This window comes from Teleopsis dalmanni, chromosome X (assembly GCF_002237135.1).
Source record: "Teleopsis dalmanni isolate 2A chromosome X, ASM223713v2, whole genome shotgun sequence".
In the NCBI taxonomy this organism is placed as follows: Eukaryota; Metazoa; Arthropoda; class Insecta; order Diptera; family Diopsidae; genus Teleopsis; species Teleopsis dalmanni.
Window position 1 is genome coordinate 54,295,557 of NC_051848.1, and position 72,089 is coordinate 54,367,645.

General features: G+C 27.7%; 4 protein-coding genes across 8 annotated transcripts; 1 reads left to right on the forward strand and 3 right to left on the reverse strand.

Annotated features, from left to right (window-relative positions):
* Nucleotides 1-5,102: 5,102 nt before the first annotated feature.
* LOC119687429 (liprin-alpha-1-like) lies at nucleotides 5,103-24,306 on the reverse strand. Of its 4 annotated transcripts, none has more exons than XM_038101737.1 (19): nucleotides 17,566-17,739; nucleotides 14,615-14,884; nucleotides 13,452-13,553; nucleotides 13,139-13,378; nucleotides 13,003-13,074; nucleotides 12,847-12,930; nucleotides 12,185-12,352; nucleotides 11,996-12,115; nucleotides 11,773-11,901; nucleotides 10,708-11,429; nucleotides 10,458-10,641; nucleotides 9,675-9,841; nucleotides 9,568-9,612; nucleotides 9,021-9,419; nucleotides 8,741-8,943; nucleotides 8,567-8,674; nucleotides 8,183-8,502; nucleotides 7,996-8,112; nucleotides 5,103-5,906 (listed from the first exon to the last, which is right to left on the reverse strand). In XM_038101737.1, exons 2-19 carry the CDS (start codon nucleotides 14,861-14,863, stop codon nucleotides 5,817-5,819), a joined length of 3,519 nt encoding a protein of 1,172 aa, XP_037957665.1. In that variant the 5' UTR covers nucleotides 14,864-14,884; nucleotides 17,566-17,739; the 3' UTR covers nucleotides 5,103-5,816. The 4 variants fall into 4 exon arrangements, with proteins under 4 accessions (XP_037957665.1, XP_037957663.1, XP_037957661.1 ...); XM_038101735.1 differs by lacking the exon at nucleotides 17,566-17,739 and adding an exon at nucleotides 24,215-24,306 and having other exon boundaries at nucleotides 5,104-5,906; nucleotides 11,761-11,901; XM_038101733.1 differs by having other exon boundaries at nucleotides 5,104-5,906; nucleotides 11,761-11,901; nucleotides 17,566-17,738.
* A 1,474-nt stretch (nucleotides 24,307-25,780) lies between these two features.
* LOC119690116 (homer protein homolog 2) lies at nucleotides 25,781-31,833 on the forward strand. 2 transcript variants are annotated; one of them, XM_038105109.1, is made up of 8 exons: nucleotides 25,781-25,894; nucleotides 26,266-26,554; nucleotides 26,617-26,677; nucleotides 26,733-27,087; nucleotides 27,144-27,222; nucleotides 28,700-28,972; nucleotides 29,034-29,168; nucleotides 31,225-31,832. In XM_038105109.1, exons 1-7 carry the CDS (start codon nucleotides 25,890-25,892, stop codon nucleotides 29,139-29,141), a joined length of 1,170 nt encoding a protein of 389 aa, XP_037961037.1. In that variant the 5' UTR covers nucleotides 25,781-25,889; the 3' UTR covers nucleotides 29,142-29,168; nucleotides 31,225-31,832. The 2 variants fall into 2 exon arrangements, with proteins under 2 accessions (XP_037961037.1, XP_037961036.1); XM_038105108.1 differs by lacking the exon at nucleotides 25,781-25,894 and adding an exon at nucleotides 25,982-26,069 and having other exon boundaries at nucleotides 31,225-31,833.
* Nucleotides 31,834-39,940: 8,107 nt separating this feature from the next.
* LOC119661989 (protein Aatf) lies at nucleotides 39,941-41,688 on the reverse strand. Its single transcript, XM_038071522.1, has 3 exons — nucleotides 40,321-41,688; nucleotides 40,156-40,259; nucleotides 39,941-40,078 (listed from the first exon to the last, which is right to left on the reverse strand). The coding sequence occupies exons 1-2, from the start codon at nucleotides 41,613-41,615 to the stop codon at nucleotides 40,157-40,159; spliced, it is 1,398 nt and encodes a 465-aa protein (XP_037927450.1). The 5' UTR covers nucleotides 41,616-41,688; the 3' UTR covers nucleotides 39,941-40,078; nucleotide 40,156.
* Nucleotides 41,689-43,505: 1,817 nt separating this feature from the next.
* LOC119662228 lies at nucleotides 43,506-44,149 on the reverse strand. The gene is made up of 2 exons (XM_038071806.1): nucleotides 43,777-44,149; nucleotides 43,506-43,725 (listed from the first exon to the last, which is right to left on the reverse strand). The coding sequence occupies exons 1-2, from the start codon at nucleotides 44,114-44,116 to the stop codon at nucleotides 43,619-43,621; spliced, it is 447 nt and encodes a 148-aa protein (XP_037927734.1). The 5' UTR covers nucleotides 44,117-44,149; the 3' UTR covers nucleotides 43,506-43,618.
* Nucleotides 44,150-72,089: the final 27,940 nt, after the last annotated feature.

Consider the following 72,089-nt stretch of genomic DNA (forward strand, 5'->3'; position numbering starts at 1 on the left):
AAAAACACTTGGTTATTTTTATAAGTACTATACATATTTATAAATTTAAGGACTTTACATTCAACTATAAATAATATTAATTAAAAGATCCATAATTATTATTATATATTAAAAGGTATAATATAACAAATACATCATAAAATGTACATAATAAAATACAAAATATATAAATAAGATAAAACACAAATAAATAATAAAAAACATACATATATTTTTTGGTGTATATTTTACCTAATTGATGAAGTATAAAATAGGATATTTACATAATACGTATTTTTAATTAAATTTATTTAAATTTTGATAAATTATATATATTACTATTTTAAAGTATATAATTACAAATACGTATTACATATTATATCTACTTTTTTTTATCTGTTATCTGTTACACATGTTTCAATTATATTTTTTTTAAATAATATAAAATTTATAAACCAAATATTAATTAACATTTATTTATATGTATATAACATTGTATGTTATCAATATGTTATGTTATATATTATCAATAATATATCAATAATGTAATACAATATCAATTATTAATATTTGTGTTACTTAAATATATAACAAAATATATATTATCATGGTTTACACATACTTGTATTAACAGAACAAATAATAAAATTTAATTTTAATATAATTTATTGTATAAAGTAGATATAATATTAAAGTATATAATATAAAATATATGGTACAATTTATTTAATATGAAATAGTTTACAGTTTATACTATAAGATATATAATATAAAACATACTAAATGAAATCTAATATATAAATCGCATATTATATATATAAAATAAATTGCATGAAATATAATATAGCACAAACTATATAGAATAAAATATAATATATATATTATATGAAAAATATATTACAGGAAGTATAATGTAAAATAGAAAATAATTCTATGCACATTCTTACACTTTATATTTCAATATAAAATAAATATATATTTGAACTAAGTTTTATTATAATTTATATACGTTTTGCAATATATTATATTTCATTTATATCATATATTATTAACTTTTGTCAAATTTATTATATAATTACTCTAACTTGCAAAATTAAGTTACATAAATTATATTATAGTTCGTTAAATAGTAAATTATTTTATAAAAAAAAAAGTTATATTAACATATTATAAAAAAGGTCTTGTAAGTATGTTTTAAAAACATTATGCATTTTAGAACACATTATCGATACATTATTAAAATTTATTTAAAGAGCATATTTTCTAAAGTGCAATATTAGAAATATAATACATAATATTTTATTATGATAAATCAATATCAAAAAAATTAGTAACGCACTTATTATTGTATATTAACAAATATAATAACAAAAAAATATGTGATATATAAGAAGTTTATACCATAAAAACTTAATTATGTATATTTTAAAATATATATTTATATACCATATATATAAATTTAATGATATATATAAAATGACATATGTGACGAAATGAAAAGGCCCCAGAAAACCTAAAAGCAAGATTATCATTTATATGCGTTTTATATAGATTGGGTTTTAGACATATTTCAACTGTCAAATCTGCAATATTGTATTTAAATTTAATATTTATCTTAAACTTGTTTTATAAAATTTTTATTATTACATTATTTTAATATATAATCCAATGAGGAAATAATTTATGATTTTAAGCAAGGGGCTTGGTAACATATTAAAATCACCAATATACTTTTTTCGAAAGCGTAATAATAACTTAAAATATGTTGCTTTATTTCACTAAAACAGCAAAAAAATCTTGCCTATTGCCTATTGAGCAATAGGCAAGATTTGAAAAATAGGCAAGAAATTGAGAAATACTATTAAGTTTTGATTATCTTTAGCAGTTACATCTTGTGAGCCAACGAGAGCTTCACATGTTTAAACCTGCCATGACATACAATAGGCAGTGAAACCTAAGAAGACAATAGTTCATTTAATTATTCCAACGATTATTAATATACACTAAAAACCTTTTTATAAATGCAATAATATTTGATGAGCTAGAATTAGTTTCACATTTTGAAATATATATAAAAATCTTTAAAATTTATTATATCGAATATACTTTTTTGTATAGTAACTATCTCTTTATGTCATATGTCTATATATTCACTAAATATAATATTTATATTATATATAATATTTATATTATATATAGTATTTATATTATATATATATAGTATATATTTTATATTATACTTATATAAAACATAATTAATATATTTATATAGTATATATAAAATATATTACACAGAAGTTCCATATGAAAACATTAATATAATATAATACAATAATAAAAATATTAGTACAAAATTTGTAATATTAATTACATATTTTACATAAATATGTAATATACGCAAATTTTTAAAGAAATCTAAAATAGATAAACCAAACAAAATGTATAATACTTAATATATAATTATTATTAATTGTGAAAATAGAAAAAGTATATAATTACATAATTTACAAACAATGTGTAATATATATATATATATATTTATTTACTTATATTTATATTATTTACATATATTATATATAATATATATATATATATATATATATATATATATATATATAATGTATAATATATATATATATATATAATATATATATATAATAATAATATGATATAAATTATAAATATAATATTAATTAAAAAATATATGATTTATTACTTAGTTAGAAATTTCTAATGTATATAGTAAATAATATTTAATAAATATACTAATTATAACAATATAATAATTAATATAAGTTGTACATGTAATTATACATACATTAAGACGAAAAGTTTTCGGAAATTCTCATTTAAAATTCGCGCGCTGTATATTTTTCGATATTTTAAGTTTATGTAGTTTGGCAGCACTGTCCTTAATTACTATGCCAAAAATGAGCTCGATCTGTCAGACAGTTCGTTTACGGCAGCTGTTGAAACCAGTTCACCTCAGTAGTGCGTTGCGAAATGTCTTCGACGGTCGTACGACCGTCCTGGAAGGCTTTGTACCACTCATAAACTTGAGTTTTCGATAAAACTGATTCCCCATAAGCCTTTTGTAGCATTCGCAACGATTCTGCACACGAAATTTCGTTCGAAACACAAAATTTGATGCAAACTCTTTGTTCAATATTTTTTTCCATTGTTTTTTTCGCAACGCCCTACTGAGGTGAACTGGTTTCAACAGCTGCCGTAAACGAACTGTCTGACAGATCGCGCTCATTTTTGGCATAGTAATTAAGGACAGTGCTGCCAAACTACATAAACTTAAAATATCGAAAAATATACAGCGCGCGAATTTTAAATGAGAATTTCCGAAAACTTTTCGGTCTTAATGTATATGCAGAATATATTTATATCTGTGTATTCAAAATATATAATATGACATACATTTTATTTCTTATAATATATATAGCTCGTACATATCTGCCCCGGGTTAAAGAGAAAAGGCATTTGCTGCAAGGCATCAAAAAGAAAAAAGAAATTAAAAAAGTAATAGATATTACAAAAAAAAAAAAAATTTTTAAAAAAAACGTTTACCTGGCATATTGATAATTTTTTTTTTGGTAAACATTCGAAATACAGCTAAAATTAATTTTTATTAAATATTTTCAAAACGCGTCTAAAAAAAAATTTCCTCAAGACACCAAGAAACATTAGCTCTACGCTGACATATATATAAACATATATAATATATGATTTATGTAAAAAATACACAAAATATATATATATATATTGTGTATAATATAGATATATATTATATTGTAAACATGATATATACACAATACATAACTTATAAAAAGTCTATTATAGGTTTGTAATATATATAAGAAAAAAGTAAAAAAAAATGTATACATAAGTATGGTATATAAAATTTTTTTAACAAAATTATGAAATTAATTATCTTACAGGATCAAAAAATAATACATATTCACATTTACACACATGCAACTAAAGGTTTTATTATGAAATAAACAAGAATTTTATATAGGTCAGTGGTAAGAACTAAAAATCAGTAACCAAGTACGTACCTAGATATGTGAGCTGAAGATGAGATAAATATTTTACGATCAATAGTAAGGCAATGGATGTTTATGTACGCTCAAAAAATATATTGCTCGTTTTTATTTAGAACTTCATACAGTAAGACGAAGGTAGCAACGGGGTATAACGCTTATTTTATGTTTTAACTTATATATATATATAAATGTGTGTATATATATAGAATGTATTTAATTTGTAACAACTGAAATTTTATGAGTTTAGCGCGTAGATGTATGTATGTATATATTTATATATATGTTTTATAACTAATTTGTCCGTACAAAACCAGATGGTACGTGCGTTATGTAGTCTTAACGAGTATTTTTATTACTGTTGTAAATTTTTCTTGTTTTGTATAAAATTGTGAATAACGATTATTGTTTAATGGAACTACGACGACTCTTTTGGAACTCGATTTATAAATTTTAATACAAAAAAAGTTAGATAAAAAAAAACGTATATTAAGACTAAGCAATTCATATATTTTAAGTTTTACTTTTTTGTCTTTGATTTCATGTTAGCTTAAGTTACTTAAATAGTTTTTTTCCCTTTTTATAAATTAGTTTATGTATAACTTTGTATATATATGTGGTGTATATAAACATATGTGTATATAAAGACCGTCCATTTTATTGTTCACTTTGCTTTGTTTTGCTGAGGTTTGTGATTACGTATCAACTATCAACTATCAATTTCAAATTCAATTTCTTTCTTATTCTCTCTATCTCTCTCTATATATATGTTTAACAATATATATATATGTATCTATATATGTATATGTAAATGTAAGTAAATATATATGTACATATATAAATATATATATATGTTAAACATATATCTATATAAAATTTTTGGTGTGGTTGTGTAACTTTATATAGTGGTCACAATATTGCTTTCTGTATATTTATTCGTATATCGAATTGTTAACAATTTTTTAATTTTTGTGGCATCTCCGATGGAATCCAAATTTTTTAATTTTTAAACAGAAAAAGTACATTGATTTTAAATTCTAATTTATCTGTTAAATTAAGCTTATATCAAAAGTTATCGCATGATTGGATTTAATGTATACATGAATTTTAAATAATTTTATAGAATTTTAGTTCAAATTTTATATTTTAATAACACTGAGTTATTGTTGGTACATTTAAGACATAATTTTTAGTTTTTTTTTTACGTTATCGAAAAGTTTAACATAAGATTAAGGGATGAGGATGAAATTTTTTATATATATATTGCTATATTTTTATCGTATAAAGTAGTTTAAATTTTAGTTAAGTTTTTCTATCAATCAATTTCAAGATGAAGTAGGCATACACTATTTGTTGTAGACTTTGAAAACTTAAAAAAAAAATGTTCTTAACACTAAATTTTGTTTTTGCCTTCAACAATTTCGATTATACATTTTAGTTATAATTTCACTTAGGAGGTATATAGGCGTAATGGTTATCGCAATTATTATTATCGGAATTTAAATATTTAAAAATGTTTTAAATTTACAAATAAATATGTAAGTGTCAAAAATTTAACTTAATATTGATTCCACTGAAATCTTCAAAAATATAATACTATTTTTTTTAAGTTTTTGCTATACTTTTGTCTCACATTGCATTAAGGAAATAAATAAAATATAATTTTAAAAAATATTAGTTTATAAATAGGTACATAAAAATCCTTGTTCATCAGCTTTGCTTTTTTGTCATTAACACATTTACTCATTACTCATTGACTAAGGTCTCTGCTGGAGAGAAGCTGGATCAAGATTTATTAAGTTGATCACTTTCTGGTCGACGATCTGTAGCGATTTGTAATAAATTATTGAACTCCGTATCGAGAGTATGACGAGCCTATAATATAGAAACAAATATTAAAAATTAGCAAATATCGGAAATTTTACTAAAATTATTGTTTAAGTTTATAATAATTAATTAGTATTTTCGACAAATTTTTTAATAAAATTAATTTAATAGAGCTAAAGGTGGCTATTTAACACTCAAATTATTAATAAAATTTTTTTTATAAAATCGACCTTATGTCCGTTTAAATTAAATTTTATTAAATTTAAAATATATTAAAAATTTATATATATTAATCTATTTATTTTATATATACATTTAATAAAAAGAAATTACATATAAACAAAAATAAAATAAACTTTTTTGTATATTATAACATTTTATGCAACATAAAAACTAACTAAATAAAGAACAATTTCAAATGAAAACTTATTTAATTATAAAATTTATTTACATAATAAATACATTATATAGAACTTATATGCTAAGATTAAATCAAAATAATTGCTTAGAGTAGTTATATAATAAATAATTAAAGTAAATTAAATAACAATAAATAATTAAATAGATACCATACAAGCCTCATAATGAAAACATATTTAATTATAAAGTTAATTTACTTAATAAATAAATTATATAGAACTTATATGCTAAAATTAAATAAAAACAATTACTTACTAAGAGTAGTTACATAATAAATAATTAAAGTAAATTAAATAACAATAAATAACTTAACTAAATTGTATAAAGATTAATTCAAAAATAAATTAAGTAGAGAAATAATAATTATAACAAATAAAAGTTAAATAGTAAAATTTAATGACATATGAAATAATAATTTAATATTAAGTAACAAATATAAAAATAATTGCAAATAATAAATAATTGAGTAATAACAATTAATTAATTTTAAAGTTAGCACTCTTAGTATTATTTAACTAATAAGCAATTGGCTTGTTTAAAAACAAAATTATTATAAATATTTGAAAAAAAATAATACCAATTCAGATTAATTCAATAATATATAAAATTTTGCTAAATAATTTGAAATAAAAATAATTGAATTACAAATGATGATTAAAAAATATATTAAATATTAGAACTTAATAATAGAAAGTAAAACTAAATAATAAGTAAACATAAATTGATGAGCAAAGAAATGAGTAAGAAAATAAATTACTAATAAAAAAAACAACAATTAATTGAATAACAAATTACAATTAAATTGGTAAAGTAATTGCTTTAATAAAATATAATAAACAAACATTTTAAATCTAAACTATTAAACTATTAGTATTAAACTAATAGTAATTAAATAAAAAGTAATATAACAATTACAATTTTAATAAAATAAATGTGCATGTTTAATAAAATTAAATTATAAAAATTAATCACATATATTTGTTATATATTATAAGCAGATAATTAAATAAAATAAGTTTAAATAATATAGATAATATAAACAGCTATTAATAGTAATAATAATTAGCTTTGAAAAGGTTAGAAACAATTTTTTCAAACAATTAGGATTTAATTATGCGATATGACCTATTGGAATAAAATTAACTAATTACATAAATTGTTGATAAATAAATAAATAACTAAAAATAATAAAAGATAGTTTAATATAAATAACATAACATAACATAAAATATTGATGATTATTTAACTTCATAAACAAAATCAATTAAACAATTTACAAGTACACAAATAAAAAATATCGTACTTAGATAATTAAGTAATAAATAAAAATTTAATAATAAAAAAAATCGAAAAACTAGTTTAAATGAAACTTATATAATATAATTAAAATGATATTAAAATGATATCTTCATATTACTATTCTATTTTATATAAATAAAAACCAGTAAAACCTATACATACTTATAAGCTCTCATTGTGATAAATTGTTAATATTTTAATAATGCACCACGGTATAATATACATATATATAATAAAATATTTAAATATAATCATTATATAAGTTTAAAACTGTATTAATAAGAATAAAAGCCAAAATTATATATTGGGATAAAATCGTCATGTTATAAAAAAATTATTAATGATTTCATATTATTTAACGTCTTTTAATATAAATAATTCTATTATATCAGTTAATATGAAGTGTTTTTATATTTACTTGTGCATTTTGTGTTGGAATCTGTAAAGCTAAAGCCATAGCATTGGAATCAAAGCTTTCATCGAGTGCCATTAGTGCTCCATGTACACCTGACTCAAGTAAGTTATTAGCATATTCCTAAAAAAAAAAACAGATAAATGATAAGATACCATATAGTTTTTAAAAAATAATAAAAAGTATAGCAAACCTTTAGGCCAATACTGCACACCCAGCGTATAACGCGTTCATTACTCCACACAAGTACATCACATAAGCCATTCTCTGACATTTTACGCCGGTGTTCCAGTTCATTGCGATCATAATTTAAACGCTTTAAACACGATATACCATATTGTAAGCTTGTTCTATGAAAGCTATCTACCATTTTTAGTTGACCACGTAAATCTTTTTTTGTTAAATGATCTAACATGCGAGCATCAACTAAACATTCCATAAAGGTTGTGCGATATTGCGGTAGGCCTAAGCCTGGAAGCCAATAGTTTCCTATCCATTCATGGTTCATATCACCTAAAAAAAATTTAAAAATATATTCTAAATTGCACAAAATGAAATAAAATTTAGATAAACATACCAAATGCTAATGTTGTACGTGATGTTTGTGGAGCAGACGGTGATGTCAATGAAACCATTTCTTGTATGGCAAGACGTAGCTTAAGTCTATGTAGGGGATTACTAATACCTGTAAAAATATTTTTTTTCTTTTATTAAATTATAATTTTTTAAATAAAAGATTTATTTTCTATACCGATTTCTCTTTGTATTTCCGTGTCACTTAAAGCACTCATGATTGCACCAGATTTGACATTGGCGCGACACGCTGCCACATACCATGCTGGCATTCCAACCCACAATTCTAGCCATGCTACAATTGTGGGTCCATTCCATAACGCAAACGGTGTACCAGCCTTCATGGCTTCGCCCAGCAAATCATTTCTGTAGTCATGATCCCTAATATAAAAATAATTTTTTTATTAAATTAGTTTAAGTATTGAACATATATATGGTAAATATTATTAAACACATACTTTTTCTGTCGTCCATAATCTACAGAGGATATTTTTGAACCTGGCACACTGGATATTCTAGGCATCATGCCACCGGTCATACTCATAGCATCATAATTTGAATCACATTCGCTTAACCCAATAGATAAATTACCTATGGACATCATGCTAGCCGAGCCATCTGGCAGCGTGTCTTTTACACCTTTTACTTTGTCTTTTTTACTGAAAAATCTTCCCAAGCTTGATTTAATACCCTTTTTCTTTTGTACAGCAGCAACAACATCACGTCCCACAGTTGTTGTTGGTGTTTGTAACATGGTCATTGAGCCAATAGTATTGTAATGCCTACTAAGTGATTCTTGACTGCCGTAACGTGAACTTATTGGTGACAGTCCATATCCATGCCCTAATGTTATGTGACTAAAAAATAAAAAAAAAATACATACATTATGATGAGTATTGTAATTGTATTAAAAAATAATAAAATATAAGTTAATAAATTAAAAAATAATAAAAAAATAATTTCATTAAAAAGTAAATAAATATATTAAAAGTCAAATAAATATACCTTGTATTATTTGCGACTTGATTTGGAGATAATCCAATGGAACGTCTATTTAAATATATTATAAAGTGTTAGTTTTACATAAGATTGAATACCAACAGCATAATTACCTTCGAAGCTCTTCTTGACTATGCGCTAACGCTTGTGCTACTCTTTCCAAACGCATTGATCTGGCTGTTAAAGGCGAAGCGGCACCACCTGAGCTAGAATCACCAGTTGTAGAAATACCGTGAATGTCATCACGTGACACATCACTTGACATGACGGGTAAGTTAAGCTGTTTAAATATAAAAAATTAACGGTCAATGAATGCACTATATGCGAATATAAATATTTATAAAAATTTATAAGTGATAAACACAAATCAATACTTGATATATAAACAATGTCATATAATTCAAATATAAAAATACAATACAATACTTGTTCAATTATATCATTTGCTTTAACCGGTTGTCGTGACCATCATGAGAAATGTCTGAGATCATTCTAGCTTAATTAGCGTTTTAATAAGTTTTCAATTGCTAATAAAATTCTTGCTACTAGTCAATTTTTTTTTATGTAGACTATGTCATACATTTCTAATTTTAATTTATAATCAAAACAAACAACTCGCAATGATCATGACTCATAAATTAAAAATAAAATATGATATTTAACACGATCAGTGTAAAACAGTATAAAAAAAGCTCAATAACCTTTTCTAACATAATGATTCAGATATGATTTGTTTTAAACAATTTACATATATTATAATTTTTTGATTTTTATTTTAGCAAATAAATGAATGAATTAAATTATTTTATACATATATATGTATATTACAGTACTTATATAAGTGCATACTTCTGAATGAAAATTTTTTGTCTGCTAAACAACAATTTTAATATTACCGTATGGTATTTTTGCATGTAGTCCCTGTTCGGGCTATTAGGAGTACTTCGACCGCTCATAGGTGGGCTTTGTCTATCCATTGAACGACCACGAGCAAGTAAATTTACATGTTCTAAACTGCCAACACGTGACTCCAGTTCTTCGGCTCTAGCTTCTGTGGACTGTTTTTCTTCCTGAATTAATCTATCAAACAAAAAATTAATATAAATTATTAAGAAAAAAAAATATTTATGTTATATAGATTCATACCTAATTTCATTGTTAATGGCATCAAGCTGTTCCTGCAGCATCATTGCTAATGTCTGTGCGTCTGTATGACCTGAAGGTGACATCATATCTGTAGCAGCAAATATTACATCACCATCATCAACTTCAGGCGCTACAGATATTTCAAAAGCTTGCTGTGCGTGTGCCTGCTGCAGTTTTTCCCATTCCTGCTCTGCCATTGATCTAGCGTATTTTTCATTTTCTTCTTGCAAACGTGATTTATTTCTTCGCAGTGAATGCGTCTCAAAACTAGCATGCGAAGCACTACGTGAAAAACTATTTCCATCCACAGCACTGCTGGGTGAAAGACTACGGGTTAATGCCTCAGTTTGTTGTATATTGTAAGCAATTTCTTGTTGCAATAATTGCCGCTTGAAATTTTCAATTTCTAAACGTGTCTTTGACAAATCCTTCAATATCTCACTTTTTTCATGATGCAATTCTTCAGCAATTTTACGCGCCTTTTCTAGTTCCTGCGTTAATGAGTTCTTCTCATCTAGTGCATGCATACGTTCTTTCAAATGAACCTGTAATCGTTCATTCGATTCAGAAAGTAATTTGTCAACAGTTGACGATAGCCTTATGTTATGCTCCTCATTCATTTTTAATCTTTGGTTCAGTCTCACAACTTCGGCGTTCTTTTCTTCTAACGTGGTTTCTAGTCTCTGTATACGATCCTCAGCTGAACCGTGACGTTCTTGAGCCTAAAAATATAGTAGTAAAAAATGTATTTCACATTTTTTTTTTTTTTTTTTAAATTCATACACATGCAAAAAAAACAATAAAAATAAAAGCTACTAACAAAATCTAATATAAAGTAAATAACAAAATTAAAAACTAATTACAAGCATGTACTAAAGAATGCTAAAGAAACATATGTTGAAATATTTATATATATACAAACAATACAAAACAATAATTAAATAAACAAAGATCTTATTAATATAACGCACTTACTAAATTTATTTAGTACAAACTTACAATCTGAGTTGTTTTACGTTCTAAACTAGTAAAAGCAAATTTGTTCTTGCATACCTTATTTCCTACCTTAGCTAAAGCCTCCATACGCGCTTTAAGCTGTTCTTCCATATCAGGTTGCATCTTAGCTTGTTGTGCTAGTTTTTGTTCGGATAATTCTAATTTTTCTTCTATTGCACAAATTTTTTCTTCGTGCAACTTTATTTTTATTTTATTTAATTTTTTTTTTTTTGGAATAAGATAATGAATTAATAATTATAATTTGAATTTGAATTAAGGTTACAATATTTACCTTGAGTTGTGCTTCTTTATGGCGTAATTCTTGTTCCAGTTTTTCATTCAAATCGTGTAACGATGTGGATTCACGTTGAGCATTTAAGTAACGTTTTTCAAGTGTAGCTATTCTTTCCTCCTAAAATGAAACAATTTTACATATATTAAATTTAATTGCTTACAATAAGTTATAAATGTCTCTTCATACCTGATCTTCCTTTTGAGCAACATTTTCACGTAAATCTCTTTGCAGTTTGGAACACTGTTCTTGAGACTTACACAAATCTTTTTGAACTCTTGACAAGTTTTCTTCTAGTTCACAGATTTTATTGTTAAGATCAGAAACTCGACGTTGCCATTGTGAGAGCTCTGCAGTCTAAAGAAAAATTTTATTAGAATGTTTGTATTAGTATGGTTTATTTTATTAGTTTGTTTTTTATATAACATAATACAAGTTATTATATAAAAATATAAATTTAAAACCACGACCTAAAACCCGACAAAATTGATAAATTTTATTTATAAAAAATGGTCAACAAATACTACAAAAATAGTACTGAAGTTCCAAAAAAAAATAAAATAAAAAATTACAATAGTTGATTGCAATTACAATAATTGATTGCCTTGGCAATTTTCATAAGCTTGGCTTTTAAGCTATATACTTTTTCTTTGTGCTTAAAAATCCAGCTTCTGTAGCTTTGTCACTAACACGACCTCATAACCATATCATGGTTACAAAGTCATACCCTCAGTATATTGTTCAATGACAATACCTGGACAACAGTAGTGGCTAGTCACTGTTCTAATTAAAAACTACTACAAGTGCAAGTTTTACTTTGATTTTAAAAATTAAATTTAATATAAACTTACTTGTTTTTCAATAATTGTTTGCAATTCATGAGTTTTCGCAGAGTAATCACTTGCTTCATTGGTTTCACCATTCACGCTACAAGCCTACAAATGGTTACAAACATTTAGTCAATTCTGTTCACATATTAAATGGTGGTAGAAAAAAACTGGTTATACCTTTTCAGTTACTCCATTCTCACTATTTGCATCACGTTTGACTTGTATTGCACCTGATTTATATTGCTGAAGCTAAAATAAAAATATTATATAAAGCTTTAATAATATAATTTCTGAAAATTTTGAAATTATTCACCTCTTCTTTGGTTGAGTTTAACTCCTCCTCTAAGGTATTGTTTTTTTCTATAGATATGCGTAAACGCTCTCTGACTTTTTCGTCGAGCGCTTTGTGATGTTCAAATAAACTTTTTAAAGCTTTTAAAACCTCAACTTCACTGGAGACGCCACTTTGTGCTGCCGCCTGTCTTTTAACAACTGTCATACGTAAGGAACGTTCATGCCGCGACACCAAGCACTCCAAATGTTCTAAGAGAAGCTGTAAACAAATAAAAATACTTTATTTAATATTGATCTTTTTCAAAATTTTTTTTTTAAAAAAGAAAACTTACTCGTGTATTGTTGCGTTCTGCTTTCAATTCACCGATTTCTTCATCTCTTTCTAGTAGTGCCTCTCTTGCTTGCGTTAGTTCTTTAGTTAATGTAGCAAATTCCTTAAAATTTTAAAAAATTAATTATAATTATTTCATTTCCTTAATAAGGTAACAACTAACAGCATTATTGATAAATAATAAGTAATGATTTCTTCAACAAGTTGTCTAACAATTGTGATAATAGAATTATTATGATACAAGTTTATAATAGAATAAAAATGTAGAAAGTAAGGTTAGCAAAACTGCGAAAAATCGCTAATTGAGGTACATGGAAGTTATCTAATGGCCTGCCACTGCAACCAAGGTTACACTTGGTTATTAGGACTATTTAGCATTTATTTTGGACTAGTCTTGTATGTGTGTGTACCTGAGTTAATGATTCATTATCTTGAGTCTATTTTATTCGCGGATAATTTTAAGTCACACTAAGAATTACTGTATACGGGACCTTTATGAAATTATGGATGTAATGTTTTTGTATCTGCCTGTGTTCATCAGGTTTCGCTGTGTTTTTAGGTTGTTAAGTGTTTGGATATTGTGACTGTCAATTATGTTGAACAGTTTCAGTGCACGATCTTTAATGTATTTTACGACTGAATCGAATCTCAGACTAATAATGCCACCCATTCAAAATTGGAATTTTTGAATAGTGTGGAAATGATAATTGAACATGGTCTGCGTCAGAGTAATTAGGTGATAAAAGACCTAACCATCTGAAAGAAGTGAAGTCATAAGTCTATATAGTACAAACAAACACAAGGATTATATCTACAGTTATGTCTTAGACTGTAACTGATATGTGTACGTTTACAGTTCTTACTATATGATAGGTAAGAACTGGTGCAATCCTTGTCCATTGTAATTACATACTAAGGCTATATTTATGGGGGTTTGTACAAGTAGTTTTTAAATATTATTACAATTATTAAAGTTTATTTCTAACATACAACTAAAATCCTTCGATTTACATATTTCAAATTGATATTACTGTTTACAGTAGAAAGTCAACTTTTAAAGCAGTTTTTCTGCAAAATTTTACGACTATGACTTCTTAAATCGAAATCTTAATGAAAATTAAATAATTATTAGAATAAATTAGTTAACATATGTATTGTTGATACCTGTGGCAAGTTTGCATTTATTTGACGTTGCAAACTGTCTCGTTCCTTTTCTACATCATGCAGTTTTACTTCAGTTTCGCTAAGACGTTCTTGTGCCTCACGCAAGCTATCCATTAACTTATCCCTTTCGTCCAGCATAGACACCATAAGCTGTTCGAAATTAGCATCTTCGCCGCTAAATTGTGAGGAACGTTGGGAAATGCTGTCCTCCGAAATGGTTGGCATAACGTCGCACATCATGTTCCACATTTTATGTTACTCACACAAAAACTAAAAAATAAAAAAAAAGTTTATATATAAATAATTAGGAATATTGTATATTATTTATATGGTGTATATGAAATATATGTTTATATATTCATTCAATTTATTGTTAAATAAAACATTCTTATAATGATAAAGATAGCTTACAATTCCAAGAGTAAATTACACTTCCATCAACAGTGCTCATTGAGGAAGAAATGGGTACTATCACCTAAAACCATGATTTGAAAAATACTGAAAAACAATAGACTCAATAAGTGAAGTGGTTAATAAGATATGATGTTGGAAAGTGGTTTAGAAAAGAATTGAGATTAACTCTAGGTAGTCATGCTTAGGATGAAGACATTAATACATCTAACATTTTATTTGTAAATCTTGAGACAAGTGGTTGTCTTGATATTGAATTATTACTTATAGTTATAAAAAGACGAATTCATCCTTTATATTACAGCAACAATAATAACAAGAACAGGTATTTGTATGTTCTAACTTTGTTAAGCAATTGAATTTAATTGAAGCTTTATATTCCCCTAACCATATTTATATTTACCTAACCATATTCCAAAACTGTGTAGATATCTATAGATGGTTGTCTATAGACAACTACAACAACAGAGCTTCAAATATTATAGCCCATTACATTAAGAAAGATCATTGATCACTAATAAATTGCATACCAAATACAAGGTGGTGGTACAAAAGGAGCTGTGCCAACCTTCAAGCTGTGCATTTGGTTCAAGGCATTTGGTTTAAGGTACCGATAAAGGATGTGATAACTTTAAATTTAAAAAAGTATTGCAATTACAATATCTTAATAAATATATAAAGCCAAGAGCTGATGAAGCTACTGTGTATAAGTTGTTGTTGTAGCACGCAGGGATATGATTGTGTTGTCTCTTTTGGAAGCTTACACCCGGTCATTTCTGGAACCGTGTCTACGTCTTTGAGTTACTCGTCAACAGTGACAAACAATTTCCAAAATTCTGTCAATCATGATTTTGTCATAGTTTGCAAGGCAGGCGAACAAAGCAGATCACTTAAGGACTCATGGATAAGAAACGTACCAGTCAGTTGTTTTAACTAATGCGTAACTTGTTTAGCACTATTGTATTGGAGCTGAGAGATCAATACGCGCTAGGAAGGCACTGAGTTTACCCTTTAATGACTTTTGTTGTTATTTTGGTTCTGCGGATAAGGAAGAAACTATATTTCACTTCATGTGCCAGTGTCCGTCTTTGAATATATTTCAAATTCTTGGAACCTCTTTTCTTACTAACTCTTACTGACAGAGTTATAAAACTAGAGACTTAGCCAAGTTTATAGAGTTGTCAAGTTGGTTTACTTTGATCTAGTGAATTGCAAGCACTATTAATGTCTAAAACTTATTGAGATTTCTATATCTATAAAATTTTCGGTTTTAACACAAAAAATCAGCCATGTTTCTAATCTTATATTGAAAATTAGTAATGAAAATTAGAGGTAGTGGACGTTAAAACCACTTTTCCAGTTATGCAGATTTGAATTGATAGTAGGAAACTGCAAGACCAGATGCCAGTATCTGTAGCTTTGTTTAAATGGCTGTGTTAGTTGTTAAATAACTTCATAATTGGCCCATTCGACGACTTAAATGAGTCCAAATTGTTCGGAATTGCTGTCCTCACCTAGTAAGTCATTTGTTCAATGATTTATAAAAAACCTAGCTAGCGTTAGTTTGGTATTTTATCTAATAATAATATATATAGCAGATAACTTCATAATGGGGCCCATTCAATGACCTAAATGAGTCCAAATTGTTCGGAATTGCTGTCCTCACCTAGTAAGTCATTTGTTCAATGATTTATAAAAAATCTAGCTAGCGTTAGTTTGGTATTTTATCTAATAATAATATATATAGCAGATCACATATATGCCGCTTTCAATTCCTGTCAACGAGCTTGCGATAGGAGTGTTTGGTTTTAGTGATTCAAAGGATTTGTGCTAATACTTGCGTTCATTCACAAATTATAGTGGTATATGGCACTAACATTTTTAACCGGAGCTTGTCAAACCAATTATATTCTTATTGACATAATAAAAGTACATCCGAAGGTATTCCTTGTTATATTATCACATGTAACTTGTGCATATGTTCACTTCCAACCGTAACATGCTTGGGAACGTAAAGGGCGTATTGCAAAATAACCATCAACAAACCGAATATTTGTGGCTATTAGTTTTAAATGCCATGCAATGTTTATATTTATTACTACATTTCATTAATACCGCGCATATTACATATGTTGCACTATTTAATTGAACACATAAAAAGATTTTCGCCAACAACTTCACATATTTGACATTTTTATTGTATTTATGCAATAACCTGCAAAAATACGGAACTATCCATTCACATTTCAATACTAAAGTACCCGATATGTGCACTAACCGTCAAGTTGTACTATAAATCATTTATAAACATTTTTCAATTAACACCAAGTCGAACAATGTTATCACAAATAGTGTAGAAATTTTTTTTCACTTCTACCGCAAAAAAAAAAAATTATAAATGACAAAAGTATTCATCGCATTGTCAAACGGGGTGTACACAGTTTTTTCTTCTTCTCTTCTGACTTGCCTTTCGTTTCGCAAACATACACATTTTACACATATCATCGCACGCAAAAACTATTATGTTATATAAAACTTACTTTTAAACAATTTCTACCAAATCCAATTTAATTTATTTATTACTATCAACATATTTTTTAGTTATTTTATTGATCTTTCTTAACTTTCAGCAGCAACAAATTTTTTGTCCGGTCGTCGCCATATTTGACAAAACAAAAAAGTGAAAAAGACCTTATAGAATAACAACCGTGTACGTCGAGAGCAAATACTACATTTGAAATATAAAAGCAGTGCCATGCCGGACTTTTATTTTATACAATTATTATTACTATTAATATTTTTTTTTTGCAAATGCAAAAAAATATAATAAATGTTTTAAATTAATTTTTTATTATTCTATTACAAAAAATCTAATATTAAAAAAATAAAAAATTGATGCGAGAAAATTTTTAAATGGAAAAATTAAATTTTATCATAAATTAAGCGTTAAATATTTCGAATGCTGCCTAGAGTAAAGGTAGAGTAAATTAAAATTTCCTAGGAATTTTTTGCACTGCACTTTTGTAAGTATTTATTTATTGCACTTATTTATTATTTTTGTTTAAAAACTTTCAATTTATTTATCTATTAGGGACGTGTGCGAGTTAGGGTAAGTTGCGTTCCAAATTAGGGAAATTCTAAGTTGTGCCGATAATGTAGTGAAATTAGATAATTTGTATCTAATTTACCCTACTCGAAATGCTGGTAAATACCAACATTCGTTGCCATACCGACATAATATACTATTTCCCTAAGATTACATTCAGTTTACTCGAACTTGCACACGGTCTTAGGCACTTGCTCATTTATATTAATAAAGAAACGTATAAATTATAATCAGTTCATTTAAGCAGCTGATAGAACTTTTATATATCAAAAGCAAAACTTTCTTTTTTTTTTTTATAAATGAAATACAAAGAAAAATTTCAGAAAACGCGGAAAATTTGAAAAGTATTTTATATAAAGTGTTTGAATTTAACAACAATAAAAACAAAGCAATATTTGAATATCGTAAATGTCGTGCAATGCACTGAAAAAATATATTTGAAATACAGAAAAAGCAAATAGCAATACTTTCCACAATAATTGCTAGGAAACGGAGGAATTGCTGGACTTTTGTACTTTCTATAGTCAGTAAACATTGTTAAATAAAATTTAACAATAACATATATTTTTTTCAGAAAATGGGCATGTATGAATATTACTTTCAGTCGAATGGCGCCGCACCCGAAACTCCAACACACTGCTGTTCTTCAATAATATAAACAAACAAACAAACAATTAAATTAAGATGATTAGTATCAGCTTAATAAAAATAAATTAAAAAAATTATTAAAATCATTTAGCATCAACTTAGCCTAACTCGCACACGTCCTAAGACCGCTAATGAAGATGATTTATTATGCAAAGTGCTTTCATATAAATGAGCTCATTATCAACAAATCAGCTCTTTTAAGGCGAAAAATGTCGAATGCAACCCTTACAAATAAATTTCCCACAGGAAAAATTACCAAAAATTCAAATATTTGTCATATGTTTTATATGTAAAATGTAAACAAACAAAAGCTGAGCTGTAAACAAGGGCGCTGAGGAAGTAAAAACTTGATAACATTTTTGTTTTTATTAATTGGGTATATAATTGATACATAAAATGTATATAAATGATTTAATATATCAATTATATATTCAATGTTTTTGTGTGATATATTATTAAGTAAAGTTTATAGAAGTTATATCAGCTGCATAAATGAGATCATTATAATGTAAACGTTCACTATTTAATATAAATGAGCAAATGGTAAATAAGACAGAGTGAATGTACTATTATTCATTTTTTTAGACAGTGAGCAAAACATTTAAAATAGATTATATTTAAGCGTAGTCAGAAAAATGATTGCAAATATTGTATATACATTTTGAAAAGTTAAAAGTCAAATATTTAAATGTTTATTAAATTAATTTTAAAATTAAATCTTTGAAAAAAGAAAAGTGTACCGATATATGAAAAAAGAGTTAATTTAATTTATTACAACATATTTTTTAATGTTAGATGAGCGTTTTTTTAAAAAGTAGAACTTAAATATATAATTTTTATACATGTATTTGTGAAAGTCAAAATCGTACAATAGAAATTAAGAATGTGTATTATGAATTATATTATATTATTATATTAATAATTAAAAATATATGGTATTTCACACTGTTAAAATATATAATTATAATCACCGCTAAACGAGATGATTTAAAGCGAAAATATGTTTTTTGACATAAATTAAAAAAAAAAAAAATTAAATTGTTTTATCTTCTATCAATAAATGTAAGAAAACAAATTGTTGTATTTTATATCCGACTTTGTTCCGAATGAGCTCCCAGAAATATACTTTGTATTTTATAGAACTTATACAATTATTGGCGGGTTTGTACAAATTTCATCTATCTAAAATTTTGGGCGCGATTTAAATATTTGAAATATTTCTTTATTATAAAACATGCAATTTATATAATACAATCTGAAAGAAACAGATATGGAAATTCCAATTGATGCCGTTTGAGTGAATCAATAATTAGAATTGGTGGTTGCAAAAAAAAAAAAAAAAGTTCGTTATAGAAAAAATACGATAAAAAATTCGTTATAGAAAAAATTTTGACGATGATGACAAATTTATTCGTAAAATTATGTTAGGTAAATACAGTTTTTTTTACAAAAAAATCACAATCTCGCTCATAATTCTAAAGACAAGTGAAAAAATATTCCTTATTCGGTTGCAGTGTTCCAAAAAATCAGCTAAGTTTTAAAGAAAACTCTTCCCGATATGATGATTTAAAAGTTCCGTTTTCATTTTTTTACTTATATGAAATATTTTTTATTACAAAAAGTATATCTCATATTATATGGGGTACATCTTCCAAAATTGATAAAAATTAATTCTGTCACAGAACTAAATGGCTTGCGATTTTTAAGCAATAATTTAGTGTTTTACTGGATTCACACAAGATTTTTTTTTTGTGATTTTAACTGTTAAAAACTTTCATTTTGCATTGAAAGTAATAACAATTGACAGCTAAAATTACAAACATGACAGTTAAAATTACACACAAAAGTCTAGTATAAATGCAGTATTTCTTTCTTGAAAACATGTGAAACTTATCAAGTGTGTCGTGACGTGCCAAAACTTATATGGAAACTTGAGGATTATTTTCAGTCCTTGAAGAAACTAGTAAACAAAACTTTCCTAAATCATCACCAATTCAGAAGTAAGCATGGCCAATGCTATTATAAAATACAAAGAATTGATTAATGTAGTCCAAACTGTAGAAGGAAAAAGTTTTTATTTCCTACTTTGACTCAAACTTACCCTTCACCACGTGCACAACGTAATGTTTCAGATAGAAAAAAAGTTAACAAGTATTTATTTTGTGAGAAATACTTAGAAAATATAATGAAATTCTTATTTAGTTCAGTTATTAATAATACATTTACATTGTCTCATTTAGGCGGGTTTGCTCATTAACACCGCTAATGAAGATGATTTAGCGCTAAAATGGAATCCTCAAAGCAATAGAAGACCCGGTAGGTCTCGTACCACCTGGAGAAGAACAATCCGGTATGAAACTAATAAATCATTTAACGAATTAGGATTTTTAGCATTAAACATTTTATGTAAATAGTCTATGTTCCTGATGGAATAGGGCTTTATAATAATGAAGATAATTTACCATTCATATAAATGATCTCATTATCAATAAATTAGCTCGTTTAAGAGGAAAAATGTCGAATGCAACCCTTAAAAGTAAATTTTCCACAAGAAAAATGAAAATTTGAAATATGTATCATATTTTATATATAAAGTAAACAAACAACAGCTGAGCTGTAAAAAAAAGGCTCTGAGAAAGCACCTAAGTATTTAAAAACTTTTTTGTTTTTATTAATTGAATATGTATTTTTTTCATATATTAAAATGTATATAAATGATTTAATGTATCAATTATATATTTAATTTTTTTTGTGTGATATATTATTAAGTAAAGTTTATAAAAGTTTTATCAGCTGCATAAATGAGGTCATTATAATGTGAACGTTCAGTCATCACTCATTAAATGAACAAGTGCCTAAATGAGACAGTGTGAATGTACTATTAGGGTACTGGCAATTGAAGTGACTAAATCAATATTTTAAAAATGGTGCTTAATGAATTATTTGTACAGATGGATATTAATCCATTTTTAAAAAATGAAAAGTCTCTGCTTGGTTTTTTTTCAGATTGCTTAATTTTGCTATATCTAAACATGCTTCAGATTTCTAATATAAAACTTCAGGAAATGTATATATAACAAATTAGGTTAAATGTAAATCATTTGTCAATGAACTGATAATGAACGTTTATTCCGATGGTTCCAGGAGCATAATTGAACTAATTGAATTGGGAAAAGTTTCACAAAACCAATAAGTAGATTAGTACGGAGTGTAATCTACCGTGGTGAAACAGTGGTTTAAGTTCATTGCGAAAACAATGTTAGAGATTTAGTAATAAAAGTAAGCGAAATTACATTAAGATAGACTCAATGAACTATAAATACAAAATACACATATATAGTTATACATCTAATTATATATTTGAGACCATTTCTTTGGGTCAGGTAATTTTTTATTCTCTGACATTTTTATATGTATTATATATAATATTAATATGATATGGAACTATTGTTGTAAAATGTTAGATACATAACACGTTCGATATATATTAGTTAACATCAAATGTTTAGTTGGAACATTGAAGTTAATGACGAATACTTTGTATATATTTGGATATATGTATATACATATTTTCATAAATATATTTATTTTATGTATATATATATATATTAAAGCATATCAATTAAATTCATATGCGAATAGTATAACAATATTATATATCATTTTATAAATGAGTAGAAATTTAATCCGAAAATTTATATTCAGCTGTAATATTCCGAATGTCCGTCCTGCAGGCTGCACAGTTTCAAGATATTTAAATAACGCTAAGTAAAAGTGAATATAAAACTATTTCAAATATAAGTTAATTTTGATAAGCATTTTTACAAGTTGAAAAATGTTTATAGCTTAAAACGTTCTTTAATAGTACAAATTTAAAACCGCAACTATTTTATTAGCGGTATATTTTATATATACATTATTAATATTTAATTCAAGTTGTATGCTGCACTTAAGAGGGCAGAATCATATATGGGCATGATACAGTTTAATAATGACAATAATTTTAATTAAAACTATTACTTAAATCGTATTACTAATTGTAAATAAAAGTGTATCAACATTATAATTGTTTCAAAATTAATTAACTACATATACTATTACAAATTATTTTTTGGAAATATTATATATGGTATCTCTAAGAACTCGACTCATTGATTCTTGGATCTTTGATAGCCTATTCACACAGCACAAGTAATTGTAATTTAGATCACGACCACATTATTTCATTTTTATGATATATCAAATAAATAAATTTAAATTGATAAATTAATAAAACTAAATTTAACATTAGTTAAATCCAGACCGCGATTGCTTCTGGTCTGGACAGCCCTGATTTAGATGAACATTTTGGTTTCTTGTCTCGCTTTGTCAAAAACCTTTTCATCAATTTATTTTTATTTAATTTAATTTGCCCACCAGAAACAGTTAACTGAAGTTTTTGGGCCTCGCAACTTGAATATTGAGACTGAATTTAATAATTCGTTAATTCGGTATTCGATGCAAAAACAAACCATATAAGTTTGAACGAACTTTTTCAGTTGAATTAAAACGAAAAATTAGAAGTGGACATTCAAATCAGCTGATTTTGTTTGTGTTAATCTGCCTACAGAACAAAGTTATGATAAATAAAATTACTTGTGTTACCGAATATCGAAAACCATTACCATACCTGAAGTTGAGGTAAGCAAAATAAATATTTGACACACACAAATCGCTTTGATTAAGAAGTTAAGTCAAAGCGAAATGCACAACTAACCATACCTGTGTATTAGATAGAAACGAAATAAACAAAAGCCGCGAAGTTTGCTTATTTTGTTACTGTCACATATACGGGTATGGTTGGCTGTGCATGTCGCTTTGGCTTAAGTTTGCTTAAGTTCTTACGGTACGTATCGACTAAATGAGCTTTTAGCCAGAACTGGCTTGAGGAGTAAATGACTACTCGCAAATGTATCGAAGGATTATATTTATACTTATGTGTATTTATTATTAAGAGTATCGTGATTGTTTAATGAAATAATATATATTTTTAAATGACTAAAATTAGTGCGGTTTTAGTTATAAGAGTATCGAAAGTAGGTATTTATTTTAAAAATATTAAAATACACAGAAAATCAAAAATAAAAAAATACTGCAGAATTAAAACAAAAATAATGTATTCATCAGTGAAAACATATTCTAAGCACATATTAAAACTTTTTTGACAATACATAACATATAACTACCCAGCAGCATTTCAAAAAAATTTCAAATAAGCCTCTTATAGTACGTTTCCACTCGCTTCGTAAGACCACTTAACTTACTTGACATTGGAAACATACTATTAAAGCAGTTCCTCAATTATCATACATAAATTTTTAAATAAAAACTAAATATATTTCCACCATCATATTTGGTATGAATCCAAAAACCATTTAAAAATACAATTTACTTACCATTTATTATATTGAATATTAAATTTTGCAGTTTCAAACCAGCGATGCTCTTTGTTTGTTGCTTAACTATTACAAATAAATATTAACAAAAAAAAAACAAAAAAAAAAGAACAACAAAATTATAAAAATGATAATTTGTTTAAAATAAAAATATGTATAATTTTTATACAACAATTTTGATCGCAAAAAATGCTTGCTGGGATATGTATTTGAATATAATGCTTTTGTATTCTATACTTATTGCTTATGGAAAGTTATTGCTTCGCACATTCTGTATGATAGCTTTGCAATCCATAGGAAATTTATATATGAAGTGCAACAGAGGGACATCACAATATCAAATATACTAAAAGTATTAAGGCTCAGTTAGTCCGTACGTACCGTGATGATAACATAAGCGAACTTAAGTCAAAGTGAAATTCACAACCAACCATACCTGTGTATTTAATAGCAACAAAACAAACAAAAGCGGTGAGTTTTGTTTATTTAGTTCTTATCAATTACACAGGTTTGGTTGGTAACATTGTTCTTGAGCTCCTTTTTTTTTAAATGTGATAATTTGTTATTTCGCTCGCTTCAATTTTTTGTTCATAAAACAAATTTTATATTTTTCATGCGATATTTGGTCTGTTCCACGAAGTACTAGTAGTAACTTTGAGTAACACTGTGTATACATAAATGTGTTCCACTAGCAAATTGTCGAGTAAATGAGAGTGATTAATGATACTACGTTATCACCACAAGAGCAACTGAGAGAACGTAACATCCCTGGCGAAATTTGAAAATGCTATATAGGTTTTACTTTAGCTGTTTTGGTTTGAATTAAAATTTTTGTATTGTTTATTTGTGCGGCATTAGTGTTCTCACTAGACTTTACATAAAGCTGTTCCATGAAAATCTGTGTGAATAACGTAATTTGGCACTTTATTTGTGTTACGCTCTCAGTTTGTACTTTACTTGTGTTTTACTCGAGTTTTACTATCAGTAGCTGGTGGAACAGATCTATTTTAAAATTTTGACAGTGGTGTTACGTTCTCTCAGATCTTCTCTTTTACCTGAATTTTTGCTAGCGGAACGCACTTGTGTATACACAGTATTATTCAAAGTCACTACGAGTAGCTCGTAGAACAGATCTATTATATACAAGTATATCTCATAGTATAATTTTTATTTATTATAAGTTGTATAAAATTTTATATAAGTAGGGGTGTTACGTTAATGAAATTATAAAACTTTTCTTTTTATTTTTGTAGTAATTTTGTATAAATTATATATGTTTAAGCTCGACAAAGTAAGAATTCGCTAGTATCAATCAACGTATTCAAGCATATAAGTGCGTTCAGGGAATTAATGGTAGCGATTTAAATGATTCGCGATTTAAGTAATAAAAAATTATTAATTTCACATTTACTTGTTTGCGAATTTTGTATATTTCCATATGCACATCCGCTCGATCATCATAAGTAAAACATAAAGTGAGCATTTAAAAAAGTTTGACATGCTATACTAATAACATTTTCCAACACTAAAATGTTGTACTTGTTATTCTTCGTGTTCCTTGCATCTTTGTTTCTTAATGTTTGACATACAATGAAAAATAGTAAAAAGAATAATTAGAAAAATCGAATTTGCAGCTATATTAATAAATACGAAATTTATAAACTTCTAAAGCAAAATGGGGTAAGTTTTAAATAAAATACGCATGCAATGCATAATTTAATCAAAATGTGTAAAAAACCGGAGTGTAAACAAATATAAATCATAAAATAAAGCAGTTTTGGCTAAAAAGTGCCTCCGCCCGTCAAAATCAATTTGGGATTTATTGCACGTCAATGTATTGCCAAAAAAGGATTTGGTAATAAATTAAAAATTTAAATAATTCGTGTAGAAGAAATAGCAAAAACTTAAATTTTTAAAACTTACAAAAAATAGTACAGTATAGTATCGTGTAAAGCGATACATGAAATAAATAATAAATTAAATTGCACATTATTTGCATTTGAATTCAAATTTTAATTATATTAATATTTTCTTTTTTTCATTTTGCACAGTGAACAGCCAATTTTCACTTGTCAGGCTCATGTCTTTCACATAGACCCAAAGACTAAGCGTACCTGGATTACAGCCAGCATGAAAGCGGTCGGCGTTAGCTTCTTTTATGATTCCTCTCGAAATTTATATCGTATTATCAGTGTTGAAGGCAGCAAAGCTGTTATTAATTCGACGATAACGCCCAATATGACTTTTACCCAGACCTCACAGAAGTTTGGTCAGTGGAGTGATGTACGTGCTAATACAGTTTATGGACTTGGTTTTGCTTCAGAAGCCGAATTAACTAAGGTTCATATAGCAAATTTTAGTTTTATATTTATAAAATAAAAAAAACTTCTGTCTATTAACAGTTTGTAGAAAAATTTCAAGAAGTGAAAGAAGCTACTAAAAATGCCATTAAGTCCGCAAACGGTAAGCGTTAAATAGAAGGAGATTTCATTACTTTTCATTAAATTATAAATTACAGGTTCTACAGCGGTTACACCCACAACGTCAGCTAATACGTCGCCTATATCTTCCCGTTCTGGTGGTATGCAACAAAATGATAATACTGCAATAGATCCTCATACTGTTGAACCACCAAACATGTCTAATACGAATACTCAAAATGCTAATCCAGACAGTCCGTCGCATAAGTTGCTGCCAGCAGCTGATATTAAACAAGAACTTTCCACAACTAATATAACATCAACTGCACCAGCTATTACAGTCGGCTCGGGTGGTAGTGTTGTCGGTGTACATACCGGTACTGGTGGTCCACCTACAGGTGAACAACAACTAAAATATGAAAATGAACGTCTCAAAATGGCACTGGCTCAGAGGTAACAAATAAGTTTTCACACTTGAACTTTTTTAATTTTTATCATTATTTTAATAGTTGCGCTAATGCAAAAAAATGGGAAATTGAACTGGCCACCTTGAAAAATAATAATATACGTTTAACAAGTGCTTTGCAGGTAATAAATTCAACACAATTATTATTTTTAATTTTTGCAAAATGTGTGAGGACTTATGTGAACAAAACTTAGAGAAGAAAAACATAAAAACGTAGAATTGTAACGTTAATTTTTTTTGTTGAAAGTGACGCGTCTTATGGCGAAAAGATACTATTTAAAAGTTAGAAGGGAAAAGAAGGGAGAAGTTAGAAATGAAAAGACAACAACAAAAATTTTAGTTAATTTGTTGAAATTTGGCTGACCATACAACGCTGTTTCGAGTATTACCAAGTACTCATCATCAGTGGACCGTACATAATTTGTTTGGACTGCCAGGTTTAGAACTCAGGTGTCAGGTTTAGAACTCTTGCATGTCAGATTAAAAGCGATGACTAATCGTAAGGTTATAATATTTAAAAATATTATATTCGATTCGGTAATATATGTATTACCGACGTTGCCTAATATAGGTTTGTAGATTTATAATACATTTTTGACTAATATTATTATATTGTCAGTCTACATTAAATTTAAGTAATTAGTTTATTTTAATTGTAGTTTGACGTCAGATATGACGGTATTGAATATTTTACTTAATAGAAACTATTCTCTTCGTTAGAGAGGTTTCGAAAAATGATGAACTACAACAACCAAAAATTCTTTTATAATATTTTAATTAATTGAATTTTTGGCTAACCACAGATGTTTCAAGTATTGTCAATCATCAGTGGTCTTGGAATTATTTCTTATATTTAATTATTCGTATATAAGACCAGTTTGGAATTGTTATTTTTATTAACAAGTGCGGTAATTTAGTCCATCTTAGATAGAGTGCTGATAGTTTATGTATATGTACGCAATACATATTGCACCAAGAGATCTTGTTTAGGCCACCAATTGTTTACCATTTGGTTTAGCAGAAGCAAAGTTAGGGAAATATATGTTATTTCTAGCCAAAATTTGGCTATTTTTGGAATATGTTCGCCCGAAAAATACAAAATTCAGTTTTTTAGTTTTTATATAAAAAAATAGTCTCGCCTATACAAATCGTAGACTAACATTAGCATGACTTTCTCCGTATTATGTTCCTAGATTAAGTTTTATATACAAGAAAAAATAATATGAAAGCATGCAATAAATAATGCGTCTAAAAAAAATAGTATTAAAATTTAACAATTAAAAATACAAATGTATATAATTAATTCAATTATTCTACAGTTGGTTTGTGATTTCGTTCTAATATAACACAGCAAGGAAATCTGTTATTAGTTTATAAAATAATTTATCCTGTAAAGGAAACCAGAAAAATATCAAACCGTCGGCGATATATTTAAACCGAATATAATGTATTGAAAAGTTTTTATTTTAAAAGTCTATATTTTATTTTTTTATATATTTTTTTAAGTTCACATAAGCCAATACACATAAATAAAATGAATAACAGTAATCAGAAAGAAATCGTTGCTTTTCTACAATAATTTTTTTTAATTTTGTATAGGAATCAACTGCAAATGTTGATGAGTGGAAACGTCAGCTACATACTTATAAAGAGGAAAATATTCGTTTAAAACGGGAAATGGAGCTATTACGTACGGGTATTACAGTCCCTGGCGGACCTGGTGCTGGTGGCGGTGAGATTGCAGAAGACTTACGTCGTGAAATAACTTTACTGAAAGGAAGAATTGAATCATTAGAAAATGAGTTAATGAATCAAGAGCTTGAACTAAAAGCTGCTAACACAAGTCTTCGAGACAAATCGAACGAACAAGCTGTAATTTTGTTAATTTATTTCTTATTTTATATTATATAAAATATATTCTTTTCGATATTAGATTGCTAAAATGGTTGAATTGAATGCATTGTTTGCTAAAAACTTAGCTGAATTGTATAGTGTGCAAAAGGATATGGACAATGCACTACATTCTACAAAGAGTACTTGAGAAAAAGAGCATAGCTCTCACAAAAAGGTATTTATAAGAATTTGTTTGGTTTTTATTAGAGTTTTAAAAAGTATTTGAGCTGTTTAAACGTTGGAGCGTTTCAATGCACAAGTACATATATATTTAATCTTGAACACAGTGAGTTGGTTGCAAATGTTCGAACATCATATGGTGTTCAAGTTGTGACTATTACACATATTTGTTTTAAAAAAACAAAATAAAACTTAAGCAGCAACACACCAATTTTTGAGTAAAATGAGCATTTCGAAAAATCTGAAAATCCACTTTTTCACTAGATCACATGACGTTATGTTACGATATTTCTGAAAATTAGAAATATCGGATTCTTAAGTAGCACACTTTTGACATTGATTGCCTCATAAAAACTACAAAAGCCATATAGTGGGCAGCCTCCGATTTCATGAGCTGACTTCCTTAGAGTAAAGTGGAATTTATTTTTATTTGCGGCTATTAATTATGTGGGCTAACGTGTTTATGGTATTATTATTATTAAAATAATAAAAAAAGGTATAGTACGTACACTGCGACCTTATAAACTTATTGTGTCTCTTAGTCGGATTAGAGTCTAAGTTCTTTGATGGAAAACAGTATTGGGGTTATATATCCTAGTCTTGAATTCGTATGTTCCATATAGTAGCCTCCTAGGTGTTTCTTCCGCTTGTGCAACAGTGCCGGGCATTCCTTTAGCACATGGTATGCAGCATCTCTCGCTTCTCTGCAGTATTTGCAGTCTGAGTTGGATTGGACTCCCTAATTTGTTAGGTGGTTATTCAATCTACAGTAACCGTTTGGTAATCCCGTAATAATTCTTAGGTTATTCTTTGTTTCTTCTATGCAATCGTTGAAGCGTTTTAGGTTGTAAGTCAATAAAAACATTTTAAATTGTGATAGTCTTGGTAGTATTTCCCAATAGAGTTCTCTTTCTTTTTCTCTGCGCCGTTCAAAAGAATGGATAGAGTTCTTTTGCCTAGATCACAGAAAGATACTGGGCCTATCATTATTGAAACCATGGCTCTTCTTACAAATTTGTCTGCCATTTCATTGCCTTGGATACCAGCATGCCCCGGAATCCACTTTAAGTGCACCTGATTGTTCCAGCAAAGTATGTTCAGTTTGTTAATGCACTCCCATATCAGTTTAAATGTCACCTGGTAGGATATGAGTGCCATTATAGCTGCCTGACTGTCAGTCAGTATTGCAATTGTATGGTTCTGGTAGTTGCGTTCAAGGTTGAAACTGTTGCATTTATCTATTGCGTATATTTCCGCTTAAAAGATGATTACATTTCTTCTCAGTGCTTTCGAGTATCTTTTTCCTGGTCCATATACACCAGCTCCAGCCGTCTGTATTCCTGGTAGGATATGAGTGCCATTGTAGCTGTCTGGCTGTCAGTCAGTATTGCAATTATATGGTTCTAGTAGTTGCGTTCAAGGTTGAAGTTGATGCAGCGTGTATTCCTGCTTGAAAGATGGTTACATTTCTTTCCACTGATTCCGAATATCTTTTGCCTGGTCCATATAAACTAGCTCCATTTGTCTGTATCCCATGTTACCATGTTCAACATTTATTGTATGTGACCACCAAATTTTTAGAATGTGTCGAAAATGCCTGCCAATAATAGCTTGTGATTTGCTTTTATAGCAAATTGAATTTGCGGTTAATGATATCTCATACCCGTAGAGAAGCACTGATAGTACAATATCGACATGAAGTCAGAGTTCCAGATAATTTCAAATTGCACGAAAGTTGATGCGGCTTTAGCTACTCTACATTTTACATTAGTTTTTACAACGGAATCTGTTACTAAAAAGCTGATGAAGATCAAGTATTATACAAGAAGGATTATTTTAATTAGTGACAAAAATGGTATATGGTCTTATTAGTCGAAGCATAGCGCTTAAAGAAAACTTGAAATAGATATTGCATACATATATAGACAAATTTTAAGAGTAAAAAGCAAAAAGCAAGATTTGTTTTCTTCTTTTTTTTATGTTACTATAATTAATAAAACACAATCATATTTTTTAAATTTTATTTAAATATATTTATTATATTTTTATAGGTTTCAGAAGCCGAACATGCAGCAGCAGCAGCAGCAGCTGCCATCGCCATAAAAAAATATCTCGGCACAGGTGATACAGAAAGTACACTCTCTAATGTTACATCTATACAATCTCAATTACAATCTCTTTACGAAACCTGTGATGATACACTAAAATTATATGAACAACTCAGCACCTGCAATAGTAGTTTACAGATAAACACAAATAACGATAGACAGAAACAATCAGACGCACCTAAACTTCTAGAGAAACACACAGTACTGTTGCAAGAATTGCATCAACGACAAATTCTACAAATGGGTGCTAATAAAAAAACGAATTTAACAAATTTTACTAATACGACACCAACAACAACAACAACAACAACGGAGGCGGCGGCAGCAGCAGCAGCAGTAGCAGCAAATCAATTGGTTGTGACTGCTGATAATGCTGTTGGTAATTCTGCTGCCCCAACAACAGCTGCTCTATCACCACCCAAATTGGCCACAGGCGTTAATGCTGTTGCTACCGGTAAAACTGCAACAATACTTGTATCGAAATCAAAAACCAAAACTGGTTTGCCATTGTTATTAAAAAACTCAATAAATAATTAATGATAATAATAATAATAATAATAATAACAACAATAAAAATTAAAAGTAAATAATAAAAATTATATTAATTAAAAATCAATAAAAGACCCCAGTAACCCTGTGCCCAGTATTTTATAAATTTAAGTGCAATATTATAATTATATTTATTTTATTTAAATGATATAATTATTTATGAAATGTAATGTGTATTTGTATTTATATTTAAAAATTTAATAACTTATTTTAATGTTGTTTCTTTCTTAAACAAAATTAAAACTATTGGCAACGATATCCAAAATTTCGACACGATTGAGATTATTTTGTTTATAACATATTGTGGTAGTAATTAAGTAATTTTTTTAAAAGTTGTCATAATACAAAAAAAAAATATGTATATGCGTTGGCAAAATAAACAATAACTAAAAGTTGATTATTAAATAAAATCACATACAGTCTTTAGTAGTAAATCTTTTGTAAGAATGCAATATATAATAATATATAACCATTATATATATATATTTGATAAGTCTGCTTTCCTATAACGCACACATGTATACTTAAATAATCATGTTAGTTTTGGCCGACCTTATATACAATATTTTAGTAATAAAATAGCATTGATAAACTTTCTTATAATGACAACTTTTTTAAAAATAATAAAATTGTGTTTATAAAATAAAATATTTGTTTAGTTCATATACGTAAAAAAACACTAGTCATTCCATATATGCAGAATAACATTTTAAATAACTTAAAACATAATTTAAACAATGTATAACACTTATCCAATATAAAAAATGATATTTCAGATGTAAAATCTCTTTTAACAATCTCGATATATATATGTTTATTAAATTTTAAAATACGAAATTGAATCTTTTGCCATTAATATTGGTTTTGTACATATATTCTCCTGTGTTGACTAAATCTTAAGACTGATTAAAAATTTATACTAATATATAATTACAAAAAATAGGAGTTCATAAACATGCTTTAAAAAATTATTTTAATGATTGTTTTTTTTTGTCTTATTTTATAAGATATTTTATATTTATGTTCTACAAATTTTTTTCCTAAAATTACTATAGCATGAAATCATTAGGCAATCAATTCAAAAATGCAATGGAACAACACTTTCACTATTGGAAATATAATATTTATAACCAAAAAAAAACATAAATCTCAATAAACAAATAAATAGTTACATATAACAAAATGTATGAATACATAGATATATACGATAATATATTTATATAACTATATATGTTAAAGATCCACTCAATATTCATTATATGGAGAATCTCTTTAAAATAAATTTCGATTTTTTTTATCTCATATATATTATAAAAATTATTTAATATTAGATTTAGTTTTCACAATGGTTTGACTAGTGGTTCCGTATATTTGCATTAACAAAATATTTGTATTAGTAATATAAGCATACAGGATACCTTGTAAGTCAACAAAAATGATATTAAAAATAACTATTTTGTATTAAATATGTATTTGATTTAAAATCTTTAACAATTAAAAGAAATTTTAAGTAATAATGTTTATATCATTTTATTTGAATTTTTTATTTATTATTTTATATTAGTGGATTATGCTTCATGTTTTTTTTTTAAATCAAAACAATTATCTATCTTCAGCATTTGTTATAGTTTTTAATTTTATTAAATTATGTGATTTTTATTATATACACAGTGTTTATGTACAGTGCTTGATTTATATATCGTGTTTTTTTATAAATCAAAAAATTGTTTTCTATGTATTTATTTTCTATGCATTCTATTAGTTTTCTATGCATTTATTGTAATTTTTTTATTGTACTAAATTAAAATGCTAAATATTTAAATATTTAACATCTCTTAAAGTTATTTAATATTTTATGATGTCTTATTGTATGTGTAGTGTTATATGAGTTATATTATTTGCTTAAAATTTCTTGTATTTTTACTTATTATGTATTATTTCAAATTATATTGTTTAGTTTTATTGTAAATTGCCTTATTTTACTGTACATTTTTTCATATTACTATACGTTGTTTAATTTTACTGTATATTTTTATATATTATTATATAATTTATTTTATATTATATATTATTTTATATTATATATTATTTTATATTATATATTATTTTATATTATATATTATTTTATATTATATATTATTTTATATTTTATTTTACATATTATTTTATATATCATTTATATATTATTTTACCTGTTATTATATATATTAATCGATATATTCTATATATTATTTAATATATTATTTTATATATTTCTTTGCGTATTTATGAATTATTTTAGATATTGCTGTATATATTATTTTAAATATTATTTTATATATTAATTTATATATTTTTTATATATATTATTTTATAAATTTTTTATATATATTATTTTATATATTTTTTATATATTATTTTACGTATTTTTTTTATATATTACTTTATATATTTCTTTGCGTATTTTTGTAACATTTTAGATATTGTTTTATATATTATTTGATATATTAATTTGTAAATTATTTTATATATCATACACTATTTTGAATATCATTTGTAAGAATATTGTTTAATATTCAATTATATGTTTTATCTTTATTAATTATATTTTAAATAGTTAGGTTACTGTCAACATAATTTTTTTATATAATATATAATATAATAATCTTTATGCTTTATTACTACTTGATTACGTTGCAATTATACTATATTTTAAAATTTATCTATATCATATATTTAAAAACTAAAATTTTGTCTTCAAAAATGTGTTATGATTTTGTGTTATATGTTTTATGATTTATTTAAATTTATATTTTTTATTAATGCCAATGTTTTTTATTTATTAGCTTTTTATTTATTAAATTGTAATTTTAATAAAATTCTGTAATCTTAAATAAAACATATACATTTTTAGTATAATTTTTTTAGTAAATTATACACTATTTTATATTACTTAATATTATAAGTAATATAGAATTTAGATTGTTTGAAAAATATTTGAATTTTGAATTTATATATTAAATTTATATGAATTTATATTTTATTACTATGAATTATAATAATAATAACAATATGTTCTTCGTCATGAACATAAAAATTTTAATATTATTTTATATAATTGTTTATATAAATACATATTTACTTAATTAAATTATATTTGATATAATTAATTTAACGAATATGTTATATGCTGAAAATATTTAATTAATTTTTTTTTTGTTTAGAAATTAGTTTCTTCATCATAATCGACTTTAACACAAAATTTAAGTTAACATATTTTATTTTATTCTACAATACCCATTTTATTTACATAATATTTGAATTTAAATACATATAAACAATTATTTATTTACCAATAAAATGACACATAGCCGAAAGCCTTAGCTATGTATATTTTTTTCGTTATTCGATTTAAAATTTGATATTAATTGATTTTTTAAATTTATTAAGTATTAAATACATTTTTGATAAAAAACTTATAAATTTTAACATATACATATATACCTTAAAAATATTTTTAAATAATTAACTTAAAAAATGTATTTATTGAATTAATATAATTAAGATAGTTTTTATATATTATTCTATTATTTATTTAATTAAAATATTGAACATAAATTTTATAAGAACTACTTTATTATTTAATAATTATATAATATATTTAAAATTTATATTGCAATATTTGTATATTGTAGATTATTTAAATTAATTTTTAGACTTACATATGATCCTATATGCTCCTATATGATCCTATATAAAATTAATATTAAAATTTCTTAAAAATAATTTTTCTTAATAAAAAATACGACAAAATTTTTATTATATAATATTTAGATATATATATAAAAAAAATTTATATTCATAATAAATAATTAAAAATTTTCTATAATTTAATTGAACTATTTATAATGAAGACGACGAATACTAAATACATTAGGTATCATTTAATTAGTTTAATAATAACAATAATAAGCAAATAAATAAAATATTAATATATATATATATATTATAAATTTATATTATATATATTTATATATACAATACAAAATAGGACACAACTACATCTGTTAAGTTTTTATTTATTAAAATATTTTTACGACTATTATAAACAACATAACCTAAAAATATATATGTACTAGTAATATATTATTGTAATTTTTATAAGAAAAAAATTTAACATAGGACTGCAACCGTAATTACGTAGTATTAACAAATAAATTAATTAATTAATTAATGAATGAATATACAAATATTATAACAATAATAACAACAAATACCATAGTCTTATATGTATATCTGATCATGCAATTAATGTGTATGATCACTGCAATATTTTTTCTAAATAGTCATATGAACTTCCGGTGCGTATATTGTACGTATTGTAGTTTATAAGTAATAAAACTAGTGATCATTTGATGTTATCGATTAATAAATAATAGCACACGAAATTAATTTCAATTAATTTATAAATAGTCATTGTAAATTAATTTTTAAAATTTATTAAATTTTATTATATTTTGAATTACTTTTAAAATAATTATGTATTTTAAAATACGTTCAATATATAAAATTGTAATATATATGTATTATAAATATACACTTTATTTTATTATTGATTTCTATATCTGTATATTTATGGTATATATATAAAATATATTTATAAATTAATAATATATATATATTACATATTATTATAATGATAATAACACATGCGCTATAAATTATACTTACTCAACCTCAACTCAGCCATAACAACCTGTTACCGAGTCTCGGTCTAATAGAGCATGTCTCTTCAGACGCGTTTGTTGTTTGCGCCCCTTCTCCAGTCGTGTACATCAAGTGTTATAAATTATAAATTTATTATTAAATTATAAATATATTTTATAGATATACATTCTATAAATGAATGAATTAAATATATTCATTGTTACTGTTTTTTATTGTTTAATATGAATTAATTAATTGATGTGGTAATTAATTTCTCATGCCATATAGTACATATTTTGGATTTTTATTTTATATGTGAAGAAGAAAAAGTGTGTTAGTACCAATCATAAAAATTAAATTTAAAAATCGATACATCACAGAAATAAAAACAATTTTTCGTAACTCACTTAAGTAGTAAATAAACAAAAAAACAAAAAAAAACAGTTAAAATGGTTATACCTACGTGCTTTTTACCTTGAAACTTTACAGCAAGAAATATTAAATAATTATATAAAACAATTGTAAGAACAAATATATTATATTTGTATTAACACAAGATTAAAAAACCCAAAAAAAAAAAAAAAATTGTAAGAAAATGTGCTGATTAAGCATTTAAAGCGTTAATAACAATTATGATAAGTCGATAAAAATAAATAAAAATGAATTGTACTCATATTATTAATAAAAAAGTAAAAAAACAAAAACTTTATGTAATTTATTTCCTACAAAACAAAAACAAAAAAAAAATTAATATTGCAATACCGAAACAAAATTAATATCATTAAACGAATATAAAAATGAAATAAATTAACTAAAAAAAAAAAAAATACTTTATAAAGAATATTTTGTGTGACGTACAAGTTCGTATTTAATAGTCAAAAAGTGTGGTCAAATTAAGTGTGTTCCTCATAGATATGTACTTATTACATATAACGTATCTACCTATTTATATAAGTTGTTTTATTTTTGCATTCTTACAATCTGAACTATGGGTGCGACTTTTACCAAATTTCCACTTAAATCGATAAATATATATGTTATAATTTTTATGTTAACCATTATTTTGATATAATTTTTAATGCAATATTGCAAAATCTGACGACATTCCAATTCGGGTTAGGTGTGAGAGCCTAAGATTGGAAAAAGTAGACTCTGACAGAAGATAGCTGGAGTAAGCAGCTGTATCACACCAAGATGAAGGGCAATATTAATCCTCTGCAACAGTAGCGGGGCCTGAACGCAGGTCACACCAATACAAGTTTTAAATGACTAATAGTGATCCTACCTTGAAGTAATACTAACGTAGTCCCGGGGTAGAAAAAGGTCTCTAGGAATGAGGGGGAGTGGTTTAGTTCATGCAAGTCGGGCACTCACCTTCCGAGGCGCCGGATTGTGGTCAGTGCGTTGGCATTCCAATCCTCCTTGCTGCAAAAAAAAAAAAAAACACCAAATATAGGTCAATGGAATGCTGTACGGTAAGTACTACAAAAATCCGTTGAGCAATACTGTCATTAAAGTCAGATAACTCTTAAGCTTGTGATAAGCTACCAGTAGAATGCTTTATAAATACCTGACTTTATGGCTAAATTATTATTTATTTTATTCATTTATTTATTATAAATAATTACAAAACATAAGAAGTCTTTTCAACGCAATCAAGAAAAGCGACTACAATTCAATAAAGCGGCATATACCCAGTACTCTAGTTCTTTATTCTTAGTTTACTTTAAAATTAATTTTAATGTTAACTTACAAATAAATAAATAAATATTTTTTAATAGTAACTGTTCATGTTGAGTCTTTTTTGAGTTAGTGCATCTGGGCACTTTCACTCCTTGATAGCTGGGAGGTTTCTTCAGAGTTCCATGCCTCTCACTGCCTAATTTATGTATTCCTCAAAAGCTTTGTGCTTATTCGATGACTGATCTAAGATCTGCGTACCGCCCTGTGTGGCTAGTAATTATTCTAAGATTAGTTAGTGCTAAATAGACACTCTGTCGGTTTTCTCAGCTCAGCTTCAGGGCTTTGTCCCTTATGTATTTTTTGACCGGATCTATTATAAGGTGTCTCAGCATGTCATTTGGCGGCTGTACCTATGCACTTTGAAGAGTCTTCGGAGAGCTTGACTTTGAGCAATTTCCAGCTTCTGGATAGTAGAATTGGCAGCTTTGCTATATGCGACACACCCATAGAGTAGTACCGGTCTGATTATCTGGTCTGGTAGGTTAAATATATTACAAAAATATTAATTTAAATAGGTTGAAAGATAAAGCAATTGTTAAGTATATGATCTATGGATGGTGGACTATTACAAAATGATAATTAGATGGCTCATCGCCACTCAAAAGGAACTTATGCGAATGTTTTGTATGTCCCACACGAAATCAAATAAAAGTTTGACATTGTTGACGGATTGATAATTGTGGGTATATTGTTTTGAATCTACTGGCATTAAACGACTTGTAGCAATGAATGTATGTTGACCATTTCGTTGCTCATGCATCTTCATATGTTTGCTTATAATATTAAATATGTATTGAATATGTATGTTTGACTAAGCCCAAGAGAGAACGGATGGCAACAGTGATAGCTCGATATACTAGTTCAATTCTTTTGATTCCTTCGTGCCCGAAAACCCATATGATTTTAATTTTGTTAGGATAATGTATGAACCTATATGATTTTAATTTTGTAAGGATAATGTATGAAGTTATTTCTATAAGCTAATAGCGCTTCAGGTTTTTAACAGCTTCAATTATATACTGTTTATATAGATCAGAAATTCGATATTGTATCAAGTTTTATGGCCAGAGCCTCTGCACTCAAAATAGAAAGATGTGGTGAAATTAGTTTAGTCGTGAGAAAAAAGACATTTTGATGTACAATCCCAAATGTGACAAGACTTTGGCATTAAATACTTGACACTATGAATTCGAATTTTAAACCTACAGATCTTTATGTTTATTTTAAGTATTTCCACTTGATCCTATATATATATCTACAATAGGAATTATATTTATATTGATAACTAGTTTCATTAAGGCTCAAGTACTTGTGAATGTAATATAAATAAATACTTATATATATAAATATAAATGTTTATGATCAAAGCACTAGTAACTTAATATTCAAATCAAATAAATCAGATTAAACTACCAATTACTAGTGAAAATTCCCTTGAACAGATACTGTTATCAAAACTTTTCTTTTAATCATGCGTTGTTGCTAGTTACTAATTACTAATTAATATTTAATTTAACATATATGGAATAAACATAGTGAAATAATACATAACTTTTTTAATTTCCAAATAATTGTAATTAACAAAATTTTTAGTCAATAAAGAGCTTCTAAATGTCTTCAAATGAACAACGTTAAAATAGCTATTAGAAACACTAATATTGTGTAATACAGCAACGATCTGTCAGATTAAGAGTATTGTCTCGTTTAAAGAATATTGGGTACTAGCAGTATCGCACATTTATGAGAGTTGTCCACTTATGAGAACATCCATTTAACAGAGATTTTACTGTATTATCGTACTAATAAAATTTTTATATGTCTATAAATTAAGTAAAAACAATTTTATTATAAAATTAAATATTTGAACAATATCTAAAAATTTATTTACATCCATACATTATACAAAAAGTGATTTGTAAAGTTCATCCTTTGATTCATCTGTCCACGTTGTGTCATCAATTGGCGCCATAAAACTTATTAGTTTATTATGCACCATATAACTGTAAAAATTAAACACATTAATTAGTTTTATTTAATAAATTTTAATATAATAAAACATACCGTAATTTCCTGCCCTTACTCGCTCGTGTGTCGACATTCTTTTTCATCTTCTGACGTAATTTCTGCAATTCCAACATTTGTTTCGTCACCTCCATCATGCTAGTGGACGTGTTTGCTTTATACTCAATTAGTTCGCGTAATTGCTGATGATAAAATTCGCTGTCATCATATATATTTGGATTGGGTGTCTCACTATCCTCATCATCCTCATTATTGTTTTCTGCTGTTTTTGTATTATTTTTCAGCAATTGCGATTTTTCAATAAGTGTACTACGATTCATTAAAGCATTATCTATTTTCTGTAATACATTAAACTCATCGTGAAGGGATTTCTTTTTACTGCCAGCACCGGGCGCTAATAACTTTGTACGATCATCCCATTTAAGTAAAACTTGATTGCGATATGTTTGAAATTCTTTAAAACGCTCCTGTAAATGTGTAGCAATTCGTTTTACTGGTGGCATTTCATTATTAACGAATGGTGATGGACGCTTTAGCGAGTGTTGCATATTACTTTTTAGTTCAGAAAATTGATTTGTAAGTGCACTTTGTAATGTCAGAAATGAATTCAATAAAACACCCAACTTTTGTGTGGTTTCAGTTCTAGTGTTTGTAAGTTCTACAGTACTGTCTTCGATGATGGGTAACTGATTTGCTTTTGTTAATAATTTCTGTGATTGTATACGTAACTCTAATAATTTTTCCCAAATGCGTACTTGATTTTGTACACATAAACCTTTTTGCATTTCCTTTTGAATATTTTTTTCAGCAACCATTTCAGTGGTGTTATCAGCTTCTTCATCTTCATCACTGCTGTCATCTTCATCACTGTTATCATCTTCACTATCTGTGTTAGCTACTTCACCATCATAATCTTCTTCACTCTCATCAAAATCGCTTTGTTCATTTTCAGAAACTTCATCCATATCACTGCTCGCGTTACTTGCAGACTCCTCTGCTTCTTTTAAAGCGTCTTTGCTATCATTTGAGTGTTCGTATTCGTCGTCTTCACTATTAATGCTGGCTTCACTTTCTTCATCGCTAATAAAGTCTTTACGTGAAGCTAATTTTCCTCTATAACGTTCACTTTGTTGGGATAACAGCTTAATATTACGTTTCCTGAATTCAGTGGCTTTCGCATCAGGTAATTCATAATCTTCTTCAAAATCAACAACACGCGGTAATTCATTTATCTCGTCATCAGATTCGGCACTATCTTCAGCATTCGGTCTCACAATTAAATCAGTTATTTTATCTGATACAGTCTTTGATTTATGTTTATTTTTCTGTGCCATTATGTTTTATTTTATATAAATACGTTGTTAAAACAAATTAATTACCATTTACTATTTTGACATGTGCATTTGTTATTATTGCTTCAAAATGTCAAAAGAGCTGTCAAATCTACAAGTGGAACTTATTAAATTGAAATCCATTATTACAGTGGAATCTGCATAACTCGCTGCTGACATTTACTGGAATAAAAATATTTTATGTATAAACGGAATATAATTAATGAATTTTAAATTAACTATGCATACAACTTCAATAACTTGAGGTAATATAACATGTATATTTATATACATATATATATATGTATATACATTTTTCAATAGCTGAAACGGTACGGTAATGTATTATATTTATCAACTTAATATTTATATATGAAATGTTTTACCTCTTTGTTTACGTTTATATGTTTTTGTTCGGATCATATTAAAAAATCGCATTGCCAACGACATTTTTCATTGAATACGTTCAACTTTAATTTTTCATATATTTCCCTATTTAAATTAAATATGAAGCAGCTCAATTTCTAATTCTAATAGATCTAGTTTCTATTGATCTATTAGCTGCGTTTTAGCAAACAATGATCTAGGTCTTCTTTGTGAAAATAATTGGCAACGCATTCTACATGTCAGCTGTGTTTGGCGCTAAGGGAATAATTGAAAAAATTTTCAATAAAAATATATAAAATAAGTTTATTATTTACTTTAAAATTTAACTTAAATTTTGTAGAAAAAAAATAAAAATTGCAGATTTTAATATAATCATCGAGCGATTGTGTAACTAACTTTTCCACTCCCTTCTTAAACACTAGTTCAAGTGTATTAAGCGCAAGGAATTAGGTGCATCTGCGTGGAATAATTGCGATTATAATTCAAATTTACATAATAATTATTAATATTAAAAAAAAAAACAAAGGAAAAAGTTATTAAGTTCCTGAATAATTGCCTTAAATTCCACATGATATTTATTTATATTCTAGCATTTATGAATTTGTTTCTACTTAAAAAGAATGTCTCCACAATTACAAAATATTGGAATTAGTATTATTGCCGTAGACTATCGGGATATACACATGCCCACACTGATTGACCACTAAGATAAAACGTAAGATGGTTTTTTTTTTATTGGGAATTATTATTATGGTTATGTATAAAAGTTATAGGAGTCAATATGTCAATATAAAAACAAATGACAAATATATATTTTTTATTCGTTTCAATATATTTATTTAAAATTTTAACAAGTATGTATTCATAGAAGTAGTTAGGACGCGCCACGGAATAATTTCCCCACAAAATAAGCAGATGCGCACAAAAAATATGTCGTTCTACTGACATATGTATGTATGTAATTAACAGGGTACCGGTCAATAATATCAATTATTCTATCATTTACGAATTGAAGAAAAAAACGAAAATTTTCTAAATTATTATGTATCTATCATCGCTATATACCCTCTTGGCTGGGTCCATGAGGGTGTTATGGAAAGTAATTTAAAGCAAATAACTTTAAATTTAATTTCTTAAAGGCTGTTTACACTGTCTACACTCTAGCAAAATTTTTGCATACACTTTTCCTTTCTTATTTATTAAATATTAGGTCTGTTCCACGAGCTACTCATAGTAAAACATGAGTAAAACAGAAGTAAAATTTACACAAAAATTCTTGAAAATTTGCTGGTGGAACGCGCTTGTGTATACACAGTGTTTACTCAAAGTTACTACGAGTAGCTCGTGGAACAGACCTATTATTTAATTATATTTAAATACATATCAACATTTAAACTAAATGATACCAACCAAGTATAAGATTTAATAGAAATAACAAAATAAAACAAATTCCTCCAAAATATGCGAAAAATTATTTGAAATTTAATTGAAATAACATTGAGTATATAATATTTAGAAGATCAAATAAACTAATTTTGCACATAAGTAACTGAAATTTATTGTTTAAATCTTGAACGCAGGATCCACAGTCTTTCATAAATTTAATTTCCTTCTTTCGGTTATAGAGAGAGTTGTTCCTTTAGAATGTTTCCGCAACCAGTGATAATTATTGTTACAGTAAATAAACTTAGGACAACCAATAAACGCAACACGTCTAAGCCAAAATCTTCAAAGATAATAGTTATGAAACTAAGTCTTAAATTAATAAATTAATTACCAATGGTTTCATATATTTGACGCAATAATGTGTTCATTGTGGGCCAACCTATCGTCATTGCCACCTCGCTGATTAGAACGACACCAACAACTCGGAACACGAAGCACAGATATTGAAGATAACGGCTACCCAGACCCTCTATACGTAAACGATTTAAAAGTAGAATAACAGTGATATAGAATATCAATGCTGATATGTCATTCTCAAGTGGTCCGCTGTTCTTCATGACGACTCGTGTTCCAGTTACCTGCAGAAATAAGATCAAAATTAACTCGATCAGCAGATCATATGGAATCGAGTTCTTTTCAAATTTTCGAGCAGAAACTTCAATTATATTCATTTTAATTTATAACTTTTTAAAAAAACACGGAGAAAAATTTGAACTACTTTATATATATTTTCTTATAGTTTAAAATTAACTATATTCATATATATATCAAATTATTGAATTAGTCTAATGTATATAGATTAAAATAAAATTTGACATAAAAATCAAAACCCAATTTTTATAAATTAATTAGAACCTAAACCCGAGAATCATCTTATGGTTTCGACTTCTTAGAAACAAAATAAATGCAGATAAATACGGTAGATTAAAACACAATTAATTTTAATTTTTATAAATTTTCTGTAATTTTATTCTTCCACGTAAATTTATATATTAACATATAAATCACCATTAAAATAGATAGTGTTTTTTGAGACGCTTTGTATTTCTCCGCGCTCTCATCAGCCATTTGCGGAACATGGAATATTTGAATTTCTTAATTAAAGCCAAAGGGCGGAAGGTCATTGTCAAAAATCAATATTATTATATTGAGACTGGCTGAGTCAGCATTTGTACTCTCTATTAACTGCGAGATTTCGTCATAACCTCTCTTTGCGCCTTGACTGGATTATTGTTTATCACTTCTTCAGACTAAGCAATAACTGATCGCAGGTCTGTATACCTTCCCGAGGAGCTTGTAACCGTTCTGAGATTCGATAACGCGGCGTTGGTAAGCACGTCAGTTTTCGTAAATAATTTCAGGGAAACATTCATCATCATCATAGTAGTATAGGTCAGGATGAACAAAGGCTCATTGTTAGAGTTCATTCCTTTAGCAGCGTATGGACTATCGACATTCAACTCATTATTACGGGTATTCTACGATTTAGTCAGATGTTTTGTATTTTACAAAACTCAAAAATTTGAGAGTTACATTGGTACTACGACTATCGACATTCAACTCATTATTACGGGTGTTCTACGATTTAGTCAGATGTTTTGTATTATACAAAACTCAAAAATTTGAGAGTTACATTGGTACTACGTACTTCGCCAGCTTTCTTGATGCTATCGAAAGTTCGTTTAAAAAGGCAACAAAGCAATGCAAATCAAGTTTATATTAGTTATATTTTTCAAATATTGATCAGTAGTTAATCTATTTGTTCTAAATCAATATTGGCATTGGTCCAGAATATCCTTCGCGAATATCGACTATACTTATACATATTACTAAATACATTCTATGATCTTCTTATGAGTAATATATAGTTGAAGTTGCTGCAGTCTGATTTGTCTCTTTTTTGTAAAATCGTTTCACTTGCGATCGTTCAAGTGTCCATTTAAGTATTGAGGGATCCATTTCATTTATGTAGTATGACTTCATGAAATTATCATTATCCTATAATTAAAAAATGATGCCAAAAGCCAACAGCCTCTGGACGAATTATAAACTATTATAAATTTATATTTATAAATTATTATTTTATATTACAAAGTCTATAAAACTCATTTTTTTATATTTAAATCAACCACGAATCCTATATTTTTCTCATTGACTTAATATTTATTACATGTCTTAAAGTATTTTAGAGCACCATTCATTCATGGCTTGACGACTATTTGTTGTCTTTAGCACGCCAATACTACACCAGATCCCACCCGACATACTGCGAACTCCATAGTTTCTGGGCCTCTATTTGGACGACATTTCCTACTCCCGCTTTACAACCGCGGTTACACCAATGCATTATTCTGTGTTTATTCGTAACTAATCCTTCTGTAATGGGATTCCCAGTCTTGGACCTGCACGCTCCCTTTCTTGAAATCTATTCTCTATGCATTCCTGAGAGGTGGTTTTAGTGGGTTAAAGTGTCACATGATTGCTTTCCATTTAGTGTAAAAAAAAAAGTTAACTTAAAATATTTTACAATATGAAGAGATTTATTATTATAAATTAGTACTAATAATGTAGTTTAATATTTTATATTTACAAAAAAATAATATAATCATACAATTTAATATAATAATTTTAATCAAACTTTCGAACTTGTCATCTCTTGTAAAATCCAAAAACTAAGTAATACACCCAATACATATAAGCAGGAACCGTAGTAGTTATCATAAAAGAAATAAAAATTACCTTTTAACTACTATCACTCGCATTTTAAAAAAAAACTCAAAAAATAATGATTAAATTTGCTTTATATTATATTCCTCAAAAATAATTATTTTATTTGTCTTTTATTTCTTCGCGCAGAAGTAACCCTTAAAATTCTGCTTTTTATTTTGAAACGCACAAATAACTGTTACTTTTGCGTTTTAAATATAAAAATCATAAATAACTGGCACTGGCCTGCCGAATATTTTTAAAACGAAATATAAAATGCATTTCTCATACAAGGTAGTTGTTTTTGTAGTTACTTAGCCTATTTTAATTTTATCCTTGAAGTAATATTTATAGCATGTTAATTACTATTTGTTATATTTTTGACAATATGGTCGGTCGGCCATTATTTATTGAATACGTGTATTACTTATAAGTTCAAGTAGATTTATAAATTTTTTTCAAAAAAGAATACTTATAATCTTTTCAGATACTTTTATTTGCAAAATTATAGCGCTTCAAACCTTTATCATTTCAATACTGCAGTTCCATAGGAAAGTTTGTTTAGATCGGTGCTCTATATTAGCTATGGACATGGTTTTTAAAGCAATTGTAGCAACCGGTGGAACTCAATTTAAAGCATCTCAATAATTTCTGACGAGGAAAGAAAAACTGTTTCGACAAAACACAATACTATCACATATGAAGTGAATGCGTTTAAGCCAGTCAACGTTACGAGGGTTTAACGATTACTCAGAGTGTTCTTTAACTCTGAGAGCCTATTATGGAAATCTTTTTTTACTGCGCCAACTACTTTTGATGTGGGTGCATATACAGGGAATATTGAGAAGATATTTGTAAATATTCTTTTTAAGCGATTATGCATTATTCTTTCATTTATTATCTCATCTAAGCTAAAGTGAAATAATATAGCTTGTTTCGGCATTTCATCGAATTTGTTTCATCTAATTTCTAGAAATGAGGCATTTTCCATATTCTGGAATTTTTCCATTCTGTGCATTAGTAGCCTTATTCTTGGCTATGGTTTGTTACAGTGTTGCTCCAGTGTCTAAGCTATTTAGCAAAATAGATGGCTCAGCCAACAATTCTTTAGCTCCATTTACAAGAACTCAAGTAACGAAAGAACGATATTTCGGTACCAATATTCGGCTTATCATACTTTAAACAAAATGAGGCACTCCTGAGTGAGGCACTCCTGGAGGAAGGAATACAGATGCTAGTTGGTTCCCGCTTTATTAAATTATAATTCATATTTCCATTTTATATCCAATGGTACATAAAGGTTTCATGACAGAGAAGATCTACATATGCGATGAGCCAGCCGGTTAATCTGCCTTTTAGCTTAGAATATCTTTTCTAATTTAAACACTAAATTGATAAATACAAAAAACAATTCAATAAATATTATGATTCCAATTTTATAAATAATATGATTCCAATACATCGTAAAGCTTTTATGAGAAATTTTTTTTTTATATGTACACTGCTAAACAAGAAATATTTGTAGTTCTAGTGAATTTGAGCAAATATTATGTGACAGTGTTTCTTTCTTTTATATATTAAATAGTTGAAGAATTAAAAATAAAGGTACTGATTTCTGTTAAGTATCTACATAATAATTAACTCATTATATTACTCATAAAAGAAAAATGCTGTCCGAAGAAAAGAAAAAGCTGTCAAAGAAGAAAATAGTTCATAATTCTATAAAAAACACACACAATATGGTTAGTTTCTGTAATAAATTTATCTATTTAACAGAATATATTATTCAGAAGTTATAATATATAAATAAAGACATAATGAAGAATCTGAATACATGACGTAGTTACTTTTCTACTTAAGTGTTGACTTTGAAGGATTTAAGTAGTATGCAGTAATAAGTGTAAGCGATTTGTTTGGTTTTTTTTTTTATATTGCACATTCTTCCTAATAATTGAATATATGATGTGTCTTTTATAAATATAATATTTATTTACATAGCATAAGATCAAGTGACCAAGAAACACTTGAGGAAGACAATGAAGAGAATAAAGGCAATGCTTGTATAAATTGTGTATAGAAATTTTAGTATAGACTGTGAACGCTTTATTTGTCATTCATTGACTTTATATCTCCGTTCGATTGAATTTGACAAACTCTGGAAACCTCTTTGAACCGTCTATAAAAACATTAATGGTGTTGCATTTTGGTACCATACTTTTTTCCATCCTTCATTTTCAATCACATTTCTTGTCGTTTTTCCGGGATATATGATCGAGATCATATAATCCAAACCGCGAATGTTATACTCGAGAGATCTTCGGGTAACTTGCCCAGTGGTGCTTAGCCGTTTGGTCGTTTTGCCGCCATATTTCCTGCAAAGAGATCAAGTTGAGTATTGCTTCAAGATCTGTCGTCGGAGTTATTATTATTGCAAATCGCCCACATCGTAGCCGCCCTCTTCTAGAGTAAGGTGGAGTTCAGCCGAGGTAATTTAACTGCGACGGAGGGTTGTCTGTAGAATCCTTAGCCTGAGCTTCCAATTCCCCCCCGTGGTTGGTTTCTATACTCATCTCTACCGATTCCTCTTCTTTGCGAAGATTGAGAGAAGAACTTAGGATCTTTTTTAGACTGAGATCCTTTTCGATTTCCTCTAACAGTTCTTTTAAACTAAAGATCTCATCCATATATTGAAATAATTTTAATTTGTTCCGAAACTTAACACTTTAATATGCTATAAAGAAATATTTACAGGGTCCTACGGATTTGGATATACTTTTATGTTGCGCAACAGTTTTTCTATTGTCCATAGTTATGTATTAATTTATTTAAAAGATCAACATAATAACAGAATAAAAGAAACCTAAATGTCCACCAAAAAAGCAATTGTTTAACACAATAATTTTATATGAAACAAATTGAAACTAGTGTTCAAGTCTAGTCAAACAGTTTCAAGAATTTCAACACAACTTCGTTTTATAGTTTCTATTTTCATAAATGCATATTAATGCTGTAATTTTTCGTAAAAGTGCTTCATTCTGACATTATTTGAATAACAATATGTGTTATTCTAGGATTGAATTTGTAAATGTTAGCTTTTTACAGGATCGGGCTTTAAATAGCATTTTATGCTTCGCAAAAGGTTCTAGGTGGTTTTAAACCCTGAGGTTTTTATTATTTATATACGGCATCACAATGGGCCAATAGGCCTAAGTGGATCCACTAGGGATCACCGGTATAACCTAACCTAGCTTTTTATTTTGCAATAAAATATATCAGTTACAACATTTCCTTTGACTTCTAAATCGGTACGTTAATAACAAAATATATCGTTTTCTTATCTTATTGATATGTATGTATATAATCTATTCCACTCTCACACTATTGTAGTGTAGAAATTAAGGTAGACTTAAGGACATTATTTTGTGTATTTTTAAATATAATAAATTGAGTTTGTTTCGAACCGTAGGACGAGAACGGTGTTTTGTGTTGCTCGGATATATATTACTAATAAAAAAAGATTTTCAAAACCAAGAGGACGTCTTTCAACAAAACTTGAGCAATCATTTCACTACTTGATTTTGTTTATCCGAATTGAATCAAAGTTATGGTAACCACAGTGTGCATGAAAAGTCGTCGATATCCAAATTGGTTTCATTTCCATTTGGAGTGCATTCAACTTCATTCAGAACCTATTGTGCTCACATCCAGTTATGCATAGGGCAAAACTTCTGGATAATGTTGTGTAAGTAGTTTTTTATTAGCTGCATATATTTAATAATTTAATTCTTTTATGTTGTTTGTTGGGTCGCGTTTTGTAGAACGTTTTTCGCTCAGTTGTCAACGCTCATGGTTCATATTTTTGAATTATTGTTGGTAACATTTAGTAGTAATGAGCTACTCTCTCAGTTTGAACAGTTCATAGTGCACCATTGCTTTCTGAACCCACCAAATGCACAACACAACCTTACATTCATAAATGTTTTATTTTGGTGTTGATATGAATGATTCGCCTGAATGAACCCATGATTTTTTGCGTTTAGGGATACCACCAGTCAATTTTTTACAAAAAACAAAAACATAAAAGCAAACTGAATATAGATAATTTAGTCGGACCTGGTACTCCACAGAGATCTTTCCAGTTCTGTTAGTTTGCGTTTTTTTGGCGACTATTAAGAGTGACATTTAACTTTACTTTCTCTAGCTATCTCATAATAACTAGAAGTCATTTGTAATATGTATAACATCCAGCTCAACTGGGTTTTTGAAAAAAAGATTCCGTCCAGTGAACTAATGGACGGGAACTACGTTAAAATTGGTAATATATTTACTGTTATATAAGCCCCCTGATCTATAAGAATCCATGTAGAAAAACTGTGCAATCCTTTTAATATGAAGAAATAAAAAACTAATAATATATCCTAAATTATGGAATCCGAGAACTGAAGTTAGACTAAAATTGTAATAAGTAACTTGTATAAAGTAGACTTCCGCTGACGAAAAACAGTTATGGAGTTGAAAGTATTGGTCTAAAACACATGGAGTGTTATTAGACTGGGAACTATTTGGACTAGCTCATACTGAATTGTTAGCTCATTGTCAAACTGATAATGAGATGATATCTAATTATTGAATATAATTGTAATATAGTTTCCAAATTTTTTTTGATTGTTTTACAAATATTATGACATGGCACTTTTATATTACGAATGACACATTTCTTGGGAAAACTATTGTAAAAGGTTGCGTCTGTCTGTCCGGCTGCGTTTACAAAGTATTATGGTTTTCGTAAAAAAAATATAAATATTTGCAGACATGTCATTTGGATACTTACTAAGCAGAAGATATATATTTCTTATATATATAAGTAGTATATTATATATTACTTAAATCGAGGCAATCGTAAAATGCAGTACCCCGTATGAATCAACTTTCTTCTAATCCTTCAATAAGTTTTTTCTAAAGAAATTTTGAATTGAAATTGGACAAAGTTTAACATCCAGTCCAAAATAACGGTCAGTTATTTGACTTTTGCATTAACTGGAAATAAGTTTCTTTAAGGAAATAGGTGGTGTGTTCTGTTAGCTCTTTTGCACATTAGTTATCTACTACATCCGCTTAAGTCGCAACTTAAATTAAGGTAAGCTTTGCGCTAATACTACGTAAACTAATATTATGTCTTCAGTGAAGAATAAGTTCATCATACAATAGCTTCAATAATCACTTCCCAATTTGTCAACATGTTAATAAATGCACTGATATAGTTGACTCTAAAAGTGTAGTCCCTTGAGTCTGGAAGTACTTCACCTGCAGAAGTAGATGATACATATTGCTTCACTTTTAAGCAATATGTGCAAGTGATTTTTTGTATTTCTTAGTAATTTGTTACTTTACCCAAATTCTTCTCGTAGAAATATTAGTAGCAAAAATGTTCGGTCTAAGCTAGGGTGTAAATAAACTGACTTTTATTTCACATATGTACCACAAGTAACTGTGTTTGACCTTGTGGTCTATATTATATTTATCTCCGACAGACCTATATCAAATAAAGTTAACGTTGCAGCAGATGGGGATGATAGAGAAATTATAGCAGCCGGTGAAATCCTTACTGAAATATCTCAATATCTACAGATGCAGTTAAGATAAGACTATAGAAAGTTATTAAAATAGATAACTTCAGTATGCAAAACTCCGTGCTAGTTATGTTTAGTAAGAAAGAAGGAACCTATATACAAGTTAATTTCACAAAAGTTGCGATCACCCAACATGAGTTTATAAACAATATATATAGGAAAACATGCCAACTGCAGGCTTATATGGAGAAACTATATAATAGCTATGCACCTCGCTATATTAGTTGATTGTGTCCTGGTTTAGACCTACCACACCGAATTTAGGAAGAACTTTGTGTGATAGCCGCATTTTTATATGACTTTTATTTAATTGAATAAAATCTATAATCTTGAATTAAGAACTGTTGTTAGCTGTATAAATTAGGTTAAATACTGCAGATTGGAACAAGAAACTCTCTCCAAGCATATCTTAATAGATCAGATAGATCGCGGTGCTAATGTAAGGCTTTGGTTGCCAAATACTTTGTAATATAGTAATAAATTATAAGTTGAAGCAGTAAGTTTTGAATGCACTCCATGACGGCATATAATTTTGATATCATCGTATCCGGATAGGTGTAAAAAGGTAGAGAGCTTTCAATGTTATTAGAAATATGAATTATTTTAAGTTTACAAAGTCTGCACTAAACAGATTTTTTAATGTGTTTTAGCAGTTACCCAGTATTACTGAGGTAATAAACTTTTTTAAATAGTTTTTACATCCATGTGTTTATTATCGGAACGTGATATAAGATGTTAGTAAGACATTGTTGACACTCAATCAATTTGGGATTCATCAAATAATCTTTGATTTTATTTGAACTTTGATTTGGGAACACACTGACAATTACTGACTTATTTCTTATATTATTATTTTTCAATTATTATTTTTTAATTGCAATGATGGAAAAAGCATATTTACTCAGTTTTAGTTTTTCATTCTTTATTAGATTTGCAAATTTTTATTAGTTCAACAAAACATATACTTGTACTCTGAAGCCTTAGTGTATGGATGTAAATCCTTCAATTTGTCTTTTTACTTTTTTTAAAGTAATATTTTCACCTCCAGTAAAGAGTCGGGATTAAAAAGCTATACATTAGATATCAATTGAAATTCTAATGGAATGAAGATAAGTATTTCTTGGAAGAAAATAAACGACAATATTTATATATATTTCTAAATCAGAAAAGATAACCTTTTGTATCAATACATTGCAACCAACTTATATGTAATAATATATATAACATAAATTAGCAAAGAAGGTTATCGAGTCTTCTTTCATTACATCTGCATCCTTTTGCGAGATCTTAATTAATTTGATATGGATATTGATTACTTGAAAATATCGATCATAAATTATTTAAAATGATTTTCAACAAAATTAAGAGAAAAAAAATGAAGAAAATGAAGATAATCTTAAAAGGCTAAATGCGTTCGCTGCTAATTCTCGGAATTAAATTTATTGTAATATTGAAAATATTCAGAAAGGATTTTTTTAAAATGCATCCCAAAATTATTTGGGAATATTTCTAACTTTTAGTTTTTTGTTTTTTAAGTATTGTTTTTAGTTGATATTTTCTAGTAACAATATCAGAATTAGTTTCTCAATTTCTGTTATATTCGAACAAAATTTTACTGGGATGTTATGATGTTATAAATGCCTTACTTAATATAATGTCTTAATTTTCCAGTGATTGCGATAACAATCCCAGAACAATTTTGACGAAGATCCTTTTACTAGTTCACATCAGCCATCAAGAAGTTCAAAAATGTTTACTCCAAATATGTACATATGTATTGGGTATGAAGGGATTTTAAAAAAAAACAATTACTTAATGTAAACTATTTTCTGATGGATACGAATTATTAAAAATCACACTATATATTATATGCCAGATTTCATATTCTTAAATATTGATTCTTGTCTACTCTAAAAGTGAATATTTTAAAAAATTTAGATCAATGTGTAATTTACTAGGGTAATAGTGGGTAATTTTTTTTCCAGTTTATATTGTTCCGAACTCCTTTTAATCATTATATAAATAGGCTAAGCAAAATCAGTTGGATCCCTTTTTAGCTGTTTTAACTAACGACGACTTAAAATGTTGTCTTCTGTTTGGTGAATATATTGTTCAATTGCCACTACAAATAATTAATAACTCTGAAAATATAATAGGTGGTACACCTATTAAGAATATTTTGTCAGAACAAATTCTTAAATTTTTAATTTTAGCTCCCACCAGTGAAGACTGTTCATTTATTAATGATGATATACTTAATCGTCTTTCAGGGGATGCAAAAAAATGTATTAGAGTTTTGATTAAGATATTATAGATCTGATGTAAATTCGATTTAAGTCAATGAAAACACTATTAAAATTTTAAATCCATTAAATGTAAGCGAAATTACACCACATAAACTTAAATTGAAAGTCTTTTCTTATGTTCATACGTAATTTGAATACTCCACAGGGTTTAGTAAATGGGACGCAAATGAGAGTAAAACACTTGCACCGTAATAGTATTGATTGCGAGGTATTAACGGGAATTATTAAAAATAAAAAAATTTTCATGCTATGAATACATATTACATTTTCTGGAACAATTTTTCACTTTGATTTCAACGAACGCAGTTTCCAATTATGCCTGCAATTGCTATAACCATCAACAAATCCTAGGGACAAGCATTTATCAATAGGTAGGTGTACTTGCACATGGACAATCATATATAGTTGCGAGTAGAATTCGTTCATTTAGCGGACTGTAATATGTATATGTATCTAATGACAATGGTTAAGGGACTAATAAAAAGAACATTATGATATGAGTGTTCACAAAGAATTTCGTATATAAAGCAATTTCATCTAGGTATTTTTTTTATCCCATAGCATCTATTCAAATACAGTAAAAACTTTCTTGAACGGACACTCATCGTCAGAAAATTTTTGTACGTTTAAGAGGAGTGCTCTCTTAAAGAGGTGGTGAATACTTTTTTATTTGGATCAAGTAATTTATTTATTTTGTACTTTTAAATTTATTATTAAAATTTTTATTTCATTTAATTTATAAAACAATGAAAAATTAACTTAATACATTTCAAAAAGTAGAAAATAGGAGTTTCAACTAACAAAATAAAAGTGACTTCTTGAAAATTCCTGAAATTAACGTTGTTTTTGTTTTTGCTGAAAGAACCGATTTTGCTATTTTGTCCAATTTTTTTGACATATTCAAAACCAATAAGATCGTCCTTACAAATTAAAATCGTCCTTGTGTATACCTCACTTGTACTTTCAGAATCACTACTATCGTTTTCAATTGCTTCTCCATTTTCGTGATTAGTAAAATTTAACTCGACCTCTGGATTTTTTGCTAAGCAATTCCTATCTATTGCTAGAAATTTTTTATACTTGGTAGGTTCGTACAAAGCTTTTGATAGTTCAGAAATAGAAATCATCATTAGTTGAAGCCAGTCATCTTTGAGTTTAAATTCAAATTATTCCATTTTTGTCAAACATATTCTTTTGGAAGCGTTTGCAAGCTTTTCTGATATTTATACAAAAAAGGACTATAAATCTATCTTTCGATAGTATGCCTCCCAAGCATGCTTCATTTTTAAACACCAAGGTCTTATTTGATAAAGCTAGTCTCATAAGCATTATATATGTTTTTAACGCTATATGTTAATCAATTGACATTGATTGCAGCTTTTCTAAAAAGTGGTAAACATCAAGAGTATTTCCAGCACCATCTTCTCCAGAAATACATCGATAATATATATATTGGATTTTGTCCGCTAACTTTACAACCAACCATTAGATGTCACAAAATTGGTTTGCATTAGCCTTAGTTTGAAAAATTTGGGCAAATATCGGAATGTTTCGATTTCTTTTATAACAAAACTAGCATGAATGTGTTTTTTTGCCATATATTTTTGAGACTATACTAGCTTAAATAAGACTTACTTTTGTTAAATAACTGGTCAACACTAATATTTCCGAACTTATTTAATAAATTAATTTAATTTTAATCAATAAATTAATCAATTTTAGGAACTTAAAATAATTAATATGATTTCATTACAGGGGGTCGCTGGGGAATTTTGGGAAATGAACATGCCGGCTATTGCAGGCCCTCAATCCTTTTGTGGGATAAACTGGGCCAGTACAAAGTGGGTAAACAAGGTAAGGGGAAATCACATGCGGCTGGAGTACTGGAAAAGCTTCCTAGGACCTAGACAAAGCAAAGCACTGAAATCACCGTACTCCTACAAAGATTACAAATTCTCAAAATGTAATTTAAGGCTGATAACAGGTTTCTTTACAGATCATTATGGACTAAAATATCACCTTCATAAACTACAACTATCTGCTAATTCGGAATGCAAATTATGCCTTGAAGATGAGGAAACTACCATGCATATTCTTTGTGAATGCCCAGCTTTAATAGCGCTCAAAAGAAACTTGTTTTATATGAAACTTCTGTCATCAGAACAGATAAGGAACTCTTCTCTCGATTTAGTTCTAGACTTTATTCACAAAGCTTTAAGGGGTTTTGTGAAATCAATAGTAAAACTGGTACGGGATTTCACGCTTAAACTTTTAATAATAATGATTTTCTTAACAAACTAAAATAGATATATTATTTTAGAATAGATTATCAAATAAATATTTATACAATAATTAATAACTGGATGGCAGACATAAATATGGATTTGCAAAAAATTAAATAAAAAATTAATTTTTTTAATATTAAATTTGTAGTAAATGCAAAATATTTAAATCCTCAATAATTTTCCATATATAATCAAACAGCTGACAAAAGCTAAAATTAATCTTATCTGATTAATACGAATGCCATTGAAAAAATGGACATGTAAGGACTAGAACAATAGAATATTTGACTCGGTGTTTACCTGACAAAGTATGGCGTGAAATGATTTCATATTTTCTATTTAATTAGATTCATTTGAAATAAAATCAGGAAACCCATTTGTAATGTCAACAACTGTGTTTTTCCACATTTGGCGTAGTTATTCCGCCATACTTTTCTATGTACGGGCAGGTGAGTGTATTTGCGGATACATGAGAAGGTTATGATTCAAAAGCAACTATGCCAGTCCTGAATGCTAGTAGTGCCTTACACGATTACTAACTAATGAGTAGTACGTGTAAAAAATATGATATCTACAAATATGTCTCAATGCGAAATGAAACGTATTTAATTACTTAAATTAAAAAATAAAAAATTGTTTTAATATAATGTATGAGTTCATTAAACTTATCTAAAGTAATAATCTAAGGCAGTTTGCTCGTTGTTTATATTATGGAAATACTTCAAATATATGGAAGACAAGGTCGCATTTAGAAGTGTACTTAAACATCGTGTAAAGATGTATCGTGTAAAGCGATGTACTTAAATTTCTAAATGCAAGGAAGTGCACAACAGATTAAGCTGATTGCAGTGCATAAAGGCTTTAACCTAACCCATAAACCATTACCATTACAAGATATTTTTACACTAAGCATGGGTAAAATAAGTGTATTTGCTCTTCAGTTCTCTTAAATGTGGCAATAAATATATAAGAAGGTTCTGAAGATTGCATGAAAGTGCTATAATTAGTAAAAATTCACGCGACTGGAATAGATGCCCACAGCAGAACAGCATTAACTTAAAGAGATCAGTAAAACTACTAAAATTGGATGCGTGGAGTTAAATTTTACAATAAATAAAAACTGTTCCAATATTTTTAATTTGAAATGACAACAAAACGATATAAAATATGTGTTGTCTTTATTTTGAATATAATGTTAGGTTAAGTCCTTACTTAGGTCCTTAGGTTGAATCTGTCTGTACAGAAGTTTGGTAAGTCTTTGATTTTTGGAACAGAGCGGTTGTTCTTTTGTGTAGAACTGTTTCAGTTATGCAAATAATCAGAGTGGCTCGATTGTCGTTTCTACCATATTGCTATGTTTTCTAATTTTTTCGCAGATGTCGTAGTCAGTTTGCTCTTAGCAGATTTAATGCAGGTGGATAGCTGTTAGCATGGTCAAGAAAGGTTACCTAAAGCCCAGGACTAATTTTCGGCTTCATTTTTTTTTTAAATATTTTGTTAGATCAATGACAGAGTAATTTAGGTTGTCACCTTGGTATCACTTGAAAATTATATATGCTATTATATATATGTGCTACAGCCCATAACTCGACACTATATTTCATGATTGACAAAATAACTATCTTGGAGATAAATAATTTGTTTGCTACACTATTATACACTATAGACTGACATTCACTATCGAAGGTTTTAGTACCATCTGAATAGACTTTTGTTTAGATTAAGAACTAAATTATATAGATAGGTTTGACCATGGTATAAGGTATTAGAGAACACAACATTTTATGTCTAAATACACGTACAGTTTTGTTTCGACTATGATGATGTATAAGACCTCATTATATGATCAATTTCAAATAACTTTTAATTAGTGTTTATAAAGATCGATAGTAAACCAAAAAGCATTAATATTGATTCTGTACGTATTGCTTAAAAGATATGTAAGCGAAATATGGCACTCTACAAGTCTTCTGAAGTCATTTATTTCAATATAAATATAACCGAAACAATTTAAATTAGTCCACTGGCATTTATTTTTTGTTCTTGTAAGTATCCACGGTAAAACCTAACAATCTTGTATGTTTAATGAATTGTCATTAATTTTTAAGCAACGATATATTTTGTCTCCCATATTTGCACCTTTCTACAATTTTTTTTCAATGGTCTGCTTGGATAGTTTATATTTTTTGTGGATGTCTTTAACTATGACCAAAGTATTCCAGTTAGCACACTGTCATGATCTTGAACATCTTTTTTTCTTTGTTACAGCATAAAATTTTAAACGAAAGATTTAAATCTATCAATAGATCCATCAGGCATTGCCCACTCTTGTGCGTTATACAATAATCAGAATCCGTATTCTAAACTTTCCGTATTCCGTAACATTCCCTTTTAATATTTTTAAAACTCGATTTTGTCGTTCTTTAGAATGCTTTAAGTATTTATTGATCTAACATTCTAGATAATTATATTTTACAAACCTGCCAGTGAATCAGCATCAAGTAGTGTATCGTTGATGTATTTATAAAAACATTAATAGTACAATAGCACATCTCTGATGAACCCTGTATTTTATTTCGATTTCATTTAACACAAACATTTGTTAATGCTTTAGTTATCAGAATAAACATATAAGTCATATTATGACTATAAGTTTGGCTTCCTGCGAATATATCTCTAGTCCAATTGATATTGCTTTGAAATTTCTATGAGTTTGTAGTGTTTCACAAAATCAATAAACCATAAAAGGTTAAATGTTAAAGTCTGCATTTATTTATATAAGTTAGAATCTGTATGACGCTTCTCTTATACGCAGAACTTTATAAAAGTCATACTTAATTCCATCTATTTGTTCTTTCAGTGTTTAATAGGTTTGAGAGAGTATACTATTATTAGATTGATGAATAAGCTAATACCTGCACATATTCATGGAGTAAATTGAAATTTAGCTCTTCTAAACTACTAAAATAGACCCTAGAGAAGAAGAAGAAAATTCTGAAGACCAGATATATTTATATTAAACATGTTTAATCACACTATTAAAATTCGATTACGAACTCATTGTATAGTTTTCTTCGTATATAAATTTTAATATTTGAATGTTATATATTAGTGCTTTATTCCGTCACTTTTTATTTATTCCGGTTGTATTGCTTTGAAATTCAATTTTATTAAAGTTGTGTTGAAGGTTATTACGCAAGTTTGTAATAACCATAAATCGAGTGATGCGAATTAATCCAGTTCATGTAAAATAGTAACCACAATGTCTTGAAAAATACAAGATATTTTTTAAATTTCTTGAGTAAGGCAACATCCTACCTAATTCAAAGAAATTGTGCACATTTTGAAAAATAGGATAATTCAAGCTTTTCAAAATGTTTGTTAGTTGCAGACATTATATATAAATTTATTTGAAATTTCTACTAAAATTTACAATAGTCACTTCTGTCTAAAAAGTTGGCGTCAAATTACAAGTTATATTCACAATATATTGGTCTAACTCGTGCGATTCGTGGAGTAACATGAACATGGCTTTTTCAGTATTACGTACCTAGATTAGGTTCTATACATAAGAAAGAATATGTAATTTATGCAACGAATAATGCCTCTACAAACAGAATAGTATTGAAATTTAACAATTAAAAATAAAAATAAAAAATATAATTAATTAAATTAGTTGTTCTGTAGCTGGTTTATGATTTGGTTATATAAACACAGCTAGTGAATTTGTTAATAAAACTTTCACAGCAAATTAACAAAACTCCAGAAAAATATCCGAATATAAAAGTCAAGTACGTCTTCGGATCAGTTGTTTAAGGAGCGCTGACTCTGAGCTTCAAATTTGGCAGGGCACGAGTTCGATTCCTGGTACTTACAGCCTCAAAAAATTATTTACAAATAATTAAATGCAAGAATTATTTCCAAGACCACTGATGTTGAGTACTTGGGAATACTCGAAACAAAAATTCAATAAATTAATATAATACAAAAAAAAAAAGAATTTATGTTGTTGTAGTAGAAGAGATTATTACAAATGAATAAATACTTTTAGCCATATTTAACTCTTCCGCCCTATGCTCTTACTACGAGCGGTGTCTTTACCCAAAGTATAATACATAAACATATTGTAATAATAATAATAAATACATTGTAAATACAGCAAGGAAATAATAATAAATAATAATATTAACTTCTTTGAGGTAGACTGCATACATAATGTTTGCAATAAACTTCGCAATGTGGCAAAATATAAATTGCTTTGCTAGGATTACTGCGAATTACTGCAATCAATTCCTGATGGGACAGCGCAACATTTTGCACTGAATGCAATATCCTGTTAGTAGTGTACACAATAGGATATAGTGTCGACACTATTACTACCACAACAGCAACTACAACCACAACTACACAAATCATTTACAATAACAAGTGACAACATTGATAAGCACTAAATTACACTTTGAGCTTTAAGCTGCGGCGCAATTGTACGATTTAAACGGTCGCATTTATCAAAATTAAATGTAGGAAATATTGAACGAATTAGAATTTGCTACAAAACCAACAACAACAACAAGAAGAAGAAAATAACAAAAACACAATAAAATGTGAAAAAAACCTTCTTAGTGTTAAGGTCAAAGTTAATGCAAAAAGTAAAAAAAAGAGCATGGAAAAAAGAACACGTAAAGGAAATAAAATAAAAACAAAAACAAAAACAAAAACAAAATCGCTTGTCTGTTAACTGCAGTCAAGCGTTTTCAGTAATTAATGTAATCAAATCATGCAGATCTTATGCGGGTGTGTTGTGTGCGTGTGAGTGTGAGTGTATTGGTGTTGTTTGATTCTAGCCTAGGCTTTTGTGTTAGAAAACGGCGACGTACTTGAATATTTGCATTTAAAAAATACTGATTTTCACAAAGCGGCATTTGTTGTCACCTTGTTGCCTAGAACGGTTAAGGAACAGTTAAGTTGGCATATATTTTTTTTTTAATTTCAATTTGCAAATTATAGTGGAAACACAAAACTCAAACACACTGAGTTGTACGAGTATTTTTCCAATTTTAATTTCTATTTTTTAATTTATTTTTATTTGTATTTTGGTATTATAAAATTATTTTGCTCCCTTTTTTTTTTGTTTTTTTTTAAAAATATTTTTTGTTTACTGATAATAAATTGATGTTGTCTCGCTGTGTCGTCTGTATCAAAATCGCCAGATCACTATTATATATAATTTTTTCCATAGACTTGCTTAAAGTGTACTGGACTGGATTTGACTGATAGATGATGCTCACATTTCATAGCAGCAGCGGTGACTGTGTGAGCTTAAGCTTTGGAATTGTTTATTTTTTTTGTTTTTGTTTTTGTTTTGTTTTTGTTTTTGTTACGTACAATTTGATTTATATTATTAGAATTATTATAATTTTTCTTTTCGCTTAGACATATTTATTAGCACGATTTTGCTGTGATTTTGATTTCAAATAATTTAATATTAGCTTTTAATTAGTTAAGCTCAGTACGTCTGGTTCTAATATTTTATACATTTGAATGCTGCTTTATATTGTGGCGCTGCGCTGCTTGCTTCGGGTTGATCTATACACTGTACGTAACATAGTCCTGTATCAACGAAGTCGCTGACTGAACTTTGAGCAATTATAACGAAGTTCGTCTGTCTGTGCACACACAACACAAACGCTCGTAAGTAACTTAGCGTTGTGTGTGTGTGTGTGCGTGTGTGTGTGTATGTGCTTAATTTCATCGTAATCAAGAAATTTTTAATATGCGGGCGTTGATAGGGTCGCGTCGCATCGTAATATGTCAAAAAGTTGCGCATTGTCAGCACTTATCTCTTAATATATAAAAAAAAAAATAAAGATTATAAAAAAGAAAATGAATAAAAATAAAGAATAATTAAATATATTTACAATGATTACAATAAAATAACCAATACAAGTGCATACAAAAAGAATTATATTAGTTTAATAAGCATTATTAGCCGAAAGTAAGCATTCTAACTAGCCTATCAGACATAGAGTATAAAGGCTTAACACACAGTACATTTCTCGTATTCTACCATGCTGCCATGCTGCCATGTTGCTGTATTGGTATGTCCACATTGTTGGGTCAACAGTGCGCATAAGCTTTGTGCAGTATTGGCAGTAGTGGCAATAGTGGCAGCATCACACAAATAAACGATGCCCGCTGCGATTTGTGTTTATTTAATTGTTAAAGAAATTCAAATAAAATAAGTAAATAATGATTATGATTATGATTATACATTTTGCCGCTGTTTCATTCTATAGCTCACCATATACATATATACTCATTGCTCCACAACATATAGACATACATACAATTATATATACATACATACATTTGTATAAAATATACTCGTTGTTTTATAGTACAGCATGTACTACTACTACTCCTATTCAATATATATTGTATAATATAAACTAAATTAGATTATCTCGCATTTTCATGCGATTCACCCATTTGAAATATCAAAGGCAACAGCAGCAGACGTGAATATTGAAAATTGCTGAATTTTACGAGTACAGCATGCAAAATCAATCAGGCAGCATGAGTAAATGAGCATCAAATAGTACAAACCGCGTACGCGTTCGCGTCAACGGCAGTTAGTAGTAACAAATAAAAACCATTAAAACTGATTTAGTGCAATTGCAAAAACAACAAACAGTGCTCATAAAAATACAATTCAATAACAAAAAGAAATATTAAGCAAAAAAGTGAAAAAGAAAAGCTTACAACAACAAAAACAAAATATATGTTAAAAACGCATAAAACTCCTTAAAAAAAAAATAAAACACAAACAAAACAATTAAACAGAAACAGAAAAAAAAATGCAAGTGCTTAATGTTGCATTAACGGTGTTTCAGTACAAAAACTCTAGCAACAACAATTCAAAGTATAACATAACAACATGTTGTTAAGCTGATTAAGATCGACCATGAACGTTACTGTTGTGCATGTGTTGTTTGTGTATTATTATAGTTGTTTATATTAACAGAAAAATATAAAAAAATTATACACTAAATAAATAAATATTTAATAAATAAGTAATTAAAAAACTTGTTGGTAAGTGCGCACCTATACATCCTAATAAAAGGGTTACAAAGCAGGCTCTTCTACAAAAACTACTAATATTCTAAGAAGGGGAGTTTTGTATGTATTGTTTTTATGAGAGATGAATTCCTTTAATATTGTTCTATAAAGTGGAGTTTTGAATATACTGTTTTTATGAGAGGAAGTTTGAAAAGAAGTTCCGCTAATATTTTTCTATAAAATGGAGTTTTATATGTACTGTTTTTATGAGAGAGGAAGTTCCGCTAATATTTTTCTATAAAGTGGAGTTTTGAATATACTGTTTTTATGAGAGGAAGTTTGAAAAGAAGTTCCGCTAATATTTTTCTATAAAATGGAATTTTGTATGTACTGCTTTTATGAGAGAGGAAGTTCCGTTAATATTATTCTATAAAGTGGAGTTTTGCATATACTGTTTTCATGAGAGGAAGTTCGACAGGAAGTTCGAGAGGAAGTTCCGTTAATATTGTTCTATAAAGTGGAGTTTTGTAGTACTGTTTTTATGAGACAGGAAGTTTTGTTAATATTGTTCTATAAAGTGGAGTTATGTATGTACTGTTATTATGAGAGGTAGTTTGAAAAGAAGTTCCGCTAATATTGTTCTATAAAATGGAGTTTTGTATATACTGTTTTTATGAGAGGAAGATTGAAAAGAAGTTCCGCTAATAATTTCCTATAAAATGGAGTTTTATATGTACTGTTTTTATGAGAGAGGAAGTTCCGCTAATATTTTTCTATAAAGTGGAGTTTTGAATATACTGTTTTTATGAGAGGAAGTTTGAAAAGAAGTTCCGCTAATATTTTTCTATAAAATGGAATTTTGTATGTACTGCTTTTATGAGAGAGGAAGTTCCGTTAATATTATTCTATAAAGTGGAGTTTTGCATATACTGTTTTCATGAGAGGAAGTTCGACAGGAAGTTCGAGAGGAAGTTCCGTTAATATTGTTCTATAAAGTGGAGTTTTGTAGTACTGTTTTTAAGACAGGAAGTTCTGTTAATATTGTTCTATAAAGTGGAGTTATGTATGTACTGTTTTTATGAGAGCAAATTCGAGAGAAAGTTCCTTCAATATTGTTCTATAGTGTAGTCTTGTAGTCATTTATGATAGGAAGTTCGCGGTTAAATACATATGTTGATCATAATCTAGTTATGGTAAACATAAATACTATTAAAATAATTATTTCTATAGACTTAATTTTTAGTATAATAATATATAATAAGAGTTAAAAAGTTATTCCTTCCATTATTCCATCCAGTTATTTCATTTATTTCATTAATTGTTCAATTGTTCTGTTAATTTGTTTTTTTTTTTTCAATTATTTAAATGGTTGAACAAAAAAATATGTTGTTAAAAATGACAACCTGTACGGTTGTCATTTTTGTACAAGCTATGAGATCAACAATTATGCTAAAGATTATAGAAACAAACATACTTAGTACTAATTATATATATATAAAAACATTAAAGAAACCGTTATACCATAATATGTTACATCTTCTGTCTGGCAAGACAACAATAAGGAATACAAACAGTATATTAGTATATATTAATAATAATTATTAAGCACCTATAATTCATATCAAATATTTTTTTGTTTAATGAATAATTGCTTCCTCAAACAAAAATACTAGTTTTTCCTATGTACAACTACCTGTGTTCCTGTAAGATTCCGTTATCATCCATGTCGTGATCGAAAAGTGGCAAACGTGTGAATTCTTTAATTTCACTAAGGTTAACTAAGGTTGCATAGGTCGTCAAAAATGTTTTATAGAGAATATATTTGCTATTATAGATTATATATGGTGAAAACATGAAAATCATTCATGATTTTTTTTTAGATCTATGTGTTAGTGCAGTCACGCTTATGAAAGATGAATATTTAAAATTTGAAAAAGTAGAAATTATTTTTAATATGATTAATAGAAACATATATTTCAGAAGTGATAAATCAATGAAATCATCAGAAGAATGAAACGAAAATAAAATAGTTCTTATCCCTTTTAATTTTTTCTTGTAGTAAGATTTTTTTTTACTTATTTCAATTATTCAATTCATTTAAAAAGAAAAACAATATGCCCCTTAACATCACTTGAGTCCAATTAAATAATGCGTTATCTTATTGTCAAGTCTTTCTTAAATTGCTATTATTTACTTACTTAGTTGACTATACAGACGTGAGTTGTTCTTGGCTGCGTGCAGTAGGCTCCTCAAGCCAACACGGTTAGTGATTTTCTGTTGCCAATTGAAAGTAACTAGTGTCCTCATATCATTGGTGACTCGGGCCTTTCACCGCAAATGCGGATGTCCTCCGTATCACTGTTGGTAATTGCCTAATCTTTTACAACAGCAGGAAAATCATAATAAGAGGCTTGTAGAAAATGATTTTTCTCTAGAGAACCCATTATTTCTCAATTGCCTACTAAGCCCGAAGTAACATCTGTTGGTGTTTACACTGATTTTCAAATAGAGAAAATCTTTCACAACTCCAAAATTTCACTTGTCAACAGGGACGTAAGTCCTTAAATACTTAGGAAATTTGTTTGTTAACAGGAAATACGTTATTTTTTCCTGACTCAACAAAATACCATAATAGTTATATTCTACGTATCTCCCAACTTTCCAATGAGGTTCTTTTTTAAAGGTTATAATTATTAATAACAAAATGTTTATACTCTAAATCTTATTCTGATGATAGTTGATCAGAGTTTGGCAGTATAATTTTATTATACTTATTTCATAAAATCTGTTTAAGTCTATGGTCATCATTATCGAAAATATGTGTGCAATTTTACTATGAAAATATTTTCTGTGATAGGTAATGTTAATGACAATTGTAAGTCCTGACATAACTCCAGTTTCCACTACAATTGCGTGCATTAAATAAAGTAACACAATTACTTGTCACAAATAGAGGATTATGAGTTCTTTTGTGGCAGAGTTTTGACCAATTTTAGCTTTTTATGGGGTTGGAGTGCCAGACACTATCCTTTTCCTTCTCGTTCACCTATTAAACTTTTAAAAATATAAACTTGCATATATTCTTTTCAGAATCTTATTAAGTGAACAAGTATAAATATTCACCTAAAACATCAAAACTATCTTTTACTACCACCTTCAATAACACTTGTATAAATTTTTTAGAACTATTTTATGTACACTAGTTTTAGACTAAAATATCAGTTAATATTATTGTTTTGTCATATCTCCATATCTACAACTTTTCAATATATTATTCTCAAATTATTTGAAAATTGCATAAAACAATTTTGAAAATGATATTTTAATACTCAAGCAATTCCATCATAATTAAGTTCAGATCGCTAGATTATAATGCATATTATGAATATCTTTGGTATTTTCAAATACTAAATCTATTTCATTGCTTGGAAAATCAAACAATTAATATTTTAGAGATCATTTTTTAGTTGTCTCAAATGAATTTTTGTTTAAAATATGAACTCCAAATAATTTTAAAAATAAAGGTGTATCAGAAATACTAGTACTCCATAGCGTATGAGTATCATTTATTTTTCACACTCAATTTCACTACAACGAATGACATATATTTAGCAATCATATTAATTTTAAAGAAAAAACTATGAAAGTAATTATATTGAATTTGTTGTACTCCAATAATACTAAATGTTTTAGTTTTCTTGATGTCTCGATGTCCTGATAACTTTAAGCATATCAACAAACTATGGGCTTGAAGTGGTGGCACTAGGATATATATTGTAGTTTCATCTGAAAGGTTAATTCAAGTTAAATTAAATATATAAAATATATAAGTATATAAAACTTTAACAACATTAAAAATATACTAAATTTTTCATCAACTAAAAATCAGAAAAATGCTTATACTCGTACTTAATAATATCAATATTTTACAGTATTCAAAACAAGGAGTGTTGTGCAGCTTGTGACACTATATTAGTTTTTGATTATTCAGTTTCACACTAAAAATATTGGTAGTCATATGGCTATAGCGATTAGATGTAGCTGTAAGTTTATTGTTTATGTCATAGCTTTATTTTTTAAAAAAGTATATATAATGAAATATAATGACTTTATCTAGATATATTGGTCTATAGGATTTTTATTGTATCTCTGATCTAGATGTAACATTTTGGATTCTTGATATATCTATCGAGTAAGACCCATATTGTACAATGGCTAATCTTAAATTCAACATACTATATAAATTAAACTGTCATCCACGGTTTTGTTTGTCATATATTACTAGCACAGTGCTGTCAAATCTGAATCAATCATTTTTATAATATTTAATCTATACTTGTTTTTCTATATCCATATTTGATTATCCAGTTGAATCTGTGTTTATTTAAATCATAATATAAAGTCATTCTAAACGAGTTCATTGAGTACTATTATATTAAATTGTGTTGGCATCTATTACAGAAATATTAGAATTTCTCTTCATATAAAAATAATCTAAAACTAATATCTGAAGTGAAATTAAACAAGCTTTTTGCAACTCATTTGCAAATCATTTACAACTATGGTACATTTGACAACCAGTGCCAACGATACATTCAGTTCTAATATGAAAAAATGACTAAAAAGTGAACTAAATGTAGCATTAAAAACATTTTCGATTTGACTTGATTCTTATACAGCGGTTATAGTTCGGACTGCAGAAATATATTTCTGATAATTCTTAAAGTCTCTGAGTAAAGTATATTTCAGCTTCAATAAAACTAAACCTGCATAGGTTTTAAAATCTTTAAGTAAATTATCATCTACGAATGTGTATAGATATCCTTGTATAATGTGGATTCTCCAATTCAGGGTTTTTTATTTTATAAATAGTATCATGATAGATAGATAAAGGCATTGGAGCTGAAATCTTTTCTACATACATTTCTTTTACAGAGATTAGTAAATCCTACTATCTTTCCGGATCTACCTCAATATTTCAGACACAAATTTAAGCCATCCTAGGAGCATGTTCTGTTACTTTAAATATGAGCTTTCGCGAAAAGGAAGTCTATATTCTTACTAAAAGTCAGGCAGCTAATAAAATTGTGTCAGTAGTCTGCATTTCTTCTATATTAGTACAAGAATGTAGGTTATTTTAATAATGCACTAAGTAAGAGGTTTAAGGAATCTCTAGTTTGGGTTCCCGGGCATTCTAATATAATGGAAAATGAACGTGCAGATGAGTTTGTTAGACTGGGCGCCTCTTCTACGGGTACCACTATTTCAATTCCTGCCCCTGTCAGCTACATTCGTAGGTTGATTTATGACAATTTTTTACGAATGGCAAATGGGTAGTTGACTCATCGCCAATTTATTCCAAGAACTTCTGATTTGATACACAGAATCAGAGGTATTTAGGTTAATATATGTGTTTACGATTCACTAGACTATACGCGATGTATAGCTAAGCTCGGCAGACCCTATAGTATCTCCTGTAACGCGTGTCTACCGGCGTTCGAAGAAAACACAACAGCTATTGTCTCTATGTACAAGCTTATACAGAACCAGATTTAACATTTCGGGGGCCCTCTTCTTTAACACACTAAGCAATATCTCCAGTATTAGCATTGGCCGGACTCTCGCTTTTATAAATACTTCTGGTTGGTTCCAATTTAACCAATATTCTCCCCATTTTTACGAGGAATTGTAGAATCAAAATGATTTTCTTAGCAAGTTGAGGAACATTCGTTCTTCCCTCCACGTTACCTAACCTAACCTATCATGATAGAAAATGAAAATTATTCCTCATACTCTATGCATATTTCTGTTCGTTTGATAGATATCACAAAATTTTTTAAAACTTATGTTTGCGTACACCCTGCCTGGTTCAAAATTATGGCGTGCCATAGTTTATAAAATTTTCCAATCGTTCTCGACTACTTAATATATAGCGAACAATTATGTTAAAAACGCTTTGTCTTCATTTTTCTTCTCCGTTCGGATCCATATTTTAACAATTTCATCTATCCAATACATCAAAAGTAATGCTTTTCAAAGTATCCGATATGTACGTACGATATCACAATATAGATATATATAATACGTTTTTCGCTCAACAGTTGCATCTCTGGTGATCTCGGTAAGTTCTATTGTTTCTATTGGAAAATCTGCCATTTTGTTGCCTGATAGTATTGGTAGCGCCATATATTGTATATAATTATATAAAGCATTAAAGAATTCTTTTTTTCTTATTATTTTATTATACTATGGTAAATAGCGATTAAAATAATTAACAGGTGCTGCTTTTGATCGACTATGAGTATGACATGCATGTTGATTTCTGCTATAATCTCTATGTAAATTAAAACCCACATAATTTTTTGGTATTTTTACAATGTTATTTATCTCTTGTTACTTCAATTTACGGTCAACTAGAAGTAAAAACTACTTTCTGATTTTTTTAATATTTTTGTAGATACCAGCTTCAGTTGCGCGACTAAAGCTTTTGACGTCAGATATCCACTGCACAGCCACATTTCAATTCGGTGCAGCAATAAATCTGGACTGATTTGCATGCCATTGAGTAGTCTTAAAACTTAATAAGTCATTCTTTTGCCTCAACAGTAAGAAAATGTAATGAATGGAATTTTTCAATCCATTATCATTATTATTTTCAATCATTATACGATTATTATTTAATCATCATTTCGAGAATGCTGAAAATCGTTTCACAAAAATTACTGGCACTTATTAGTTAATAATTAGAATGTTGTTGATTTTAATATATATCATATAAAACATATAAACATAAACATGTTTTATAAAACATGTAGTCTCTCAGACCCAAAACCTTACAATTCACCCTTGTTCTGGTTCGCGTGAAATTATTTTTTTATTGATTCAAATTAAAAAAACTTATGGAAATAATCAAAATTTCAGAATCCTTACACTCTTGCTCGATGTGATCATCTTTTGTCTTAACTATGGCCTTCAAACAGTTAAAAAAAAAAAAGAATTGCGTGCTTCACGAATGTAATCTTCCGGTATTTTGGCCCATTTTTGAACAATGGCTTTCTTCAGCCCAGACGGAATAGTCGGATGTAGTGGATTTGTTTCTAGCGAATTCGAAAGCCATTGTGTGAACGAAATGAAGTGTTGAACATCAGACGGTGTCGAATCTTGTTGGAATGTCCATAGTCTACAACCGAAATGTTTGTATGTCCACGGCTCTAAAGCAACTTTCAAAATATTTTCCATCTTTCCAATAATAAGTTGCATTGACTTTGACATCAGGCTCAATGAAAACTATTTGAGAGTGTCAATCGGCAGTCACAGCTGCCCATACCATTACTTGAGATGGAAAAAGAAAATTACTTTCATCGAATGGGTGGCCATTCAGTTCAGTTCGTACATGGAAGTAGACTATCATGATATATTAGTTTTACAGGCGCATATAATCAGTAATGGATTAGACTTATTACAAATATCTATTCTTAAAAAATTCTATTTACTCTGCGCTCATTTTATAGTTAATCAAAAGAAATAGCTAATTTGCTTGAGTGTTTCTTAGAAAAATCATGTCAACCATATAAATTAGATGTAGGTCTATATTTTTTGATATCTGATCTTGAACCATTATTTAGAATAAAAGTGTAGCAGTGTAGCATACATATAAAAAATTTAATGCTTTTTTTTTTTAAAAGTAAATTTCCATTAATGTTATTTAATTAAATTTCGATCAAAACATTTGTACTTTAAACGGAAATAAACAGAATTCACTATTTTTATTTAAAGTAAAAGAATTAAGAAAAATGAATTGACTGGAATTTTACAGCACTGACCTCTGTTCATATAGTTATATACACGTGTGTGATATTTTTATATTATTCTAAAAATATTCAATAAATAAACACGAATATTTATATATATCGCTAATTAAGTAAGTGCTAAGAAATATATTTTTAACAGAGCATATGCCCACTTGGATGCGTTTGCTAAAATATTAATTATTTAATTGAATTATAGATTTTTATGCAATACTCATATATATGTAAAAACTTTGGATTTAGATATGAAAGTTCTTTACTGCATAAGTCGATTACTATTGCTATGTTCCATTCTAATTAATTAATAGTTTCGAATAAATTAATTTATAGGAAGGCTATGAGGTTGTTGGTTACAAAACCTCATAGGGCTGTGCTTGTGAAAATCGTTTGCGGGGTGGTGAGCAGCACATTGTCATCGTAGTTGACGAGTGACTCCGAAATCCATTTTGCCTTGACTATGGCCCTCAGTTAAAACAGTTAAAAAATGAGTTGTACGCTTCACGAATGTAATCTTCCGATATTTTGGTGTAAGATCTTGTACCTTTTGGAACTTGAGCACATTTTGGAATATGCGTATATATGTACAAATTTCAAATATATGTGTAACTAAAACACAACTTTAATTCAGATTTTGAGCAAATTTTTTTCCAATATATTGTTTAAACCTTACGATTATGTATGGAATGCAATACTATTTAATAGTTCTCTATGCAACATCTTAGAGTACTGAATCCTTTTAAGACAACTTTCGATGTAGTGCTAGTAAATAACTTGACGAATTTTCGAAAGTTCAAGGATTGTTAATATAAACACGATCCTTTGCAGTAATTTACAAATTAAAGGTGCAGTG

Excerpts from the sequence above, each read along its gene's own strand:
- LOC119687429 (XM_038101735.1), bottom strand. The coding sequence starts at position 14,863 with ATGTGGAACATGATGTGCGACGTTATGCCAACCATTTCGGAGGACAGC. Across the intron at positions 12,116-12,184 it reads TTGCTCAAAAGGAAGATCAG|GAGGAAAGAATAGCTACACT; the intron begins GTATGAAGAGAC and ends GTTTCATTTTAG. Across the intron at positions 11,430-11,760 it reads TAGCTAAGGTAGGAAATAAG|GCTCAAGAACGTCACGGTTC; the intron begins GTATGCAAGAAC and ends CTATATTTTTAG.
- LOC119690116 (XM_038105108.1), top strand. The coding sequence starts at position 26,047 with ATGTATTGCCAAAAAAGGATTTG. Across the intron at positions 26,555-26,616 it reads CAGAAGCCGAATTAACTAAG|TTTGTAGAAAAATTTCAAGA; the intron begins GTTCATATAGCA and ends GTCTATTAACAG. Across the intron at positions 27,223-28,699 it reads GTTTAACAAGTGCTTTGCAG|GAATCAACTGCAAATGTTGA; the intron begins GTAATAAATTCA and ends AATTTTGTATAG.
- LOC119661989 (XM_038071522.1), bottom strand. The coding sequence starts at position 41,615 with ATGGCACAGAAAAATAAACATAAATCAAAGACTGTATCAGATAAAATA. Across the intron at positions 40,260-40,320 it reads AGTAAGGGCAGGAAATTACG|TTATATGGTGCATAATAAAC; the intron begins GTATGTTTTATT and ends TAATTTTTACAG.
- LOC119662228 (XM_038071806.1), bottom strand. The coding sequence starts at position 44,116 with ATGAATATAATTGAAGTTTCTGCTCGAAAATTTGAAAAGAACTCGATT. Across the intron at positions 43,726-43,776 it reads TCAAATATATGAAACCATTG|ATTTTGGCTTAGACGTGTTG; the intron begins GTAATTAATTTA and ends TTATCTTTGAAG.